We start from the raw sequence: 72,089 nt of genomic DNA on the forward strand, positions 1-72,089 counted from the left end.
AGAAGCAAAAACTCTGTGAGCTCTTCTGGCACAGTTTACAGCACAACCCTAAGTCAACATGTTTGTTCCTCAATAGTTGGCACATGTGCTATGATGTACTAGGATGTCATCACTGACATAGAGGGCAACCATCAGTGCAGTCAAAACTCCTCTGATTGTGTCTTCAAAGACTTCTGCTGAGCTCAACACTCCGAAACTAAGGCTCTTGTATCATTGTAAGTCCACATGGGTGGAAAAAGTAGTGATGGCCCTTGACTCCTGAGCCAGCAGCAGCTGATGATACCCTGCTCAGAGATCCATTTTTGAAAACCATCTCAATCCATTCACTTCAGCAATGATATTATCCATGGTGGGCGTTAGGTGATGTTCAGATCGGATGGCCATGTTAGGTAAGCGCATGTCAATGAAATCCTAACTTCATCTGTCTGCTGAGGCTTGGGAACAACAATAATCAGGGACACCCAGAGTGTTGGGCCATCTACCGGTTCAATGATGTCAGCCTGCTCCAATTTTCTCAGATCATCCTCCATCTTGGGGTGCAGATGGATGGCCACTCATCGATGTCTGAGTGCGAATGGCTAGATTGACTCACCAGTGTGGAGGTGAATGAGATAGTCTTTTAGACATCTGATGCCGTGCAACAGCTGGGAGTATATGGCCAAAAGATTGTCCACACTCCCTTGTCACACACTTAAGGTAAAGGAGACTTGATGGAGTCATTTCAGAGCTGCTCTTGGTAACATGCACCTTGGAACATGTTGAACGGGATTCATGCAGGATCACAGTCTTGAATACCCCCACCAGTGGGAGCGGCATTGAGGACCCAAAAGCATATACCTGGGTGGCCATGGGGCACAGGACCAGCTGTAGCAGGAGAGATTGTATTATTGAAGCAAAATGTTCATTGATGCTCCGGTGTCAATCAGCGGTGGGAACTGGTTAAACAGTGCATTTTAGGAAGCGCCATTCGTCATCATCCATGTGTTCTTCATCATCTGGGGCAACTGGTGCCTGCATGACGTTGACCGACTTGGATTTTGATGTCTTTTGAGGAGTAGATGCGTGGCATACTTTGGCAAAATGATTTAGTTTGATGCAGGTGGGACACTTCTTCCCTTGAGCAGGACACGGCCCCTGATGAGGATAGGGTCCTCTACATGAGTAACTCACAGTGGTGCTGGCAGTAGGCGTTGGACAGGCCTTTTCATTTCTACTCCCACAGTCGCCACCATGTTGACAGGCTCTGTCTTTGACTGTCGATGTAGAGCCTCCTCCATGTGTGCATCGCGCCCCTTCAAAAGTTCCTTCAACCGCTCCATAGTAATCATGTCAGCCATGGACATCCTGTAGGATGTTCTCCTTCAGCTTGACAGAGAAACCCCCCTGTATGAACTGGGCCCAAATCTCATCATCCCCGACGGGGCGTGTGCAGGTGCTGGCAAGTTCCTTTAGTCAAGCATAGAACGCGTCCACTGATTCTTCAGAACGCTGCCTGGCTTGGCTTAGGGGGAAGCGCTCATAATCAGGATTCATGAGAGGTTCAAAATGCGCAGTGAGGGCTCACTTCAGGGTACTGTAAGTAAGAGGTGGGCCAGCCTCCACTACTGACTTCCCAAGCTTGTGAATGGTGGTGCCCCCTAAACACAGGAGCATGGGGCGACATCGGTCATTATCTAGTGCCAATGCAGCAAAGTCATTTTACAGCCACTCCATCCAGTCTTTCCATTGAGCTGCTTGCGCAGAGGGGGCGGAGGTGGTGGGGGGGCTTCCACTACAAATGCTCAAGGGCTGGTACTGAAGCCATCATTGGTAAAAACAGGTCAACACAGCAGGCCGCTCATAGTCAGGCATTTGCTGTCATGGGGTCAGAATATGCAGCTTAACGAAAACTTGTCGTGATGATATTTGGCAAGAACCAATCCTAGAATCAAAAACTTTACAATGCAAGGCATATGAATGTTTAGAAGAATTTATTTTCATCAATTGAGCAGCAGCTGAATAACAAACAATGAGAATGAATAATCTGGCGCAAAACTGTTGTTAACAGGAGAATATAAAATTAGCCTCTTAACAATCACATTTCTTGATAATAATGGATATCAGACCCTGTGATTAGTACAACTCAGAATGTCATGCCATACGTGGGTGTAGCTGAGGTAGCTAGAGGAGATGTGCAAACTATTTAGAGCATCCTCCACGTCTGTGGGAGAAGTGGGCTGTGTGTGGTGGAAAACACATGCTCACAGTGATTTTTGACACATTTAGTGGCCAGCAAGAATATCTATTTCTGTGTAAGACACAACTTGAGGATATGTCAATGCAAGCAGTGATAAATAGTACATTTTGAAGTGCATTTTAGTTCAGCAAACTAGGTCAAAGCTACATTTTTTAGGAGACCCTTGAAAATAGAGTGACAAACAATTCCAGTACATTTGGCCAGTAGCATCCTTCAAAAATAGGTACATTTTGAAGATCACTTTATGCGCTGTTTTCACCATAAGAAATATATTAAATAAGAGTGTATTAGTAAGCTTATTAAACTGGTTGGGGGAAAGACCACTATGTCAAGATTCTGGGAAAGATTTTATTGCTATTTTACATGCAACTGAATGTTAGAGATTACATAGCTTTGGAGGAAAATGTAGCGGCCTATTTATGGAATTATCAATCAAGTCACCTTGCTGCGCTGTATGATAGGGAAAGGGCAGGAATATATACTGTGCATTCATGTCATTTGCTGGCACACAATGTGCTGCCTAGCGCCAATGAAGGCCCGAATCAAGGGCGCCTGCGTTGTTGGTAGGATTGTTTTTGTGCAGAAAGAGGAAACAGTGAGGAGAAATAAATATATTTCTGTTTGCTGCACCTCAAATGGGGAGGCAATGAATTCTGACGCATTCCCAGGTCTACCACCCTTGGAAAATCTCGGAATTCGTAAGAATGCATGGGTGGATGCGTGGGAACACTCATGCTCCACCCATGTAATGCCCTAACCATGCAATGTGACGCAAGACAACAACTTGCGCTACCTTGTGTTTTGCTAGATTTACCGAGCCACGCAGCGCCACGCAGACTGGCCTAGTGTAGCTTGATAATTCTCAGTGTAGGTTTGCGCTGCCCTGCCGCGCCTTGCGTGGTATAGGATGAGGTAAACTCTATGATAAATAATATGCGCATTACTTTGTTAACTGTTATGTTTTTTCTAGGTACTCGCAGACCTAATGCCTTACCTACTGAGCTACTCTCTTAACATTGTAACTTGTGACCTTAGCAATACAAATACATCTCTACAGCAGAGAACTAAATATTTATTTTTCAACCCACTTTGAAAGAATGTTCAAGTTAGGTGAACCTATTATTGAAAAATGGATCTGGTTAGACCAGATAAAGGTCAGCCAGCTCATGCGTTTAGCCAGCATCATAGTGCCTCTTGGGACCTATAGTATGTATTTCACTACTAAATACTCAAAAACTCCAACATGCATCGTGTTGCTCGCCAAAAAGCCTTGATTTTATTAAGGTATCACGCATGAGCTGGAGTAATTAGATGTTATGAGTATTGTTGATAAAAAACACGAAAGTGTGACTTTTAGTCACTTTTTTATAGTTTGCTTTCTAGTTAATGCTGCACGCTACAGATCTCTTTCAATGACTGACCCGGCTGTGGTTGTGGGAATTTAATATGCAGTAAACAACTCTTAACCTGCAGAACACAAATGGTCCCAGAGCACTTAAGCCCTTACAAACACTACAGACCTAAGGTTTGGAAAATATCATTTCAGGGGTGGGGATGGGGTGAGTTCTTTCTCTGTGGTACTTTTGCAATGAGATATTTACAGGCGAGGTGGCTATGTGAATATGCGGGCATGAATGAAAAAGGAATTTACCATGAGTTTATTCTCTAAAATGTACACTTGCATGACAAGAATATTGAGAAGATAAGTGCAAATAGGTAGGTATAAATGTAATATTTTTCACTCCAGATCTAAGTTCCCGGAAGATATATATATATATATATATATATATATATATGTATATATATGTATATATATATATATATATATATATATATGTATATATATGTATATGTATATATATATTATATATATATACATACATACATATATGTGTATGTGTATATATATATATATATATTGTGATGGTACATATATGTGGAGTTATATATAGTGAAACTTTACGTACACATAGGAAATTGCGTTCCCAATATTCTTACGTCCTCAATATTTTTGACACGACATTCTGTCCCATGATATTTGTGATATTTGTCCGATCACCTATACTCCTAATCTCACTTGTAGTTTATTTAACTTGAAAGTCCCTGCAATATAATGTTAACTCAGTGGTTTTCCTTGCTTGCATATTGGTGAGTTAACAATTGTGAATCAAGTATGTTTACATCCTATATAGTGCTCAGAGAGCCATGGGTACTTGCTTCTCCCCTTCATGAGGAGGTTGCTCTAGAGCATTGCTTTGGAAGTACACACGCGTTACCAGACTTCACATAGCCCTTGTCACAGAAGCACCCAGGCACACATCGCCTTATGCATGATTTTGGTGGATTGCTGTAATTATCACATGTGAGCGGGCATGCAGTGCCACAGGTGTCATAGTGTGCGTGGTTGTTACAGGGACAGTCCTTCTCAAGGACACATTCTGTAGAGTTTACGACATATCCCTCATTACAGAAGCATCCGACCTTGCAATCCTTTGTACAGGCTTTTTCAGTGATGTTATTGGCCACATCCTCACAGGTTCTCCGACATGTGCCACAGCCATTGTACTGCGAATTCTTCTTGCAGGGACACTCTTTCTGTCGGACACATTTACCGGAGTTTAATGCATAGTCACCTTTGCAGACACATCCTCCAGTGCAAATCCTTGGGCACATCTTCTCTTTCTTGTTGACCATGTTGGCCACGTCTTTACAACTAAATTGGCAGAGCCCGCCACATTCCGTATATTCTGCGTTCTCCGGACAGGTACAGTCCTTCTCAGGTATGCATTTCCCATTCTGTAGGACATATCCAAACACACATGAGCATCCTGGCTTGCATTCTACTGTGCATTTCTTAGGTAGCCCCATGCTGAAGATATCCTGGCAGGTTCTTGGACAGGATCCACCGCAGCGTGAGTACTCCATGTTCAAGCCACACTTTTCTGTAAGGGAGATTAGAGCATTGTAATAGATCCTTTTTAAAATGTCACAAAGCACTGTGGTTTAAATGCATTCTAATAGCCTCTGAAAGCAATATGTATCAGGTTTAGTACAATTTGGCAACATCCGAGAACAGTACGGTTTCGACTGACAGAGATCTCAAGCCTCAGACCTGAGCCGCATGCGGTACAACAAGTCAGGATGGGGCAGAAGGAAGGTGCACGGCAACAATATGCACTGAATCACCACCTGCATTTCTAGCATAAGGAAATATAACCATTTGTAAATGTAATTGAATAGGCAAATGGTCTCTGTGGATCGATTCATTTGGTTTCTCAAGAATGGTTGTACCAGGTATGTGTTAGTGTTATTGATCAGAGTGTGCCTTTGGCTTTAGACTGGACCTACGTTACTTCACGACAGGTAGGTATTATAGGGGCGTTCTCGTGCAAACCCTCCATGCATTTTGGCCAGCCGCGGTCTGTGCGGGTAAGAGTGGTGGGGCCTCGTTGGCAGAGGGGGATTTCGACATATGACCACGAGGGAAAATTAATTATTTATTTAATTTCCCCTTGCGGTCGTATGTTGACATACCCCCCCACCCAGCCCCACCCAGCCACCGCTCTTACCTGAACGGGCTGCGGCTGACTTTGACACAAACTCAGAGGTACAAACACTTGTAAACCTGGTTTTGAGTCAAATGGTGCACCTACCTGACAGGGGTGCATCAAGGAGACATATCTTCTTTTCTCCTCGGTACTGCCTCTTTCCACGTGTGCTCTATTAGACAGCACACCTAGAAAGAGACATATGCCACTAAGGATCGTTTTTGTGCAGGAAGGCATCCCGTCCTGCACAGAGAGAATCCTACCCACAATGCAGGCACCCTTGCACCATGCACAAGGCTGCTTGCGTTGCCTCTGGGTAGCCACAAGTGAGGCAGTGCATGGAGGGAGCTGAACAGCACCATATGTTGGTAAATATGGAGCAATTTCTTCAGCTCTTTCCTGTCAATACAATGCAGGTCAGAAACTTGTTTTGCTGCGCCTCGTTGCATGAATTATTTGTAATTATGGCATCGGTGTTCACTGTTCACTGAGATGCCCCAAGAAAATAATTAGTGACTGAATCCCTGGTTGTGGTCCTGCAGAGTGGTAAAGAAGGTGCTATGCCACTGAGGTCCATGTCCTTTCACCTCGAGCAAAGAGTCCCTGGGAGTTTGGGACACTTGGAGCACAGACCTTTCGCTGCCAGTTCTGAGGATTGTGCCGCGCCTTAGCGTGCGTTGCCAGCGCCCTGGGCAACATTTCAAAAGAAAGTATTGAGCCCCCTAGCCCGTTAGCTCAGGGAGTAATACTTTCTTTTGAAATTTAGAGCCCCTAAGAATTTTGCGGCTGGGGCAACTGCCCCTGTGAACCCCCCACGCTACGCCTCTGGGATTGTGACATGAAATTCCAACCACGTGCTGAACGTGCCGAAGTCTGGGTTTTTGATAGACGGAATTTCTTCAGAAACTGAACTGCTTAAAAAACGATAATCTGAGGGATTTTGAATTGTTTCAGTGAACAGCTATTCCCCAGTGGCCATTGTCGAGAAACCACTTCTGTACTGAAATCGTTACATCAGAAATGTATTGAAATACAAACTGCATCGAACTTTTTGTTTTAAATGTTCCCTGATTCAAATATCAGATCTGCACCATTTCGCGCAATTGGAATCAATGACATAGAATCTCTGGTGGAAAATGTATTTGTTTTTAGATATTGGGGCAGATTTATAAGCCCCTTGCGACATGTTTATGACACCGTTGCGTCACTTCTGTGATGCAGCGGAGTCGTAAACAATGCGTCAGATCTACAACGTAACGCATCTAGTGAGATGTGTCACGTTGTAAAGCCCTGCGCTACATTATACCTGCGTCAGGTATAATGGGGCAGATGTACAAGCCCCTTGTGACATGTTTATGACACTGTTGCGTCACTTCTGTGATACAGCGGCATAGTAAACAATGCGCCACCATGCGACAGATTTACAACGAGACACATCTAGTGAGATGCGTCACGTTGTAAAGTCCTGTGCTACATTATACCTGCGTTCCATCGCAAGGAAGCCCTGTAAAAGTGACTGCAGTAAAATCTAAAAGATTTCACTGAGTCACTTTTAAGTCCATGCTGCGTCAAAACCTTATGCCTGCTTGAAGCAGGCGTATGGAGTGACGCAGCATGTTAGGTATAGGGCGCCCCTGAGCATTGCTGAGGTTACATCGCGCTTGCGACACGACTCCAGCAATGCGCTGCCCTTACGACATAAGATGTGACATGCATCTGACTATCCTTGCACCACGGCGTATCTGTAATGTAATGTAATGTAATGTAATAATTACTTATAAAGCGCGGCATTCACCGGACGGTTTCTTGGCGCTAGGGGGTGCAAGGGTATTCCTGTGTGTCGTATCTTTACTGGCGCATCCCTGCTAAAATGCAGGGATGCGCCTGTCCTTGTGAATCTGCCCCATTGTATGCGGGTGGGGGTTCCATCGCAAGGAAGCCTCGTAAAAGTGAGTCACTTTTACGTTCATGCTTGTCCATGCTGCGTCAAAACCTTACGCCTGCTTGAAGCAGGCGTAAGGAGTGATGCAACATGTTAGGTATAGGGCGCCCCTGAGCACTGCTGGAGTTGCATCACGCTTGCGACACGACTCTAACAATGCACTGCCCTTACGACATAAGATGCGACATGCATCAGACTATCCTTGCGCCGCGGTGCGTCACATCCGTGGTGACGGAAGGGTATTCCTGCGTGCCACATCTTTACTGGCGCATCCCTGCTAACATGCATGGATGTGCCAGTCCTTGTAAATCTGCCCCATTGACTTTAGTGGTGTTTTGGTGCTGCCAAATACTATACATGCACTTTGCCTGCCGCCCTTTACTACCTAAGCTCTACACTGTTGAACATTTTGGGGAAAAGTCACAAAACATTTGAAGACGGATGATTGTCTCTCCACTGGTTCCCAGTCCAGTCACCTGCGTGTGTGTAAGTGTATGTAAAGGTTATATGAACCCGAAGGAACCAAGTGGCTGCATAAGGAAAACGTGGCACTGCAATTAGTAGAGGAGGGCACAATTCATGATTATGTACATTGTAACTTGGAGTAATGGGGAAAGATTTATGAAGGCAGTCCGAGGCCAGAGTCCGAGGCCAGGAAGCGCTTTATTGGTCCTTGTTTGTGAGATGTACATAGGTGCTACATATTTCTACGGTACTACAAAAACCATCCACAAAAGGATGCCAGATTGCCAACAAAAGTCACCAAAAATAGGCATGCTGGTAGGGGAAGAAAGCCTAGAGATGCCACGAGACTGCAGGCAAATGCATATGAGAGATACCCAAAGATATCTGTGTCATAGATGACACAGGCAGATTGCAAATAATATGACTGGAGTATGCATTAAAACATTTATTGGTGCTACTCATACTATAAAGCACATTTCACTTTCAGAGCATTATTCGAGGGAGACCAGAGGTTGGAACAGAACCAGGGTGCACATTTGCAACCAAATTAGAATGAAATGATGTCTTTCCAGCCCTTCCAGTTCTAGCCACTCCCTCGTGAAGGTCTGAATGAGGCACATGGAGTTCGCCCCTTGCAAGGGGAAGCATCGATGTGTTGAAATGAATATCTCTGGTGATACCCCGTGATACCCCGCAGCTATCAATAGCGCAGCAGGTGCATTGACACCAGGCCTCGGGTGCTTGAGGGGCCCCTGCATCCCAGGTATGGCTGTGGTTACTAGAAAGGGATAAAGGACCCAGTTCCTTCGCTTGTGTCATGGCCATTGTATCCTTATTATGCAACTGTTGATGCACTAAAAGGACTTGGCACCTAAGACCTGCAGGGGAGTTTCAGTCATGGCTGTTAGTGGGGCGCTCTAGGACTTTCGGTGCAGGCAGGGATGAGGGCTGGCTGAGGGGTCTGAGGCAAGGGATCTGTGGTAATGGGATGATGGCGTTGCAGCATCACAGAGATCAGATCTGATGTAAGTGCAATGAGGCACACTTGCTTGTCATTGAACAACCGCTTGCCTACTTGCTTTTTGTGCCCAGCCCCATCTCCTGGTTTTGCCAGGTTACCCCAGGGGGGCAGTGTTTTTCTAGGAGGGCAATGGCCGCATCCTGAACACCTGGAGTGATTTGAGGCAGTAGGGATACAATTTATTGTGACATCAAACAGATTTATTCATTCAACAAATATGATTGTGGAGAGATAGTACAATCTAACAAAATGAGAGCATGAAGTGACTGCTGCGCCCAGAGTGATATACTGTAAATATTGTCCCACACCACGACTTAGGGAGAGGAATTACCACAACACATTGCAAAGGTGATACTGGCGCGAGGCCAAACCCTCTGCCATGGCCCAGACAGCTCAGCTCCTCCCATCACCCATCTCCTGCCTAAGGTGCACCCAAAGGGAGATTGCTAAAGGTTTAAGGAAAAGAAGCTCAGAGGCGACTTTATGACAGGTACAGTCGCTGAGCTGCACAGGGTCAGTTCCAGCCCAGACAGACAGGCAGTTCTAATCCAAGAAAGAGGGAGAAGTGAGCAAACCAGAGGTCAAAGACAACAGGGAGAGTAGGGGATGAGACCAACAGTAACAATAAATATAATGTTAATAAAAGCAAAAGGAAGAAAGATCCGTGCTATATTGGTAAATATAATTAGACTGAATACAATGATGAGCCCTCGACAATGACTATATTGCCATCGTCTTCAACCCTACGACTACCACGACTCCTGTCCCGGACCCTGTTCTTAGGGTTAGCCCTAGCTTTACCCTCTTGTAAAAAACACTTTGATAGTGATATATAAAAACAGATTCATTCGATCAATTCAATTATGAAAAGATAATCCTATGAAACAAAACAGGAATCCATCCCTGTACACAGAATGATACAGGGGTGATGTTGACTTACCGCGACCATCACCAGCATCCTGGCATTTTACCGTTCCAAGCATCGTCGTGAGCACTGGAAAAGAGAAATACAAACATAAATGGAAGCTGCGCACTATAGCTTCGATTATCGCAAATTTCCTTACAGATAAACAGTTTGGGATCAAGCAAGATATCCTCCAGTTAATCAAAGATCACCACGCTGGAATGAAGGCAAGAATCAAAGCCATTTAATTTACTGCAGGAGAAAAAATGGAATGTGTTTGACATCGTATTGGACACCAGTTACAAAGTACTGCTCACAAAGTCCTTAATCGGATCTCCAATCAAAATATCAATATGAAAAGGTAACATCAAAGCATGTAGGTTTCATTCAATTATACAAGGGGTGAGATGGGATTTTGGATCAAGTTATATGGTAATGTGATAAAAACAGACATAATTTACAAGAACCGCTTGTTTACTCACAAGCGAACATAGGGCAGTTTCACAGAAACTGCCCCAGTGGTGCAACAGGCTGTATGCCCACTTTTTGCACCCCCCAAGAGCAATTTGGTTTTACGAAATGGCTCTTCCATAATATAGTTCTTGCAGGCAGTAAACGTGTGCTGGCATGGTCTTAAAGAGACATTCCTTCTTTTGTGTGGGGTCATCGACCCATGCAAAATACGAAAAGGGTGCAAAGGCAAAGTATTTGTTGACAGTGTGCACTGTAATTACACAACCCCAGAAGGCACCCATTAAAACGGAGGGAAAGGAGCACACGCAGTGCATGTGTACACCTGGTCTGTGCCTGTACTGGGAACAGTGCATATGCTGTGGTACGGTGCACCACCCACATCTGGGCTTGGCACACAGGCTTAAGTGTGTTTCACAGCAAAGTGTGAGACAATGTGCTATACCTCTAATATGGCACATTGTATCATGACAAATTATAGTAGTAAAAAATGAGGTTGTTGATTGACTGAGGTATGTTGGGTCTGGTCAAGCAGAAACTACAATCCTTGTCAGGGTAAAGCACAAGCAGACCCCAAACTTGCGTCAACTTTGAAGATCCTGTCAATGGGGCTTGTGATGTGAAGTCTGGTGTCGGGGATGGAACACACATTTTGGGTTATGAGTCGATTCTGAAGAGCTGGGAGGCTGCAATGCAGAGTCCATCGTTGTTGTCAAGGCTGCTGTCCACAAGAGATGCAAGGGCCTGAGCCGGGTCAGCGTCACGCAGTGGTGGTTCCAAAGGCGACACAGGTTGCAGCTTCAATGTGAGTCTTTGCGATGGGCCCAATCCACGCAGTGGCAACGATGCATCAGTTCTGCTCGACTTTGCGCCACAAAACGGAGGAGATGCAACAGTTCTGCTGGATCCACATGCTGGCAGAGCACCTTAGGCTCACTTACAAGGGAAGGGTGCGGGACTGGGGTGGCACCACTTGGCAGGGTGTGGTACTTTGAAATTTGGGACTGCGTGGGAGGCAGGTGCCCTACCCCTGTCTATCCCGGTATAAGCGAACCGCGAATGGCCAATGCGGTATGTACAAGTGCTTTGCATAACATTTCATTGTTAAATGCACTGTGTATACGATATTATACATTGACTTCGTGGGTTCCATCTTAGAGCGGTGGCCATCTTATGGTTGCCCTCACATAGGCTACACATTACGAACAAGTATGGGCCTTTAGAACACATGTACTTTCTGTTTGACTTCTCTGTGACCTGTGCAGCTTGGCTCCGCTGCCCCAGGTCAGTCCGGTCTCACGAGCTCCCCGTCCTACGGCCACCTGTGATTAGCATCAGGGTTTGACACACCATAAAGCCTTTTCATCCCACACAAGCCTCCGGCTAATCTCTTTCACACCTGACTTTTCCTGCTTTATGGCTTGTTTTACAAACAGGAGATGCCCGTGTTTATTGGGGCCTGTTGATATCTGATGTGGGATCTGAGCCTCGCTGGGTAAATAATTGTGGGCTGGCTAAACTGGAATGTGGGATGGTCATCATGACTCTGCCTTTTCGTTTGTAATGGATACATGTAGATGACCATATCGTAAAACAAGGAATGTATGCCTGAAGCATGATATTTTGTATTTAAGGAGAAGCCCGTTTCTGTAATGTTAAGCAGTCTCCTGAGAACATACATTGTGTTGTACTTCTCGGACCCCTGTAATTGGTGTGCAGCCAATAAACTGATCTTTGACTTCACCAAGAAGACTCTGTGTTTCTGTAGGTCTGAAACAGGAAGAACCCGAAGTCTTAGGGTGTGTTCCCCTGCACCGCTGGGCTTTAAATTCCCAGTACTTCAGTTGGCACCTGTTAGACCTGGCATCGTTGGCGTGGTTACCCCTGACTTTTTGCCTCTACCTCCTGTGTATTTTTGATGCTATGCTGGATTTCGTTTTTGCTGGTTTAGATGCTTTGGGCACTTTGCCACTGCTGATCAGTGTCAAAGTGCAAGTGCTCCCTTGGTAAATTGTTGTATTGATTGGTTATCCATGATTGGTATATTTGTTTCACCCGTTAGCCCCTAGTAAAGTGCACTGCGTGTGCCAGGGCTGGTGATTCAAATGCTACTAGTGGGCTGCAGCACTAATTGTGCCACCCACAGGAGTAGCGCTAAAAATGATGTCTTAGGCCTGCTTGCAGTGCCTATGTGCAGTCCAGGACTGCCATGTCGACCTGGCCAGTGCACCCACTGACCAGGCCTTATCCTTCCCTTTCTGTACATGTCAGGCATCCCTATGGTGGCCCTAGGTACCCCCCTGGGCTGGGTGCAGTGTACCTGAAAGGTAGGGCATGTACTGAGGTGTGTAACATGCCCTGGTAGTGAATTACAGCCATTTTCGTTTTTCACTGCTGAGAGGCTATCTTGCCCATAGGATAGAATGGGGAAGGCTGTTTACATGCCTATCTTCCCATAAGGGCAAGATAGAAAATCCAAGTTTGGTATCTCTGTGTTCAGAATTTAATTATACATCTTTTTAGCAAGATGGTTTTTAACTTCACTGTGTGAGAATAGCACTTTTTAGAAAGTAGCTATTCTCCTGTTTAACCTTCCTGTGTGCCTGTGTGCTGGTTGGCTGACTGGTGTCATGTGATGGGCTAGGTGGCTCCAGGAGCCTGGATGAGTCAGCAGCAGGGTGAATAGGGGGATCTGCTTTAGATGGGTGGGAGGAGTAGTCCCTGGGTCTGAATAGGGCTGCCCCTGACAAACACAAATCTGGCTCCACCCCCTGCTGGCCAGGCTGAGGACTCTGCCTCTGCTGGCACAAAGAAGGCTCCACCTCCTGCTGAGCGTCTAACGACCCTGCCCCTCACTCTGAAAGGAACCAGGTGCTCCAGAGCAGAGCACACCCAGAAACCGGTTTGAGAAGGGGAATCCCCCCACTGGAACAAAGAGAGACAAAGACTTGGAGGGGTATAAGAAAAGGACCCCAGACACCTAAAACTTTAGATCACTTTGGAACTAAGAAGAAACCTCTGCCAAGGAGAAAGCTGAAAAGGACTGAAGAGGAGAAGACTGCCTGCTTGCTGTTTTGCTTTGCTGCCAAGGAGAGGGGAAGGACTTTGCTGTGTCCCCTTCTTTTGATTCTGATCTCCAAGGGCCTGAGAAGAGCTGGCTCCCTGTTAAGAAGTCCCAGGAACAAAAGGACTTCACCACCAGCTCCCCTGGAACTCTGCTGAAGGAGTTCTGACCTGCCTTGGAGTGCTTGCCCAGTCTTGGGGCCTCAGGAGGTCGTTTTGCTGTGTTTTGGGAGCTGGGAAGCAGAAGCGTGAAAAGAGGAAAGGTACCCAACACATCATCCGATTGCGTGTCGCAAGAACAAGAGTGCGTGGAAAATTTCATCGCGGCACCATCGCAACACGCAGGGTCCCCGCATCGCCGAGTGCGTCGAGCATCGTCCCGAAGCGTGAAGATTCCTGACATTGCGAGGGTCGTCGCAGAACCAGTTTGCGGGCCGCACCACTGCCGGTGCGTGAAAAGTCTCCAGTCATCGTGTGCGTCGACGCAGAGTCCCGTTCCGTGGCGCATCGAGAGTTGCGGCGCCGGAAGACAACGCTGCGCCGCGCATCGTGCCACATCGAAGCGTGTCGCATCGAACCTGTGCGTGAAGCTTCCCCCTAAGAAACCTACGCAACGAAGGCCAAAGTCATCGCATCCTCCCCTTACAGATCGGAGCCGGCGCATCCACCTCTGCTGCGTGAAGCAGGGCTGCTGCAAAGCCTCCCCAGGATCTCAGGAGTATCACATCGCCTTTGCAAGCTTCCTTGTTATAGCTTTTGGGAACCTTATCGCAACTACAGGTACTGTTGGGCACGAAAGTGTCGCATTTTGTGCATTGAGAGTCGCATTGTGCAAGACACTGACTTTTACATCCTGGAGTACTTTCTGCAAACTCTTGAACTATCTTTAAAGTAACCTTTTTGAATTATATGTTGGTTTGTCTGTAGTATTTGGTCTTGTGAAGTTTTTAGTAAAGATACATTATTTTTCTAAAACTGGTGTGGAGTAAATCTGTGGTGTTTTCACTGTGTTACTGTGAGTGTTGGTACAAATACTTTACACATTGCCTTTGATAGCCTAGACTGCTCAGGCCAAGCTACCTAGAGGGTGAGCAGGGGTTATCTTAACAGTGTATCCCCCTTTCCCTGACTAGAAGCAAGGGTCCCTACTTGGACAGTGGTACCTACCCTGCCAACTAGAGACCCCCAGATCTAACAGCACCCAACTCGGGACGATTTCAGCGGTACCAGTCCAAGCCAGAGGTTCATGAGGAGCTTCGTGTGGAAATTCTGGAGGAAGGCCGCCACTTCATCGACCCCTGCATGTCGACGTGGTCCGAAAGTCTTTTCTGCGAGGTTCTCCGCATCCCGACGGCTACGAAGGACTGCTGCCCTGATTAATCGCCCTGTTTTGGACCCTTGACGATTTGGTAGAGCGAAACAATTGAGAGAGTCTTCTGGTGACGCCATCGATCATCGATATTCAGTTAAGTATAAGTGGAGCGTCTCCCAGTTTGTTTGGTATCCTTCGGGATTTTTGGTATCCTTCTGGATCATTTTGATTTGGAGCTTGCAAGCACCAAAGCCAGAGGACTCGTGTATTCACAAGACTATCGTATTCGATAATCCTTTGAAGTTTGAAACTAGACTAGTGAGCGAAGATGCCTGGTTCTAGTGTATTTGGAAGATTGTTTTGTTTGGGTTGTAGAAGGGATTCCCAATTAGAGGATTCATGTCCGGTTCCTCCAATTGGAACTCCAACTTATGAGCTTTATGTAAAACATGGCGTGGGCCCCATTGCATATAATGAAGTATGGATCCGATACACCAGAAAGGATGGTGTTTTAAAATGGCCCCAAAATGGTAGTTTCGATACAGATATCTTAGATAATTTGGAAGTTAAATTGTTTAAAAAGAAAGCCCGGCCGGCGATGTTTGATTCTTTCCGCCTATGGCGAAAGGAAGCGAAACAGAAGGAAATTAAGCTAGCGAAAAGGAATAAGAGAGAAAGAGGTATGTCAATGTTGCAAGCAGCTGTGCAATTTAAAGATAATGAGGAGGAACGGGGAACAACCTTTACAACGCAACTTTTACAACGCACTACACTTACAACGCATTTTTTACAACGCACAATCCATTACAACGCATGACATTACAACGCATGACACTACAACGCATTTTTAAAAACTACCTTTACAACGCATTCCATTACAACGCATACTACCATTACAACGCATACCATTACAACGCATAATATAGTAATTTTTACCCCTATACTATCCAACACTTACCCTACTGTTGCACCCCCTGGAGTTAGAATAGTAATTTTTACCCCTATACTATCCAACACTTACCCTACTGTTGCACCCCCTGGAGTTAGAATAGTAATTTTTACCCCTATACTATCCAACACTTACCCTACTGTTGCACCCCCTGGAGTTAGAATACTAATTTTTACCCCTATACTATCCAACACTTTCCCTACTGTTGCACCCCCTGGAGTTAGAATACTAATTTTTACCCCTATACTATCCAACACTTACCCTACTGTTGCACCCCCTGGCGTTAGAATACTAATTTTTACCCCTATACTATCCAACACTTACCCTACTGTTGCACCCCCTGGAGTTAGAATAGTAATTTTTACCCCTATACTATCCAACACTTACCCTACTGTTGCACCCCCTGGAGTTAGAATAGTAATTTTTACCCCTATACTATCCAACACTTACCCTACTGTTGCACCCCCTGGAGTTAGAATAGTAATTTTTACCCCTATACTATCCAACACTTACCCTACTGTTGCACCCCCTGGAGTTAGAATAGTAATTTTTACCCCTATACTATCCAACACTTACCCTACTGTTGCACCCCCTGGAGTTAGAATAGTAATTTTTACCCCTATACTATCCAACACTTACCCTACTGTTGCACCCCCTGGAGTTAGAATAGTAATTTTTACCCCTATACTATCCAACATTTACCCTACTGTTGCACCCCCTGGAGTTAGAATAGTAATTTTTAACCCTATACTATCCAACACTTACCCTACTGTTGCACCCCCTGGAGTTAGAATAGTAATTTTTACCCCTATACTATCTAATACTTACCTTAAATGCAATTTAATATTATGCGTTGTAATGGTATGCGTTGTAAAGGTAGTATGCGTTGTAATGGAAATGCGTTGTAAAGGTAGTTTTTAAAAATGCGTTGTAGTGTCCTGCGTTGTAATGTCATGCGTTGTAATGGATTGTGCGTTGTAAAAAATGCGTTGTAAGTGCATGCGTTGTAAAAGTGTGCGTTGTAACGTCATACATCCAGGAGGAACAAATGAATGAGCAGTTACATAGACAGCGCAAACTAGGGATAGATAAATGTTACCCTGTTTTGTCACCCCTTGTGCAAGATGAAACAGAAGAGAAAGAGAAAGATTCCCTAATGTCCCATTTGCTAAGTTCGCCACCCCCGTATGCGCAAAATGCCACAGCGCCTCCACAGCTCGTAAATGTGCAGCCTCCAGTAAATATGCCGCAAGCCTTCCCACAACCGCCAGCTCCTCCTCAGCCGGCTCCTAACCCTACAGTGCAGCCCTCTCAAGGGCCGCCAGTTTTGTTACCTGTTGCCCCCGCGCTTCCTGCGACTTTGCCTAGCACATCAGCTGCCTCCCCTGGCGCTCCTTCTTACACTACCCAGGTACCTGTATCTGAATGCGCTTTTCTTCCCTCTGTCTATCCCCCCGTTTTCGCCTCAACTTCTCCTTCAGCACGACAACGTCTAGCTAATGTAGTTACTAGTTTAATGTCGCCTCTCTTTGGGTCATCTAGTATGACTCCTGGTTTACAACGTAAGCAATTGCGTAGTCGGCTGCCTGGTCCTGACGAGCAAGAGGTGTTAGATCATCTGGCGCGTAGGTGGATTGGTTTCCCTTCATTCTATAATGTGGAATCAGTTGTTAACGTTTTCCACCAATGGGACGCCTCAAAACAGAGGTATTTCTTTGACAAAATGTGTGAATTCCTCTGTGAGGAATTGGAGGATCATGGTTCAAACCCAAACCCGCAGGAGTTGTGTCGAGTGCGGTTTGATTTCGAAAAAGGTACAATTGTGGGTCCCGATGTAGATAGAGCAGTTGCGACTTTACTGTCCTTCAGGAATGGCGATTGTCAACAATCATTGTTCGAACAGGAATTCCCTGTGGGGAAAAAGGGAAAAGTGCGACAATACCCTATGAGAGAAGTCCCTCCGGTATGGAAGGAAGCCGTTGTGGCTGATGCCGCTCGAAATATTGTTGCTGCTCCAGCTCATTTTCAGCGTGTTTGGGTGCATGTCCCATGGAAGCGTTCTGAGGTGTTAGCGCTTAAGCAGACATTGCCTGACCCCCGTAAAAACCCTGCAGGATATTATAAGGAGTTATCACAAACTGCAGAATCGTGTGTCATGAATCTAGCTGACATAGATATGTTGTTTGGGAATGTGGTTCCACAGCCTTTATGGGGATCCATCCGTAATACGGATCATGCTGCAGAACTAGGGGGCACATGGGCTAATATCATTGCTGCAGACGCTGGCCAAGTTGGTGGTGCGAAGCCTGACCCTTTAGTAGCAGACCTCCCTGGTAGAATTATTACATACATGAAAACTTTAATGCCCGCGATGCGTGTAAATTGGGATAAACTATCCGCATGTAAGCAGAAGAAAGATGAGACAGTGTCTGATTTCTTTACAAGGTTTGAAGAAACGTTTATCGACCACAGTGGTCAAGACATGAGTACTGAAGGTGGCCAACGGTTATTTGTTGATGAATTTGTGCAGAATCTACTCCCCGAGTTGTGTAAAAAATTAAAAGATTCAGAAAGTTCTTGGGCTGTTTCCTCTTCGGCGCCAATACTGGCTACTGCACAGTATTATGAAAATAGAGATAAAGACGAGAAGGATAGAACAGATAAGAAAACGAAAGAACTGAAAACGAAGGTCCTTTTACAGCAGGCTTATCCGCCACGTGGAGGACAGAATAATTATAGGCAAATGCAAGGTATGTATCAGCAGCCCCAACAGTTTCAGAATAACCAGCAAATGAATGGGTATTATCAACCACGTATCCCTGTAGGTCCCAATCAATGTTCATATTGCAGAGAGGAAGGTCATTTCAAGTATAGTTGTCCTAAATTAATGCAGCGTACTAGTAATGCGTATGGCGCAAGAGGTAGAGGTGGTCAGCAGGCTCCTAGAGGTAGAGGTCGTGGAAATGCTCCCCAGAACGCGCGTCCTCTTCCACCTCAAAATACGATAAATAGCTTTGATCAGCAAGCCAACGCGACTGGTAATACAGCTCAGTACTATAATAATGATTATTATGCAGAAGACGACAATGTGGAAGGTAATGATTACTAGGACAGCCATAGACAGAGAGAGGGAGTTGTTTCAGTACCAGTGGATCAGAGCGGACCATATGTTAAAGTGACTACAGCGGGTGTAACAGAGCCCTTTCTGCTGGACACTGGTGCTGCAAAGAGTTCAATTATGCATTCAAAACTCCCTGGCGCGCCTTTGTCTGGCGAAATGAATGTTTCAGTAGGTTTTTCTGGCGTCCCAGTTAGAAACCCGATTTCTAGTCCTATGCCACGTTCTGTTGGACCTTGTGAGCTAAAAGCACCCCTCATCCTAATGACAGGTTGTGGTGAAAATTTGCTAGGATTAGATTTGTTAAAAAGATTGCATGCGACGCTATATTGTTCTCCCTCAGGAGTACAACTTACATTAGGTAAGGAAGTGATTTCCCCGATGTATTTGTCTAAAAATGCAATGCCGCCTGAATTGTCATCCCTTCTGGATGTCCTTCGGGCTACTGGTCCCAATGATGTGGGTCTTTTGGAAATACCTCCATACGTGGTCACTTTAAAGGCCAATGTCAGATTGCCACGCATTCCACAGTACAAGATCTCCAATGAAGGTCAGAAAGCGTTGTTAGCAATTGTCAGTGATTTGATTAAAAGGGTGTAATTGAAGAGACAAGAGGTAACGTTTGCAATAGTCCTGTTTTACCTGTCTTAAAACGAACCGACCCTTCACAGCCACCTGTTTACAGATTTGTGATTGATCTTAGAGAGGTAAATAAGATTGGTGTGCCACAGTTTCCAGTTGTCCCTGATATAACTGCCTTGTTAACTATGATTCCAGCCTCCGCTGCATGGTTCTCAGTGATCGATCTAAAGAATGCTTTCTTTAGCATCCTAATTGCAGAAGAAAGCAGGGACATTTTTGGCTTCAGTTTAGGAGGTCGAAGCTTCCGCTTTAAACGCGCTCCCCAGGGCTACTGTAAAAGTCCATCAATATACAGTCAAGCTTTAAAAGCGCAGCTTGATGCACTTGTTTTACCTAGTGGCGCTGTTCTTATTCAGTACGTTGACGATTTACTAATCGCCGCGGATACTGAAAAGATTTGCAAAGAAGCTACATTGTCATTGTTGCGTCATTTGTCTGCCTTTCATCACAAAGTGTCTCTCTCAAAACTGCAATATTGTCGACAAGAAGTGACCTACTTAGTTCATCTCTTATCGAAGGAGGGAAGGAAACTGACCCCAGAAAGAATTCAAGCCATTGCACAATTGAGCGTGCCAAGAACACAGAGAGAAGTGCGTGCTTTCTTGGGCATTACTTCATACTGTAGGCATTGGATACCAAATTTTTCTTTGCTGGCAAAACCTTTGTTAGCACTAACATGTAAAGACACACCGAATCCTATCCCATGGTCTGAAGAGTGTCAGAAAAGTTTTTGGGAATTGTGTGATGCATTATGTTCAGCTCCTGTGTTGGGTACCCCTGACTACATGACTTCATGAAAAGGACGGTTGCGCATTATCAGTGTTAACACAGCCTTTTGGCGACAGACCGCATCCATGCGCATATTTTTCATCAACCTTGGACCCGGTAGCTAGGGCATTGCCAAGTTGTTTGAGAGCTACAGCTGCAGCAGCTATGTCTATTCGACAGTCTGCTGGACTGGTGATGGATAATACATTGATTGTTATGGTTCCACATGCTGTGGACACATTGTTAAACAGGTCCAAGACACAGCACTTAACTAGTGCGCGATTGTCAGGATATGAATTGACACTGTTGGCAAATCATATACACATAAAGAGATGCAACACGTTGAGTCCAGCTACAATATTGCCGATTCCAGCAGACCTAGATGAGATTGAGCAACATGATTGTCTGTTCAGAACAGAAGAAGAGACGAAAGGGAGAGTGGATCTTAAAGATACTCCCCTGACTGAGTGTGATGGTACCTTATGGGTGGATGGTTCGTGCTTCAAGCTTCCGAATGGTTATACGACTGCTGCATATGCTATCACGACTTTGCACACGATTGTTGAAACCGCACGTGTGCCACATAATTCGGCTCAAGCAGCAGAATTGATTGCCCTTACAAGAGCATGCGTGTTGTCTGAAGGAATGAAAGTGAACATATATACTGATAGTCAGTACGCCTTTGGCGTGGTGCATAGTTTTGGGCGATTGTGGAAAGAACGTGGGTTCCTGACTTCGCATGGAGCTAAGATTCAGAATGGCAAGTTGGTGAATGATCTCCTTGAGTCACTGACCCTACCGTTACAAGTTGCGATTATGAAATGCAGTGCGCACAAGAAAATCACTGATGATGTTGCTCGTGGTAATGCGTTTGCTGATGAAATCGCGAAAGAAACAGCAAAAGATGTGAAGACTCGAATGTATGTTGCAGGCCCTGCAAGATGGGTTGGTGATGTTGGAATGTGTGAAAACACGATAGAGAGTGTGAAGTCTCTTCAAGCTGAAGCCACAGAGAAAGAGTTGAGCAAGTGGAGAGAAAGTACGGGTAAATTGGATGAGAATGGTTGTTGGGTTGATTTGTCAGAACATCGGCGATGGTTGTTACCTGATGCATATGTGCTTCCAGTGGTTACTATGGCACATGGAATGGCACATATCAGTATGAAAGGAATCTGTAAGTTGTTGGTTCTAGTATGGCAGAATGCTGGAATTCCCAAGTGTGCAGAGAATGTGGTCAAGAATTGTATGGTATGTTTGAAATACAACCCTGGTAGGGGAACCCCAACTCCAGCTGGTCATTTTGCACCTCCATCATATCCATTTGAAGTTTTGCAGCTAGATTTTATCCACATGGAAAGGTGCAACAACTCGAAATATGTACTGGTTGTTGTTTGCGCTTTTTCAAAATGGATAGAAGCATATCCCCTAAAAGACAACACTGCTTTATCCACAGCCAAAGCCCTTGTGAAGGAATTTTTCCCCAGATTTGGAATGCCAAGAATGGTGTGGAGTGATAATGGGAGTGAATTTGTGGGTCGAGTGATGAAGAATGTGTGTGAGGGGTTAGGGATAAAGCAGAAGTTTCACGCTGCAAATCACCCCAATCAGCTGGATTAGTAGAGTGCTACAATGGCACTCTGAAGCTAAAACTAGCCAAAATCCAGGTGAGCTCCGGTCTTAAAAGGCCTGACGCTCTGCCTTTAGCACTCCTATCCACCAGAATGACTGTGCACTCACGAGTGGGACTCAGTCCATACGAGGTCATTTTTGGCCGCCCGGCCAATGTATGGGGTGTGCCAAGACCGACGAAATTCAGCGAAATCGAACATCCAGTACTGCTTGATTATTTGTATGAATTGATGGCTAAATTGCGTGTTTTACACCAACAGGTGCATGATACTCTCCCCCAGGCCTCTGAAGCTCCAGGACACCCTATCGACCCTGGCACGTGGGTTCTGGTGAGGAATTTCCAGCGGAAGAGCAACGATGAGCCCCGTTGGATTGGCCCTCACCTCGTACTTCTGTCGACAAGGTCAGCTGTTCGAGTAAAGGGGAAGAAGAATTGGATACACGGCGCCCACTGCAAGAGGATCCCTTTGCCTCTACCATATGACCAATGGGTCCAGGAGGGTATCGCTGATTCTGAAACAGACACTGTACCTCGTTTTGTACCGTTTAGTGATGCACGCGTAAGAGGCACAACTTCAGCACAAGAGAGTGATGATATTTTGCAAGAAGCTGTGCCACCGTCAATTCGATTGGACACCACAGAGCCTGAACTCTTGTTTCAAGACCAGACAGTAGCTGGCAGAAACCGCTACAACTTGAGACCAAGGCCTATGGACAAATAAATATTCCTTCCCCTTACTATTTTTTTTGATATTATAGCTCTCCCATCTGAAGGACTTTCTTGATTTTTGTTTTTCGAACCACCATCCGGGTTCAGCCGCAGGGTCGCGGTGCCAAGACTTTGGGGTACAGGCCGAAGACGTTAGGTCCACGGTTCTGGTTGGTCTAGGGCGTTCCCTGGACTGACAGGCGTACTCCTTAGCGGAAGATACTCACCCGCCGCGAGCGGCACGATTAGAGGATGGAGTTTTTTAAGATGGAGAGACTCGCTGAGGAAATGATCTTTAAACCGAAAATATGTAAAATAATGAAGAGCAAACGTTTTGTATTATTATGTTTGTTTATACTATGTAGTATGATGGTGTTTACTGTAGGATTTGTATTCTTCTCCTCTCAAGAGCCCATTGCACCCACTGTACAGCCTATACCTCCTCCTACTGCTTCCTCACACTCTTTCCACCCTCTGCCTGAACACGAACAAGCTAGACGATCAGAGTTTGTAAACAACTCGTTTATTCAGCTCCTGCACCAGCACCAACTAGTCATGAATACGACCAATTGCTGGGTGTGTGGGTTAATGCCACATACCATTAACAAGGGTATTCCTTATCTAGTGCTGCTGTTTAGTTACAATGGGTCGTCATGGGCATTCCAGACCATGTTTCTCTTTGCACTAGATGCCTACTCCCCGCGACAACCGCGTTCCATCAGACCTAGCACAAATAATAAGGCTTTAATGAAAGGAGTTGCCGATATGAGCAGAGATATCGATGCATACTCATCTATTCCCAAGGATGAATTGAGAGCTTATGTAGGGTGGAACGCGACGGGGTATAGCATTAGTCTGGGTGAAAGACAGCGAAAAATCTCATCCCCAATTTGGGTCGTACCCCACATAGGTCGGTTCTGTTTACAAGGTAATGGTTAGAATCCAAGAGCTCAACTGGGGAAAAGTGACTGTACTGAAACGTACACTTTTCCATCACAGTTTTCCCCTGCGTTTTTGGCTGCCAAGGGTACATATTTTGTCTTCAATGACCGAGCATATACATGGTTGCCCCCTGATTTCTCGGGCACATGTTATATTGCAAATCTGCTACTGCCGACATTTACTGCTGCCTCTGATTATCACAAGACCAGAGTTGTAAGAGGCGTGATTAGTAAGGAGGATACTGCAGGTCAGGAAGCGGGAGACTTCTTTTTGGGTTTCCTGCCGTTTTGGGGACCGATGGTCAATAGTAGGAACCTGAGACAACTGACTCGTGTGGTTGAATCCACTGTTAATGTAATGGCTGGTGCCCTTGGTAATTTGACAGCTGAGCTCCAAGCGGATCGCCTCATGACTTTGCAGAACCGTATGGTTCTAGACGTCATACTTGCAGACCGCGGTGGGGTATGTAAGGTCATCCAATCTAGCTGTTGCATTTTCATACCAGATAACGCTCCAACAGTTTATCAAGCCATCTCCAAACTGCATAGAATATCTGAATCCATACATGTGGATAAAGGAGATTGGTCACTGGTGGGGTGGTTCTGGGAACTGATATCTGCCTGGGGTTGGAAGATTCTGATGGTCATTGGAATGATCTTAGCCATTCTATTCCTGTTCTGTCTGTGCATACAGTGTGCTCCTGCGATATGTGGCCTCTGTGCTACATTATGTGTAAGGAAACCTGTATCGAGGGACGAGCTAAGTAATAGGATGATGCTACAGCAACATCTCCATGACTTTGTGAATATTGACCTAGACTCGGATTGATGTGAGTATAGTTATTGCCTATGTAAGGGCAAAAGGAGGGTCTGTGGTACTTTGAAATTTGGGACCGTGTGGGAGGCAGGGCCCTACCCCTGTCTATCCCGGTATTAGCGAACCGCGAATGGCCAATGCGGTATGTACAAGTGCTTTGCATAACATTTCATTGTTAAATGCACTGTGTATACGATATTATACATTGACTTCGTGGGTTCCATCTTAGAGCGGTGGCCATCTTATGGTTGCCCTCACATAGGCTACACATTATGAACAAGTATGGGCCTTTAGAACACATGTACTTTCTGTTTGACTTCTCTGTGACCTGTGCAGCTTGGCTCCGCTGCCCCAGGTCAGTCCGGTCTCACGAGCTCCCCGTCCTACGGCCACCTGTGATTAGCATCAGGGTTTGACACACCATAAAGCCTTTTCATCCCACACAAGCCTCCGGCTAATCTCTTTCACACCTGACTTTTCCTGCTTTATGGCTTGTTTTACAAACAGGAGATGCCCGTGTTTTTTGGGGCCTGTTGATATCTGATATGGGATCTGAGCCTCGCTGGGTAAATAATTGTGGGCTGGCTAAACTAGAATGTGGGATGGTCATCATGACTCTGCCTTTTCGTTTGTAATGGATACATGTAGATGACCATATCGTAAAACAAGGAATGTATGCCTGAAGCATGATATTTTGTATTTAAGAGAAGCCCGATTCTGTAATTTTAAGCAGTCTCCTGAGAACATACATTGTGTTGTGCTTCTCGGACCCCTATAATTGGTCTGCAGCCAATAAACTGATCTTTGACTTCACCAAGAAGACTCTGTGTTTCTGTAGGTCTGAAACAGGAAGAACCCGAAGTCTTAGGGTGTGTTCCTCTGCACCGCTGGACTTTAAATTCCCAGTACTTCAAGGGCAGACTCACAGAAGGTAGAGTCCAGGTGCAAATACCATTTGGGAAGCTTCTTAGGTCCCTGTGGATTCAGATCAGGGGGCCATCCAGCAAGCCCTAGGAGTCACTCTGGGTTCTGGGTTCAAGAGATGCAGGTCTAGTCCTTCTCAGGCAGGCAAAAAGGCAGCAAGTCAGCACAGCAAAGCAGGAGTCCAGCAGATTGGCAGTCCTTCAGCAGCAAAGCATTCCTTCTTCATGGGAGGGTATCCTCAGGTACGAAAGTCGCTCTGAAGTGGTGGTGTATGAGGCCCATGTTGTATACCCTGGTGCACTGGTTCAGGAAGGTGGGAGAAACTTCTAGACAATGGCTTTGAAGTGCATGGAATTCCCTGCCTCCCCTGCCCTGGCTCCATGCTGGCTGGAGTGCCAATGCAGAGATGTTAGACACTTTGTGAGAGGACAGGCTATTTCCTATTCAGGTGTAAATGAGGCTGTGTGAACTCCTCCCTCCCACCCTGCCACTGATGGTCCATCCCATCAAATCTAAGCTCCCCTTGTGGATGGTTGTCTGGGGGGAATACATAAAGCCCAACTGCAAAGTGCACCCAGTCATACCACCAGAGAGAGGCTCCAGGCACAAAACGGCTAGGACAAGAAAATTACAACTTTCTAAAAGTGGCATTTTCAGAATTGCAATTTAAAACATCTTCATCATAAGCTAGAATTTTAAATCAGAATCCCAAAGATACCAAACATGAACCAGTAATTTCTTCCCATTTGGAAATTACACTTATTAAATTTAATAAGGCAACTGCAATGCTAACCTATGGGAGACATAGACCTTGCAGTAGTAATGAACAAATTAATGAGTTTTCACTACCAGGACATGTAAAACTTAAATTTACAAGTTCTGCCTTTTAAATAGTGCCCTTCGGACTGTCCTGGGCCTTCTCAAGGGGAGACTTGTATGTGCTAAAAGGTAAGGTTGGGGGTTGACAAACGGTCAAAACAACAGTTTAACACTGCACAGACAGGTTCTGTAATCGCAGTCCTGAAGTATGGTTAAAGGGCTACTTAAGTGGGTGGCAGACTCAGCGCTGCAGACCAATGAGTAGCATTTTTTTTACAGGTCCTGGGCACAGGTAGTGCCACCATACTGGGGGCATATAAGTAAATAAATATACCATTTAATTATAGGCCAATATTAACATGTTTAGAGGAGAGAGTACAAGCACTTTAGCCCAGATTAGCAGTCTAAAGTGTGCAGAGTCCTAATACATACAGAAATCCGGTCAGAAAAAGTGGAGGAGGAAGGCAAAACGTTGGGGGGAAGACTACCCTAAGGCTGAAGGGTCTAACCTTAGATATAACTGATTTTCAGAACAGAGAATAGATTGATGCTTCAGTAATGGAACCCTCTTTTAAACGTAATCATTGATTGCTTATTTGAGATGTTAAGGTTTGCAATGCAGAAGCATACATTTAAGGACAGGAGAGGAAATGGAGAGGATGTGGCCCAAAGGGGAGAGGATGTGGCCTAGTGGCTAGGGTGGTTGCCTTGAAATCAGGAGAACCGGGTTCGAGTCTCAGCACCGACCCTCAACATCCTGTGATTCTGGACAAATCACTTAATCTCCTTATGCCTACCAAAAAAAAATAATTAATATGTCCTTGTGAAACACAACTGGTGCTAATGTAAAGTGCTCTAATACCTTTGGCTCATGATCGCGCTATATATACAACTTTGAAAAAAAAGCAAAGGGAGACGACATTAGTCTCCAAAGGAATTCAAAGCTAGTTTCATGAGGCATATTGCTGATTATCTGTTGTGTATCTGAAATGGCACATCTTCTCTTTGAGAATGGAGTGTCTAAGACTTTTGATTCATTCATGCATTGAACTTTGGCCTTGGTTTAATTCAATTCATGTATATAAATGATGTAGTACGCTGATGTTCATTTTGGATTTTGCATTTATTTAGGTCTGGGTACATACAAACGCATGCGCACACACACACACACACACACACACACACACACGTGCGCACATGTGCCCACACCCACAAACACATGTGCACACACACACATAAAATATGGCATAATGAAAAAGACTTTGAATCAGCCCTATTCAGCCTCTGTCTTGTTTGAATGAGTCTTCTTCATACATTGGCTTGAAGGCCTGTCTGTCAAGCTTTGTTATCAGCCAATGGCTCTTTGCAGATACTTTATTCCTGCTGTTCTTTCTACATGGAACTCTAAAAGATGCTCTTTAGAAGTGTAGATTTAGTTAATCGATCCTATAATTTTGTTAGCAACTGATTAAAAGGAATTCTGATAAATTGTTAGTAAAGGAGATGAGGGCAGTGCTGTTCCAGAGGTCAAGGACTAACTGTTCAACAAGTGAGCAATTATTATCTGGAAGCCATTGCACCAACTCAATAGAATGAGAAGTAATAAAACAATAAACAATTTAGACGTGTTCTATAACTTGTTAAAAATGGAAAACAAAACTCAAGACCCTCCCAGTGATAGTGCTTTTAGCCTCTCAACTCTTGCCCTGTCAAAGTGCAGGGGTTGAGAACAGGAGGGCATGTGGCCTTAGATTCCAGTCTACTCCTCTAATTGATCCTCCAGACTCTCTACTTTAACTTAAGCTTGGTTTACACTCACCTGCTGCCAGCACCAAAAGGAAATAAGTTCTCTTCACCATTCTGAGAGTCATGCTGTCCTGCAAAGAAAAGAAGTTGCATACACATGAGAGGGCTATGTGGATTTGTTTAATAAGGTGTGGGTACAAGAGTGACAGAGAGTGGTGGTGAGATATGAAACGGTGCTTGCAAAGTACCTTCAGGGTCTAATTATCTTCCTTTCCTACTGCTTGCACAATACTATTTTTAATTTTCTTTAAGTGGGTGTTGATGCATATTTCTCTTCCCCACAGACCTAACTGGAAGGGGGTGCTCTCTGATGGGACGAGATCAGCGGTATTTTACAATAATCAGATTTATGTTGTGCCAAATTGCTACATAACTGTATAATCTTACTGCAGAGGGATACATAAGCCATTGTCCCACACAGATGTGTAATTCCATTGAAAAAGACTTTGGGGCAGATTTACAAGCCCCCTGCACAAGTACATCACTTTTTGTGGGGCGTTCCGTGGGTGTTGCTGTGGGTGTTCCCACGCACACCCATGGAACGAGACATATTTCCAGATTTACAAGGAATTGTGAATCTGGAAATGCGCGTCATTGCTGGAGGCGTAGCGAGGCGCAAGGAGGAGAAATGTTTTCATTTCTCCTCGTTTTTTGCTCTTTCAATGCGTGCTACATTCTATAGCACGCATTGAAATAGGAAAATGCCTGTAGTGATTGTTTTTGTGTACGAAGGTGCCCCTTCCAGCACAAAAACAACCTCCCCCATGATGCAGGCATCCGTGCACCATGGTGCAAGGGTGCCTGCGCCGGCGCATGGCTGCAGTTTGTGCGCCAGCTCAGGGGGAAGCACCGGAATGCGACATAATATTGTAAATATATCGCATTCCTGTGCTTTGGAAGTGCTGCAGCGTGGCGCAGCCAAAGGGCTCGTGTTGCCGCGCTGCGGCACTTCCTTGTAGATCTGCCCCTTTGTTTATTATTACTGTGACATGAAGCAGAATAGAAGGTCCTGTTACTGTTGCCCAAAATATGGAGCCCAGAGCGTGTTCAAGGGATATTCATGCTCAGGGGCCAACTAGAAGTGGCAGGACACTGAGAGGGAATTACAGTGCATAGCAGGAAAGTAAGTGTTGTTTACTCCTAGATTGGGCCTGAAGGGTGAACTCAAGAATGCCATCAGTGGGGCCTGAGACAGAAGCATACATGTTATTCATGGCTGAAGAGAAGAGGCAGAGACAGTCACTGTGAGATATCAGTTCAGGGCAATTAACTACTCTCTCTTCCTGTGGATCTATAGAAAATAGAAGCGTTTCATTCATTGTTTGTGGCACATATGATTCAGTGAAAAAGATGAAGGATCCAGTCCAGGAAATGCAAAATCTGAAATAATGTCTAAGAACTAGCAAAGTTGATTTATGATGTCAGAGATAGACAGAATGTTGAGGAAAGGTATATTAATTGGTAAGTGAACAATCTTGAAAACACAATGCAAGTCTAGAGTAGTTCACCTAAAGCAACAACTATGGGTGAGAACTCTGAACCCGATCATTCAGGCCTGGAGGCAACGGGCCCATTGAAGTTGTTGCAGGGCTGGGACTGGGGCGGCAGGATTGCACAGCCTGGGCCCACCCCCTGCAGCAGTCCTGGATGAGAAGGCAGTGCTCCCCCAATGCCCACGGGCACTTGAGTGGACACTGTCAGCCTTCTCAGATGTGGTGCAATATGTCTGTGTTTTTATGACTTAATCCTGAAAAACTGTCAGATAAAGCACCCAGTAACTCTGGGTCTGAGCAGATACTTCCCATTGAAAGTGCCTTGCTCTCTCCCTGTCTCTCCCTCTCACTCACATGGATCAATCTCACTGTCTCTTCAAGTGTCTTTGAGTCTCTAATTCTCACTCTGTCTTTTGCTTATGTCTTCTTTTTCTCTGTGACTGTCTCTGCTCATCTTCTATTCCAAAGGTGGGATGCTCGCGGTCAGTTTGGTCCTCTCACCCCGATTTTATCTCTCGATATCGCGCTCTCGGGCACTCTTTCTCTAAAATGGTTCTTACTTAATTTGTCTGTTTTGCCTACTTTGCTATTTGGCAGTGTGGTCAAAAAATGTAAATATACTAAAACAATTTAAATAAACGGAGGGCAGATAAATGTAATTATTGAAACGGTGTTTTGAGAAGGAAAATAAATTGGACAATAGCCGCCAATCCTCACGAGGAATTTGCACAGGTTGAATATATTGCCGTAGTTAAATCACAAGGTGAAATGAAGCGTTGTGGTCGCAGGCAGGGGTCGAAGCAACGAATATGAAGACAGGTTGGTGAAACCTAAGTCACTGCTCGAAAGCAGTGCGAAGGGAAACATACCTAGTGTCGACTTTAGAGCTGCGGTAGGTCTTCGTCCACGGGTCGCCTGGGAATAAACCTCTCCTTCCTGCTCTGGGTTTTATATAGGCCACAGTGTTGCCTAAGGTGCACATAGGTGCTCCTTCGTCATTTCTGATTGCTGCATAATTTCGGTTTCATGCGTGGTTACATTTGGGGCCGACGCCCGCTTCCTTTTCCTGGTTTGAGACGCTCCATCACTCACTTGCACAACTTGCGTTTCACCTGTCAGTGTTTACGGCCAGGCTTGACTACGCCTCAATCTGTAGGATGTATTGTTAACAAATCGTTCAAATATACATAGAATGAGATGTGACCCCACAAAAAGTAGTATTACTCGCTCACCTTACACTTTGCATTATTTACTGTATAATTCTGACACCCCCGGAGAGCTTCCTTTAGAATGCATGTTGAACTATTGATATTTCAGAGCCACATTCATGACACTGCTTGTGAAGTTCTTTCCTGCCTGTAGGCATTTTCTACCCAAAAATCTTTTTATGCTTTTTCCCCTGTATGTGCAAAGCCATCCGGGCAGGCTTTAATGGGAATAAGTGCATCGGTGCATGGAACAAATGTACAATCAGTTGCTTCTTTTGTTTTACTTTTATAGTATCATTTTGTGTTTTGTAGCTTTTCCTTCTCTTGTTGTTGCAAGAAAAGGTGGCACAACTTGTGCACAAGAGGCACTTCGGGTAATTTCAGCACTAATTGGTTATTTCTCTAATCCCTCAGTAAAGAGAAGGAAGGACACTAAATACGAAAACAAAGTTTAGAATGAAGCAACCGTTGTCACGGAAAGAGAAGGTGTGTTCAGCTCCTTGTGAAATCTTGAAAGCCTTTTTTTGCTTTCGTAATAAAGAAGTTGATTGCACCTGCAGACGTCTCTTCTCTGTTTCTCACAGACCGAATGAAGGCGCGCCCAGGATCAGCAGTGGATGCACCTCGTTCTGGCAACAGTGCCTAAGCTTTTTTAGGGTAAATCCTGGAAGAGCATGGCCTATAATTATTTTCTAAGCATATTGTCTCAGTCTCTGGGGGTAAAAGAAAGGTTTGTAGGTTAGAGAGACTTTCTGAAGTCACGCATGGCCAGCGCAAGCGCCTAGTAACATCACATTTCGAAACCAACCACTATTCTCACTGCAGTGTGTTTCGGCTGCTTGCAGGATTGATGGCTAGACAATGGTGAACTAATCTAAACATTTCCAGAATAATGATTCCTTTCCACATGTTTTTGTTGGTCTGTGATACAGAAGACAGGGCCCGCAATGTGCAAAATACTTTTGACACTGCCCTAATGTGGACAGTCAAGCCGCACACCGCAGAAGGAACCGATGACAATCGAGGGGTCAGAAAGTATGGCTGGTACTGGCAGCTGATGAGCGGGGTCAGAGAAGGCTTGCAAACAGGGCCAGGCAATCATCAGAGTTTGCACTAGATTTCTAAACTTATGGGGACCATGCACTGATATAAACGGAGTGACTCTGTGATGACCACGCGGTGGGTGCTGAAGACCGGATAACGTGGTTTGCATTGAATTGGGGGCTTGATTTGAAGAATGGGTCTTCAAAGCCTCCACTGCTCTTCATGGGAGCTCAGACTTGCTACAATATCACACATTAACCACCACTACATTTTAGAATATTTTGTTTTATGAAACTAGGGGACTTTGCATTCTTGCAAGAGAGAATTTAGATAATGATCCTCCTGCCAACACTAGGCAGTCAGTGCTGATGGTAAACCGGTGTTAACACGTAAAATTGTTATCTTCTGCAATGATGTCCTTCTACTATCATTAGCAAAGTCCAATACTAATGAAGTGTGCAGTTCACCACCTCACTGGTCTGACCCTCTCAAGATGAGGCCAATTCCCTCACCTCTGAAGAGAGTTATCATATATCTGGAGAGCATGACTGACTATCACACTGCTGCCCATATCCCCTTCTTGGACAAGGGTATGAAAAGGAAGATCCTTTGCATGAATACCCCAGTATTCAACCTCAACAACAACACTATACACACCCTTGACAGTGCTGACCCACACCTCCACGCACTCCACGTCTGCCATTCGATTCTCAACGCCGTCTCATCTCACGTGTGCTTTGATGGGACTTTTTTCAATGCCGTGCCTCCGTTCTAGCCAATAAAGGCAACATGTCCAAATGAAAGCGTCACAAAATCATTAAATCCCTCACCATGCAGTATACCTTAAGAAGACTCAGATAGCCTGTCACCAAGACATGCATCTCACATTATTGAACAGAGGCCTTCAGAAATTAAAGGCCTAAGAACAATTAGTTGAGTTACACACACTGTAAGAAAAAGCATTATTAATTGAAGGTGGTGAGAATCCACCTAAAAAATAATCACATTCATTGTCACGGTGAACCACTGAAGTCACTAAATAAACCTGTGCTTACTCCTCTGGTAGTTTGACACAAAGCAGTCCAGTTTAACCTCAGTACTTTTTACTAGGAACGTGCAAGTAGATTACATGTGCCAATTAGGTGTAGTTAAATTCTACCATGTTTTAAGTCACTGGACTTCAAACCTGTTATTGCTGTGCCCCCCTGTAAAAAAACAAATACTTGGGCCCCCACCCGAATTTATTCACAATTATTCTGCAGAATTGGCCATGTCTAAACATGTTTAAACATTGCAGTTAACCTCTGTTGGCACTTTTTATACATACTCCCAGTCAGGATATAAATGACTATAGTTGTTAGTGATGGCCCATTACAAGATGCCTTACTGCTGCTCATGTTTTTAACACTTAAAACAAACCATGATGCGTCTCTTGGCTAAAGAATGGCGCACCCCCCACCCTTCTGAGATCACTTAAGGCCACACGGGGGGCTCACCCCCCAGTTTGAAGACCTCCCTTTTAAACTAGAGAGCACAGTCACTTTAGCACTGGTAAGCAGGGGTAAAGTTAACAGAGTCACAATGCCAGCAAAATAAGGAATTCAGTAAAAGTAAAGGATTGAAGGCACAATGTTTGGGGGAATACCACACCAAAGGTATCAGGTCTACCATCCACTGAAGGAGATCTGACATTCAGAAAAGTTTCCACATTCGAGTATAGACGGTATCATCAGGACCGATGCCAAGCAGCGTCTGATTGATGTTGGAGCCTTCCTGGGTATGAACCTCAGTCTTTGCCCACTGTTAGCTTTCTGGTATTCGTTAATGACTACACTGGCTCCTACTCCTAGCCCCTTTCATTGAACCCCACTTCGGATCCAGCTTACAGCTTGACCAGCCGATGACTCCTCAATGACTACTTACTACATAAAAGATTTTAAGCTGGAAGGTACACTGTTCACCAGAAAGAACACAGTCACTTTATCCAGCCAACCCTCCATCATGGTCAGCCTTAAAATTTGATTTCACCTGGTCTAGCAAGACCAGATATGCCCAATTGGCTCAAAATGTTTTTCAAAGCATACAGAAAAGTGATGGATGGAATGATAGAATTAATCTCAGCCCCTAGGAATCCCCCGCCCCACATTGTTAATTTGCACATCATGCCGCCCCAGTTTGTAACCAGCCATGTGCAAATCAGTCTTGACCCTGCTCTAAATGGAAATGTCCAGCCTGAAATGCCTGGCCAGGTCCTCCCTGAACCGGAACACAAGCAACCCAGTATCAAATTGAGATGGCATGGTGTGCAACTTAATGGACAAGAATGCGGCCTGAGTAATTGTCAGTAGCCAAGATCAATTCCTTCATGCCATCCACCACTTCAGGCTTTGTGCAGGTGGCTGTTATTTTTAATTCAAAGGTAAAACAATTGTATCTCCTGTTCTACAGATTAGATTTTGTTGGTTTTGTTCGAATCTTGTTTATTAAAATGTATTTTATTTTGCTAAATTGTTTTGGTATTTATCTATGTCATGTTTTACTTTATTACAAAACCTCTAAGTGTGAGAAATTGGGAAGTTGGTTTCTGCGGCATGCAGAGATAAGTCGATGGTATGAAGTATTGCAAATAATGTCTGGAGATTGTGCGATGTGGACCTGCCCAGCACAAAACCCACCTGGTCTGGTCGCACTATCGTTGGGAGCAGGTGGAAAACTCTTGAGACAAGCCATTTTGCGAGTATTTTATTGACAATATTAATTCACGAGAGTGGTCTGTATGAGTCACAGCGACAAGGATCCTTCCTGGGTTTTAATATAGTGATAATAAGTGACTCAGGCATGGTAGGAGGAAGCACGCCCAATGCGAGAGCTTCCGCATACACTTCCAGTAGGTGCGGAGCCAGTATGGTAGCAAATTCTTCATAAAAAGCTGCCGTAAGGCCATCAAGACCAGGCGCCTCATCAGCAGGCATGGATCGGATCACTCCGATACCTCCTCAGCGGTAAAAGTCTTGTTTAAATATTGTCTATGCCCTTCCTTGAGCCAGAGAAGTTGGATCAAGTCGAAGTAATCTGAGAGATCCACAGGGGTGGTCTCTTGTCTGGTATGATATAGCATGGAAAAAAGTTGTTATAAGGTTCTGCACAGCCTCTATACCGGTGTGTGTGCTTGTCGCATCGTCCTGTAATTCCATAATGTATTCACTCGCCCAAGGTTTCCTCAACAGTCAGACTTGGGCTGGGGCACCACTATGCCACGGGGCCCAGGAGGAAACTGCGCAGTTGGAGAAAGGTGCAGTGACCAGCAGATTGACTCAGATGCTGTGAGAGCGGAGGAGCACAGTGCGGAGATCTTCCTCCCAGCCGACTCACAATGTTGACTAACTCCCTCGTGGTGCAGGAGGACAAAATCAGGCATAAAGAGGCTGGGTGCACCCTCCGGCCTGACAGGTAAGAGGATTTGTGTGTGTGGGGCCATTGGGGCCATAGCTCCTCTGGGAATGACTGGCCAGACTGTCACATGGTCCGGGGCCCACAGTGCTAAGTCAAACCCCCACCAGGTTTCACAGCCCTCTCAGCATGCAATCATTGTGCCCCTGGCAACCTGACTCTCCACGCAGGAAATTGAGGTGACTGACTGACGTACCCCCACCGACTGAACTTTGTATTGAAGAGGCAGTGTAGTGAGTGGCAGAGCTGCGCTTGCTATTAGGACGCTCTTGAGGTGCCAGCAACTGTCAGAGCCCAGAAGGAACTAGACCTTGATCCTGCAGGGTGGAGGGGTAGGGGTGAGGCAGTTCACTGGGGGGCACTGTACAGGCTTGACACCTTTGGACCTCATGGACTATCCCACCAGTTCTGAGGCTGCCTAAGAATTGGACTGGCAGACCTAGAGTGAAGACATTGCTGCCCTGAAATAGCCCAGGAATGACTTGGAGGCACATCTGCCACAGAAAATGTTTGTAGGTCCTGTTGCCCAATGGTGGTTTGGCCTACTCAGAAACCTGCATCACTTACAGTCACTGCTGGGGCACCCTGCCCATTACTTACCACTATGGGATAGAACGACAACAAACAATTGAAGCGGCAGTTTGAGAGCAGGCACAGCACTAGACAGAGTGATGCAGGCTCGAGTGCTGGGGCATCGCCTGAGTGCTCTGGTGCAGGGCCACAGCAGGACATTGCCATTAAAGAAATTCTTGTTCAGGTGATATCTAGTCTCAGAAACATAGATGCAAAATTAGACAGGCTCACAAGCTGCCTAGATCAGATCAAGCAGCATGTGGATAACCACGATGACCACCTGGAGCAATGAGTATCTGATGCTAACAATTCACACGCTGAAGCAAGAGAGCAACTACTCAATATGGACAAGGTGCTGGAGTTGATCAGGCCAAAAATGAATATCTTGAGGTCTGCTCTGCCACAATATTCTCAGTATCACTGGAGTCCCGGAATCTACAAATATCGCCAGAATGGAAGACTACATCGAGTTCATCTTCCGGGACCTCTTCGGTGATGGCCTATATGCCGTACTTATACTGGAGCACATGCATAGATCACTGGGATCATGACCCCTTCCAGGAGCACTGGCCAAGCCAATAGTTGCACAATTACTGAACTATCGGGACCGGGATACGGTCCTATGCATGGCCAAGGAACGGGGATCTCTTCAATATCAAGTCAACCAGGTATCCTTCTACCTCGACTTCACCCTCGCGGTGCAGCTGGCCCACCGGGGATTTCTCCCAGCTAAATAAATGCAGAGATTCCATATGCCTTGATATATCCACCCAGCTAAGCGGTCCTCGGAGAGCAAACAACTGTTCTTCACAGACGCTAAAGCAGCCCTGAAATTTGCCAAACGCATCACCAATGATAGAACACCTACTAGGAGTTCCTTCGTGGAAACGGAAGAACGTTGTATAAGTTACAACGACTGAACTTATCTCTCTCTGATGCTGATACTGTATTCTAATGTTAGGAGTTACTTGCTAATATAGCGTTTATGCCTGAGATGCCCCCATTCACATTCTGCAGTGGGCTGGCAGCACATGTTTGCATTTAATACTATTCTAGTGCACTGAGCTCATACAGGATGCATGTTTCTGAAATTGGCTCGATGACATCTTATTGTATGGTGGGTAGGTACATTGTCAGCATTACTAATTTATTTTGGCAGCTGAGCAATGTTACACAATTTATTAGGCTATTAACTTGTGAAACCATTTCCAGTAATCTAATTTAGAGTTATTATTGTGTAAGATTTCGATATATACCTTGGGGCCCTTCCTGATTTGGCTACAAACATTGTTCTGATTACAAAGCATGTTTTGCCATGTTAGCATCAGTGAAAGAGCATTGCTAGCCAGAAACTTGAAACTCTCAGTTTTGGGCAGACATTCCCTCAATACATTTCTCATTTTTAGGTTCCTCTAAACAGATAGCTTCAGCTGTTTGGCAAGATGCCTTGCTGTCACAAAAATACATAACACACATGTTAAACCTGACAACATTAGGATGGTCTTACCCCAACTTTTAGCCTACCCCCCTCCATTTTTCTGACATCGTTTTTGCTGGTTATAGGACTCTGAACACTTTACCAGTGCTAATCAGCACTAACGTGCATGTGCTCCCCTAAATATGGTAATATTGTTTCATCCCTAATTGGCATATTTAATTTACTTATAAGTCCCTAAAAATGTAGTACTGTGCACTATATGTGTCCAGGGCCTGTAAATTAAATGCTAGTCGGCGTGCTGCACTGATTGTGCCACTGACATAAGTAGCCCCTTATCCATGTCTCAGGCCTGCCACTGTAGAGCCTTTGTGCACAGCTTTACATTCCCATGTCGACCTGACAAGTAAACCCTCTTGCCAGGCCTACATCTTCCCTTTTTATACATGTGAGTTACCCCTAAGGCCCTGTATTACCCACAGGCAGCGTGCAATGTATTTAAAAGGCAGGACATGTAAGCTTTACAAGTCTTGGTAGTGAAAAACTCCCAATTTCGTTTTTTCTTACTGCCTTGCCTATCTCCCCTAAAGGAAAATATGGGGATTAACTTATTACATCTTTTAGGTGCAATTGCCAATTGTGAAGAGATTGACTTTTCAAGTTTCTTGTCATTGGACTCACAATTTACATTCAAAACTTATAGTGAAATTGAATTTTATATTACAGTTTACCAAATGCCACTTTTAGAAGGTTAAATAGGTAAGGGTGCCCACAAGGGATTTGTTTAACAAAAAATATTTTGTATCAGCCTAACTCTTATACAGACATGCATTTATTTGTCCAATGAAATAAATCCCATTAGCTCGATGTATCTCTTCTGTTTCAGTTTATATCAAAATATGTAGAATTAGGGGTTCATTACAACAATTCACATGTACATTGATAACAGATATTACTGTTGTAATAGATGAAAATTAACTGGTCATCAATGCATAAGTACCCATCTACTTGATATCAAATATGGAGGGTGGCTTTTCCTCTCCTTGTAAATATGGAGGAGCCCCCTGCGCCACCAGTACGTCATGAAAAGTGACGTAGTGGTGGTGCAGGGGTTTGTAAATCTGCCCCAAAATGTGTGTGAAGATTCAAGACTCCTTGGTCAGTGAGTAGAAATTTTAAATATTGTGAGAGTGGTCTCTTCAAATTATTGGAAGCAGATTTTGATTAAAACTTATATAGCCTTCTTTAGGGGTAGAAGGTAGTATCTTATTAAAAGCTTCAAACTCCTGTGGAACACCACACGGGGCTGCCAACACACGCTGCAGCTACAAACACCCAAAGAGTTATTAAGAATAGCTCCTTTTGGTCCTCATTTAGGGACACCTTCCTGCACAAAAAAAATCACAAGAGGCTTTTTCCTCTTTCAATGCGTGCTGTAGAATGCAGCACGCGTTGCAAGGGGTCAAAACAAGGAGAAATGAAAACATTTCTCCTGGTTATGCCTTGCTATGCCACCTCTATGGTGGCGTAGCATTCACACGCATCTCCAGATTTACGATTTCTCGTAAATCTGGAGATGTGTCTTGTTCCATTTGTGTTGCGTGGGAACACCCACAGCAACACCCATGGAACGCCCCTTCAACGCACAGTGCTGCGTGTGAAGGGGTCATATTTGCGAGGAGAGGAAAAGTCACGCAGGGTGGTTTTTCCTCTCCTTGTAAATATGGAGGAGCACCCTGCGCCATCAGTACGTCACAAAAAGTGACGTAGTGGTGGCGCAGGGGGCTTGTAAATCTGCCCCAAAATGCATGTGAAGATTCAAGACTCCTTGGTCAGTGAGTAGAAATGTGAAATATTGTGAGAGTGGTCTCTTCAAATTATTGGAAGCAGATTTTGATGAAAACTTATATAGCCTTCTTTAGGGGAAGAAGGTAGTAGTCTTATTAAACGTGCACGGTTCTACGACCGAGATTGTTTACTGAAAGAGAAAATACAGTCTACTACCAATCCTTTGGTTTGTATAATCAGACATTCTACTATGAACAACAAAGTGAGACAAATTGTCAACGGAAGTTGGCATATCTTGAATAGCAATCCAGATACCAATGACAAACTTCAGAAACCCCTTTTTGCACACCGCAGGAACAAAAATCTCAAAGCTCTCATTACACGCTCCAGGTTTGTAGAAACTAAGCCCTATTTCAGAAAACTATTGATGGATCAGTACCAATCAAAGGTACATATAGATGCTCTAGTTGAAAAGCTTGCGACACTGCTATAGTTGGAGCCATATACAATTACCATGGACATCACATTACACCACGCAACTTCTCCAATTGCAAAACTAAAAATGTGATCTACTTATTGATATGCCCATGTAATCTGGGCTATGTAGGGGAGACGTCTCGCACTTTCAATTCCCGGTATACTGAATATCGCTCTGCGATACACACTAAGTGCCCCCTTGGTAAAACACTGCATGGAACATCACCATACATCTAATGATCTTTGCTGGTTTATTATTGAAAAACTAGAGATTATAGATAAACGTAAAGCAGAAGAAGTTCGCAAAAAACATGAAGTTTTTGGGATATTTACTCTGGACACATACAAGAATGGACTAAATAGCGAAATCCCATGGGAAAATGCTATTCGCTACAATTCCAACTAAGCCTGTCAGAAACTTGACCCCCTTTGTAAATGTCATGTTGCCCAGTAGACAATCCCTGACTATAGCAGATGAGTTATGAAATCTACTCTGACTTGTTTAATCTTTAATACATTCCTTTTGTTCTATATATATTCTCCCAATCAAACTGTTATTAACAAAACCTTGTAACTGACTTAACATCTGAAGAAATATTTTAAGTTACGAACATCGACATTTAAATTTGGTTGACTGTCTAGTTTTTATCCAGCTAACACTTCCACAACAAACTAGTGCCGTCCTGGTTGGTTCACACTTGCGCACGATCGTTATGTACAAACAATGCATTTTCCTACACACGTTCCCTTTTGGAGTTTTTAGAACGAGCAATAAAAATAAAAATAAAAATAGATACATATTGATCCACATTAATGTTTATGAATACGACCACGTGACATCTATATCTCCCGTATCGGCATCGGCGATCTGCATGGATCATGTACTCGCCGCACACATGCCTTTTCGTGGAGCCCATCATTCAAAACATAGAAATAGACACATATGGACACTCTTTACCATTATTGTAAACTTTATGAATGCATTATTTTCGACTTACAATTATATCCATCATCAAATGGACAATCTTGTTGTATGTATTCTGCACATTAGCTAAAATAAAGTTGACGGTCTATTCGCTATATCACCGACGTTTCAACATTTCCATTGGTTTAGCTTCTGTACCCACGTGACCATCTTACGACGTATACCCCTACCAACTATTGGCCAATTGCTCCTTAAATACTACCTCGCGGTACGTATTTGCTTTTATCGAACTACCGGCTGCCAGGCGGGCGTTTACCTTCACGCTTTGAATGTAAGAAGATACCTGCTCGCCCACTTCACACACAGCCCTTAGTCCCGTTACAATTTTGCAATTTCAACCATCCCTAGTTCATAGTATTTATTTTGATTGATTTGATTACGGTTGATTAGCGATAGTAGGTTATGAATTAAGTGCATGCTAGCGTTACTCTGAAACTCGTTTCAGTATATCTATTAATGTATTACTTTAGTAACCCCTGCTACTTAATTCCTTCATTTAACTTTTGTCTGTGACACTTGTGTTAATATTTACATCCACAATATCGCGATTTATACCATCTGCCCTCTATGGGTAATTGATAATTATTCTTCGCCTCAGTCTTTCGGTATTCCCATTGATCCTTGAACCGACGCCTGAGACCTCTAATTTCTATCTGAAGATATTTTGGCAATCATTACACCCTGTGTTTTATGTAGGCTTTGAGTACTCCAAATAGATATCATCCTCCTCTATCTAATGGCACTGCATATATTCTACTCATCTGTGTTAGTGACATCCCTTCCTTTTATTTAGGCCTTGACCCATGGGACATAGAGCTGCGTCAATTATCAGTTTTATTGGTATACTCCAGCGACTTGCTCTTAAGCGCCCCTCGTGACTGATCTACCGACAGCCATGAAATAAGAGAATACTTAGGTAATTACAATAATTCCCAAAATGTTGCTATTTTCAATCTCTTCAAAAAGTTGAAAATTCAATTTCATACGCCTTCGTTCCTTACAGAAGAGTCCTGCCAACATTATTATCCATATCTGGGACACAGGGACAGGACTCTAGACAATTATTGTGAATTTTGATCATCAGGTATATAGAGTCATTATCAGTAGTTATTCCTTCTTCTCCTTTCCTTTTGTTCCTTTTGTTCCTTTTTCTTCTTAGCTTTCCTCTCTTCTCTAATATATCTTTTCTAGTTTTCCTTTCTTTTCTTTTTTTTTTTGTACTATCTCTCTTCTTTTCCCTTTTTTTAGTTTTTTTGTTTCTTTTCTTTTCCCTTTTTTCCTTTGTTACCTTCTTTTCTCTCTTCCCCTACCCATTGTCTTACCCATCCATTATATTCCTTCATGTATCTTCTTTTTTGGTCCTTATAATTATTATTCATTTCCTATTTTCAGTTGAATATTCTCTTCTTCTTTACCCCTGCTCATTTCGAGGTTTTTACTCATTCAGCACAAGTCCTGGTTATCATCCTCGGTTGTTGCTGTTTTGACGTCCGGCTGGGACCCAGTAGGGGCCATTCTGATACATACTACTATACTTGCACGATTTCCCTATGAGGATTTGGACTTCAGTCACAATGATACTGTTCTAGCACACCTTGTTACATTTCTTTTCCACATACACGGTGACTCGTGGCTTTCTGATCACATTAAGTTGTAATTGTTCCTTTATTCTCCCCTTCCTTTTTCAATAAATGGTGATCAATTGTTGTCTCAATCTCCTATCTATCCATTTTTAGGACAACAAATCTTTCCCTTGGTTATTTTGTTAATCTCTATTAACTACAGACACCATTTGGTGACACAGTCCCCCCTTCTCTGCACTTTTTGTGTGACAGCCAAGTATCAAGTTATATACACACCAATATTGTTTCAGTGTACTCGATTAGCATTTTAGTGATGTGGTTACACACTTTCATAATCCATATGGTTCTATGTATAAGAATTCATGTTATTTTTTGAGAACCTACAAGGTCTATGTCAATAAGTGGCTTATGTACATATAAATTGTCTTTTTATTTATTTTCTACATTTAGGAATTACTTTGTCTTTTCCTGAAGAAGGCACTTTACATGCCGAAACGCGTGAAGAAAATTACACCGTTCTTCTGAAAATTACTCTTCAATCACTTTTCAAGCCAATTTTTTGTTGTATTATGCACGTTGTTATGTATTGATCTTCTGTGTATTAGTATTTGTCAAGATGATGAAATTATGTCATTGTGTTTATGTTATATGTAATCTGTATGTCGTATATTTATGTACACAAAGCTACCTTTTTATTCAAAATTAATCAAATGATTGACATTTTTATCTTTGCATGAGTACACTGATTCAATCCTTAGGTGTTATGTTCATTTAGATTTATGTATTTATATCCATTGCTACCTAGGTATGTTGTTTTTTCATGAGTTAATTTCCCTGATTTAGGAGTACCTAAATATTTACAGGGGGCCCTTCTTGATACACTAGTAGTCTTATTAAAAGCTTCAAACTCCTGTGGAACACCACACGGGCCTGCCGACACACGCTGCAGCTACAAACACCAAAAGATTTATTAAGAATAGCTCCTTTTGGTCCTGATTTAGTGATAAAATTAAGTTCTATTTTTCTAAACTGGTGGTTTCACTGTTTTGCTGTTAAAGTGTTGAACAAATACTTTACACATTGCATCTTAAGTTAAAACTGACTGCTCCGTGCCAAGCTACCAGAGGGTGAACACAGGATTATTAAGCTTGTGTAGTGACTTACCCTGACTAGGATTGTGATTCCTGTTTGGGCTGGGTGCATACCTCTGCCAAACATAAACCCAATTTCTAATATTGGTGATCAACGGTGAGGATAGGACTTGTATTTGTCATACAACAACTTGGTGCACACTACACATCCACATAGAAGACCATTTAGATTTTATTTTATTGCTCCCTGATTGATATTTTTAATTGTTCCTCAAAATGATGTCTTTGGCTGCTTCTGCTTCTGGAACCATGAAGTTTGAGCTGGCCAGCTGAAAGAGTACACAGTGGCTCAGTTGAAAAACTTCTGCAAGGAGATAAGGGGTTCCTGCCAAGAGTGCCACAAAGAAGGTGGAATTTCAAAAGGTATTGAGGGCCTGAGCAGCAGCCTGCTCCAAGAAGCATAATGGATTGGAAGAGTCAAGAAATGGGTCTTTAGAGGAACCACCTGCAGGGGCTCGAATTTGAGCTCCCTGGGACAGCAAGAAGCAGTGTCTCCTCCCGTGGTCAATCCCCTGAGGTATTGGCTGAGTAGAAGAAGGAGAGGGAATTCAAGTTGCAGATGGTTAAATTAAAAATGGAGGCTGAAGATTAAAAGTCTGCAAGGGAGACCAAAATGGTAGCGACTGAAAGAGCCTCAGCTGAAAAGAAACTACTCCTGGCTCATGAACTGATTCTGAAAAGAGCTTCAAGTCAGGGCCAAGCAGTTCCAGCTGTGATGGTGGCAACATGCATGCAGTACCTGATGGCGATAAAAGGGTTTGTATACCCAAGGATTTGGGGCCCAAATATGTGGTGGGAGATGACATTGATAAGTGGTGTTCAGCTTATGAGGTTGCGCTGAAGATTTACAGGCTTCCCGAGGAGCACCGGGGGGTGGTGAGTCTGTGGAAACACATGCCTGCACTTGGGAGGGACAGACATCCAACATTAGAGGTTAGGGACCAAAACAAGTACACTTCCAAGAAGGCGATTTTGATTGCCAAATGTGGACTGACCCCAGAGAAGTATTACCAAAGATTCAGGGACAGTCAGAAACACCCCAACCAATCCTTTATAGATTTTGTTGATATCTTCAGGAAGGCACTGAATGGCTGGCTGAGGGGCAGCAAAGTAAATGATTATGTTGGGTTTTACAATTTAATCATTATAGAGCACATGCTCAGAATTTGCTTTACCGAGTTGCGCCAGCATGTAGTTGACAGTAAGCTCTGACCCCAGGAAACCTTCTGAAGAGACAGACCTCTGAGCTAGCACCAGAGTGACCAGAATGGTATCTGGCGGGACACAAACAAATATGATCAGGGTTTCCAAAAGAGAAACACTTAAAAACAAGGAGTTCTTAAAAGGCCACCCAAATAATTCCCAAAGGAGTAGTAGTAACAAGTCCCAGTCTGATCCAATAAAAGAAGGGGTTATTTGATCATAAGTCAGGGAAGTTAGTATCGCAATGTGCAGACTGCTATAAATATGATCACTATAAGGATGAATCTAAAATTCCCAAGAGCGCACGGCACCCCCATCGGTAGGCAGGCACCTGGATTGGCGAAGGAAGCGTTCAGGGAGGAGGTAGCCCCAGATAGATTTGGGGATTGGATAGAGATAACACTAGTGTCCCTGGGGCATCGAGAAATTATGCAAATTTCACACATGCCTGCAAATACTTCCAAGTATAGGCAGTGGATCACCATTAATGGACAACGTGTGAAGGCTCTGCGAGAAACAGGCGCCAGCATGACAACTGTCAAGTGTCAGCTGATGTCTGCAGAGCAGGTCCTACTGAACACATTCCACCGAGGCATAGTTGCTGACAATCGTAAGAGCCATTTACCGGTGGCTCTTGTTCCTTTTTGAGTGGGGAGGGGGTCTCAGGGTGGGGTTGGGGACTCAGGTTCTGTACAAGTTGCTGTGAGCCCTGCCGTGCCTTTACATTGTCCGTTAGGCAATGACGTGGAGCAAGCTACCTGCAGGGAGGTATACCTCAGGTCTCTCATGGAGATTAAGAGATTGCCTGCATGGATCTGTATGACCACACAAGCCATGGCTGCCCAGAATGGGAATCAAGGAAGTCTGGAGCCTGGAGAGCTGCCTAGGAGAGGGGCAAAGGGTGCAGGAAACCTTGATAGGGTCCCTCAAGAGGAAGCCCCTGAGCGCTAGGTGACCTAACTGAGCTTGCCAGCTGGCAGGTAGAGGGTGGTTCCACCAGGGAGGAGTTTTGCCAAGTGCAGAAGGAGTATTCCACTCTTGAGGGCTTGAAGTGCCAGGCCTCAGCCCATGCGGCAGGTGAAGCCTCTGGGGATCACCTAATCTAGTGGGAGAGCAATCTCCTTTAGAGTGAGCCCGAGGTTCCTGGTGCTGGGGGAGTCTATGTGCTGGTGGTCACCCAATGCTACCAGACCTTCCTAATGGGCCATGCACATAACATACCCTTGCCAGGACATTTGGGGAATGACAAGACCTTGCCAGGTGAATAGTGCATGAAGGAATGCTGAACATTCATGTTGTTAACTCTTGTTGAGTAGAACTTCTTAAATGAAGTGGTCTTCTTAATGTATATTTTGAACAAGAGAGTAATTGTGTACAGATATATGGTACAGAAACTTGTTCGGTACGAACAATCTATGTTGCAAATGTTAAGATACATGCTTTCAGTTGTATTAGACCACACCTTAGTTGATATCATTTATCATTCACAGATAGCTTCCCTTATCTGGTGCTGGATAAAGAACCGGTGGCAGGTCTTCAAGCACTTGGAGTAGCAGATGCAGAGAAGTACCACAGCATCTTCATTTCTCTCTTTCTTTAATTTAACCCCTCTTTCCCTTGGGGGCAACCAAGCAATCAACAATGGGCCATTGTCGGACCGTATCTTGTCAGGGAGGCCCATCTTGCAAAAGCCCAATCGAGGAGAGCTTTGACCGACAGGAATGCTGTGGATGTCACTACATTAACGATCGGGAACTTGGAATGAGAGTCCATCAAAACCACGGTGCTGCGCCCATCGGGAAAACATCCAAAGTCGATACTGACTTGAGACCACGGCTCGCGGCAGGGATCTTCTGTTAGAATGGGATAATGCTTGGGGTCGCCTCCAGTGATGGCACACCAGTGGCATGCTTGGATCATGTTGTTGACCATTGTGAGAAGTTGGCCTGGTATATGCTGTCCACTAGTTATAGTGGGCACCCTGTACAAGTCCAAACAACCCCTTATTGGTTATAGGTTAAAGACAACCTTTATTGAAAGCTATCCTAGTGGTAGCTATGGACAGCAGCCTTCAGGCTAAGTCTTGAAGGAATGTAAAGCAGCTTGTTTTACCAGTCTATAATCTCTTGAGTCACTAAATGAAATATATCCACACCAGGTATATATATAAAATATATGTATTTATTACTAAGCACACCCTCCTAGTCTCTATATGAGACTAGAGGTCAAAACACATAAGTTACCCTGTATAGGCCTTTGCTGAGATCACTGCGAACTCTCCACAGCTGTTGTCTTGTCGCCTTGTCCTCCGTGTTAAGTGTCGGGGCTCTGTCCAAAAAGTGTTGCCACCTTCGATCAATTAGTGCATTTTTGGCCTTTTCATCCAATGTTGTTTCAGCCCCTATCTCCTCCAAGTTCAGGGCTTTGAGGCAGGCTTCCTGTGTGATCATTCGCACGAGTTCTTCGGTGCCTTTCTCATCAGCAGTCGCTGTCTGTCGTTCCAACATGATGGGGTGATGTGACAGGAAGCGAGCCGGGTTGTTGGCCCCTGGCCGAAACATTACTTCAAAACAGTATGCCTGTAGCTGTATTGCCCACCTCTCGGTCCTTGGTTTAGACAAGTGTGTCGTCCCTGCAAACAATGGGATCAATGGCTTATGATCCGTTATGACCCGAAAGTCTCGCCCATAGAGATAGAGGTGAAAGTGTTGGCAGGCCCACTTGATGGCGAGGGCCTCCCTCTCTATTTAGGCATATCTTGTCTCGTTTGCTGACAGCGCTCAGGTGGCATAGGCCACGGGGACCTATTCTCTGTTGGGGGTCTCTTGGAAAAGGATGACACCTAGCCCGACGAGACTGGCCTCAACAACCACCTTTGTGCGCTGTCCTGGATGAAAATATGCCATTACCGTCTTGTCTACAGGGCCTCCTTGATGGCTTGGAATGACTTGTGAGCCTCGTTGGTCCAGTTCCACTGCATCCCATTCTCATTGAGAGCTCTCAACGGTTCCGACAGGGATACCAGATTCAGGATGAAACAGCCACAGTACGTGGCCATCCCCAGAAAGCTGCAGACTTCAGTCGGGGAGGTGGCCACCTGCAGTGAGCGAATGGCAATGGCTTTCTTCGGGTCGACGTGCAGCCCCTCTCCAGAGAATACATAGCTGAAGAAGTTGACTGACTCTCTGTAGAAGGAGAATTTCGATTTGGTGAGCGTGAGGCCACAGTCTACGAGCTGTTGGAGCGTGTGTTTCAGATGCATGTGGTGTTCCTCTAGGGTTCCCGAGAAGATGAGCATGTCATCACTGAGGTATATCACTCCTCGCAGACAAGATAGCATCTCACAGATGACTTTCTAGAATCCCTCCACTGACGACGACACTCTGAAGCTTAGCCGTTTATATCTACTCACTCCCACGTGCGTGGAGAAGGTGGTTATGTACCTGTTCTCTGGGGCAATTTCAAGTTAGTGGTATTCGACTTTTAAGTCAAGCTTGGAGAACCATTTGGCTCCATTGAGGTCTGCCACTATGTCGTCCATCGTTGGTGTCATGTGTCACTCCCTCTTCACTGCCAGGTTGGGAAGGCGCATGTCGACGCAGAGCCTGATGGCCTCAGGCTGCTTGGGTTTGGGGGCAACGACGAGAGGCGCTACCCATGGGTGGGGCAATAGACTTTCTCAATGACCCCGAGTTGTTCCAGCTTCCGCAGTTCTTTCACTTGGTGGTGTAGGTGAAAAGGTACTTGTCGATACCTCAGGGCTGTTGGCCAGACTGATGGGTTGATGTGTAGTTTAAATTGTTTGTCCTTGAGACATCCAAGGCCCTCGAACAGCACGGGAATCTCCCGCAAGGTGCCATCTGAGTGGGAGTCGTGGACTTGGTTAGAAAAAAAGACCAACTCCAGAACTTCAGCCGTGTGGTAGCTGAGAAGTGTGCCCCTCTTTCCTTCCGTCATGTGGAACTTGTCAGTAATGCAGTGCCCTTTGCTGGCCACATCCACCACAGTCACCCCTCTGAGGGGAAGCGGCTCGGTCCAGCCATATGTTTAGATCTTTGCCCTGGATGGCTAGAGGGGAGGCCGGAGAGAGAGCCGTTCATACTGCACACTGTCCATGACATAAAGGATGCTCATGTGTCAATGAGTGCCTCTACTCTGGAGCCAGCCACGAGGATGGAGCACATTGGAGGCAGCCTGCGGCGCTGGCCTGCGCAGCTGACAAATGACATGACAAAGACATTTTCGTCGTCCGCTTCCATATCAAACTCTGGGACTGATGACGTGGCATCTTTTTGTCCCAGGGGGTCTTTCACGGACAACTGTCTGATAGCAGCTGAAGCTCTGCGTTGACTGCTGGCCATGCTCGAACATCCGCTTCTGCACACTTTGGTGAAGTGGTTTAGCTTACTATACCGGAAGCATGTTTTGTACTTTGCTGCAGTTTCTGCAGGCCCCTTTTGTGGGCACCCTTGGGCTTGCACGTGGTGCCATGGGGTGTCTTTGAATAGTATCCAGCCTCGCCTCCAGGATGGACAGTGTTTGAGGTGGTCCCGACATGGCCGGGTGCATGTTAAAGGCTGCCTCTATTTCGTCTGCTTCTGCTTTTGAGAGTTCATGTGACCTTGCTAGTACAAGTATTTCGTCCAACGACATCTCCGGTTGTCTAAGGATCAACCGGTGTAGTAACACTGACCTGCATCCTTCTATAATCTGTGCCCATATGTCCTCCCGTTGATCCTGAAATGTGCAGGAGCTTACCAATTTCCTTAAGCGGGCATAGAAGATGTCAATTGACTCAGTCTCTGCTTGTTTCACCTGGCGCAACTTAAATGGCTCAAAATCAGGATTGATTTGTGGGTCGAAGTGTAGATTTAGTGCAGCCAAAGCAGCCTCATAGTCATTAGAGGCCCCTGTGTTCGGGAGCATTTCAAACAGATCATACAGTTCTCCACCTCCATAGCACATGAGTAGCGGTCTCTTGACTGTCCCATCTGTTTCTTTCATGCCAGTGAAGTAGTGGTCCAGTGGCGATCCATGATTTCCAGCCTGGGGGCGCTTTCGCAGGGTCTGTGAGCCCACTGAATGGTGGGAGGGGGGATACTTCTGCATGGCTTCGCTGTATGGGTGGGGGTGGCTGAGCAACACCTACCTGTGGTCCAGCACCTCCGGCCCGGACTGGTTGACTCATGACTGTGTTTGGGAGTGTCCAGGTACTCTGCTCTTTGTTCCCTTTTGCGGTTTGATAGTATTTGTTTATTCCACCTGGCTTCTGGCTTGAGCTGTGGTGTTTGTCCTGTAGCCCATGTGTCCCTTTACCATTCTCATGTCCTTCTATTTTTTTTCTTTTGGGGTTCAGGTCACCCCATCTTCTTCCTTGCGCTTCCCTTCGTTTACCTACTCTTCCTGGTTGTGCCCCACTGATGTACACCTTGCATTTATTTGTGCTCAGTCCTCTTATGTTTTTGATTTTTTTTATTCGTAGAGGTCCCTGTGAGCTGGTGGGGCCTTGCCTTTCTGCAGGACTCCTTTCCATCTGCGCTGCCTGCTGTGTGGAAGGGACATGCCGGAGCGGGTGTGTAGAGGAGCGTAGAGAGGGAGACAGCGCACATGCCGCCCGCCTCCAGGTGAGCATGCGCTGCCTCAGTGCACTGACCTGGGGAATCTCTGACGATCTGGCTCGTCTTGCCAGGAGTGGCGCCATGGGTCTTCCGGTGTACGCACCTGCTTCCAGGAGATGCCTGCAGGCCACAGTGCTGCCAGGGCTTGTCAGAGACTCTGTGGAGAGGAGGGGTGGCAATGGTGGGTCTCTTGAGGGCACGACAGGAAAACGGTCCGGTGGACCTGGAGGAGGGAGAGGCATCACTGAGCACACAGGGCTGATTGACCTGCATGCAACGGTGAATGCGTGGTTACGAGACCGCTTCGTCTGCAGTGTAGTGACAGGGTATCATGGACCCCAGTGCCACGTGGTGAGGTCTACGTGTAGAACCCTCTGCTGCACAAAACACTTACACATACCGCAGTTACAGTTAGGGGCGAAGACCACGAGTGGTCATGCACCCATTTATTTATACCCTTCGTGAGCCTGCCCTCCGAGGTGATACAAGGTGCAATATTGTATAGTGCGGGCCGGGTGGCTCCCACACTACAGATTCCATGAATAAAGTGAGCTGACAATAAAATAGTTTTGAGAACATCACCAGGATTTACATTTCCTTCATATTTTCTCACTTGCAAAGCAGGGAGATCCCTTGTAGTTCTAGACCCCTCTAGATGTGCCCCTCTCCTCCCCCACTTTGTGAAGGTGTGCTTTCATTTAATTTCCTTTGCTAGTAATTAATTCCGAGCCTGTCTCGGGATTTGCCAATCTGTTTACTTATATTTCCGTTTGCTGTTTCTTCGCTGGCTTAGGTTGTAGCCGCTCTTTCTTTCTGTACATCCAACTCATGCAATGTTGTCAGCGCGATAGTCCTTGCAAGACATTTTGCTGACTTCATGTCACATGTTTACGTGACTGGTTTGCGTAACGCTGTATCCAGAGTCTGTTGTACGTGTGGAGCAACTGACTGAGTGGTGGCGGTGTCCGTGGGACGTGGAACACCAGGAGCAGAAGCTGGTGTGAGCAGAGAGTGAGGCAGAGAGGAGCAGCATGGTGCAGCTGAACGGCAGCGATTGGCCATCGCAAGGGTAGAATGCCGGGATCCTAAGTGAGTGTCCCGTGGCTGCACAGCTCGCGCATTGACCCACTGCTCCAGGCCACTAAGTGCTGTGTTGGAGATGCGAGGGGGCCAATGGTTGAGCAGAACAGTGCTGAGGGTCGTGATGCGGCCGAGTCTGCCTGTGCTCCACCATCCCATCCCATCCCATCCTTACCTAGCGGCACACCGGCAGTAACAGTAGTTTTAGGTGGACGGTGCCTCAGGATCCTAGGGGCAGATCTACTTGAGCTGTTGAGTTGGCCCGCTGAGCAGGGGGCTGCAACATCGTGCCTGCTACACCCATCGCCTTACCAACCTCTTTAACAGCCCTTGCAAGGAGCTGCAATCTGACCCCCAACACCCCAAGCCTCGAGCCCTGGGTGGATCCTGGGGAAGGCAGCTCTGTCAGTGCGGGAGGACCGGTTGGTGGTGATTGGCGAATTGGAGGCAGAAGGATAAGAACAAGGTGAGGCAGGGAGTGTGGATAGCAGGCCAGCAGGCTAGAGTTGCTGAGGTAGCCTGAACAGTAGGGTTGCTCGCTTTCCTTCCCTCCCCCCAGCATCCTTGTACCGAGACAAGGACCACAATACCATGCTGCTCAAGAGTTGCTAAAGACCCTTATTTTGGCAGAGGATTAAGTGACGTTTGATACAGTAAAAAAGAGCCACCAAGCCCTTATTTGGACTTAATCAGATGGCCGGCAACGATTGCGCTGATTACGTCTACCAGATCGTGGAGGTGACCGACTTGCAGAGTATCAGCAGTCGTGCGAGCTGATACAAATACAAAAACAGCCCTGGTACATACTGCAGATGAAGACAACAACAAAACAGGACAGCCAGAGCTGCAATCTGCTTTTAGCAAAACTGTCAGTGAAAGCCCATCAGATAGATTAGACGCAAAACAAGAGCCTCAAGCCCATGACATCTTAATGAGCTCTTTTTCTCAGGCCTTAGGGCAAGGCAATACTGTCAGCTCACAAAACCCCCAACTAAATAGTAAAGACTCCGAGCTCTCATGGCTAAATTCAAGTCTGCCAGACACATGTGCGGATATTTCAAAGAATAGGAAACTCATAGTAGACACGTAAGTGGTACGGATGAAGAAACGGAAGATCAGCTATCTAACTCAACCAACAACAGCAGACAAGACAATAAAGCAAGTCAGAGCAAAATAAATCTAGATCACCTTCTTCGGCAACTAATGAAGACTACACCTAGTTCAAAGAAAAGAGATCTTGAACCAATTTCATTAACTTATCCCAAGCAAAACAAAAGACCTAGCAGCAATTCAGATAACGAGACACTCAATAAGTACAGCGATATAAATGTTCAAATGGCTCTCATCACCCCACTACTGCAAGCATTAGAAACATCAACTGAGACTATGATAATGCAGTCTAATAAACTAGATGTACAAATAGATCTAATGAACATCATTAAATCACATATTGCAGGAATACACCTGAAACATGACAACCTAAATAACCGAATAACAAAATTGCAATCAGTTTGTTCTCCGCAGGATCCTGCCTGTACATGTGGACCAATATTAGATAAGCTGCGTTTCCTACCAACACTATTAGGACAGATCCTTAGCCTCAACAAACTCTTGGTCAACCCAGGGACTACCCAGGGACATAAAATCTGATGCAATGGGAAGACTGATTTATCCGCAGGTAGATGTAAGTACTCTCTTGGAACTCAAAAATGATACTCGATTCCCTTCCGCAGAAACGGTAGATTGCACAAGCTCAGAACAAATGTCAATACAAAATGTCATGTCAGGGCAACCTAAAATGCCTACCCAATCTAGAAGACAAAAAAAAGGGAAAGGGAAGCAAGAAATAAAAAAACAGAGCACGAGACCCAATTAGGAATCAGAGTATATCCTACCTTTTCTAAATCCCAGACTGGTTCTTCTTTAGAAGAACATTGCATGGCAACTACAACAGTTACCCCTTTGCCTCGGACTACCCCTTCAAATGCGGGGACAGGTGATGAGAACACAGATAAGACAGAAGCCTCTAATAATTATAACAGGGGCACTACTGCCACTAAAAAAGATGTCCTGTTTCCTAAGCAAGCCAATGAGGGGATGAACTCAGAAGATCTTATCTCTCCCCCCCAAACAGTCAACCCCATATCATATAAAGACAACTTAAACGCTGAGCCTCCAAGAAAGCATTTGGTCAACACAGGACATCAGAAAAAACAACTCAACAGTTTCAAATGAAGTGGCCCACGATGAGGAAACTGAAACCCACAAGACAGCTACCCCAATGATACTACAGACACAAGTAGAGAAGCAAAGTGAGAATTAGCAAAGGAGAAAATGTACCACCTTCAATACAACTAGCATCAATGAATTCACAGACTTTGCCCAATGCCCAACATCAGTCACTGGAACCAGCAGAAAATTGGAAATCGCCCAAATACACAATTACAACCTTGAAACGAAATGAACATCCTGACATTGTAGATGCAATACCCCTATCCCAACAGCACACAATCAGGGAAGTTAAAAGCCAATGCTATCCAGAAATTTCCAACACTCATACCTCCCATTATAAAGCAGTCCTGCTGATCACCACAAGAGCAATTAGGTTTCCACATTCAAAATCAGAAAACAATTGTTTTAAAGTTCTGCAAGGACAAGGATACAACAAGGGCTACAACACGAAGTAATCAGGCCATGCAACAGATAATATGGACGCCTGAATATGATTCACAAGGCAGTCATGACATTCTGAACAGAAGTAACATCTTGAGACTCATGGTCGAAATACTGGAACTAGAGCACATACACACGTCATACCTACTGGCAGTACAATTCCTTACAGTGGACGAAAAGCTTCTAAAGAACAATCCCTAACTACATTAAAGACGGCAGAGACTGCACACTTAATTTTAAATAGCTCTGACCGATTTGCAGCCTGGGTTATACAAATATCAACACCGATCATACCCGCTATCCATTTCCCTTGAACGAATTTCAAATGCTTCAGACCAAACAAAAAAAATCAAACCAAACAGCAGGAACAAAACAGGTCTACTCTATTTTACAAAACGCTAAAGGTCTGAGAGGCATTGACCAGACCTCAGATACATCAGCTAAAGATCTGCATGATCAAATCGATTTAACTCCAAATCAATGGAACAGGCTTCCTAGCATTTTTAACAGCAGGAGAACTGACCGACAAAAGGAAGAAGAAGCAGGTACCCCTGAAAGAGGCATTATACATATACTATCATGGAACATAGGTGGAGCAAAACCACTTCTTGAGAAGGGCTTTCCTCTACAGGAATGGGCTAGTTGCGATATAATAGCTCTGCAAGAGGTTTGGTCACTGGAAGAACATCCAATAGTTGGATTTACTCATTATTCAGTAGTAACAGAAAAATGTAAACAACAAGGCCGTGCAAAAGGTGGGCTGGTGTTGCGGGGATTCTCCTCATGCACAGAACTATGCGCAGGAAACCAGGACCTCAGTGAATTGTGGTGTACTAAAAAACTCACCTCAGTACCTAGAACCCCTATCCGACTAGCATCAGTATCTCATTCGTTCTCTGTACTACAGCGAAGCTACCAATGATTAGACAACCGAGAACAAGCGATTTAGGTTACTCTCTGGAATGGTGGGAATCAAGAACACCTTTTCATTGTATCAGTCCACAATGTGAGTAATCAGAGACACGGAAAAGTTTAAAATGTTTATTTTTAACTACGTGCTCTAAGATGCAGTATTTTGGCTAACATAAACAAACAAATGATTAGAAATAAAACCATCAGCATTGTTACAATTCCATAAAACACAAAGGGAGAAATCATATTATAATGATAGTGGAAACAGGTCCTATAATACCTTGTGTACCACCCTCCCCTGGCTATAAGCTAGTTTTATAATAATAATAGAAGGTCTCTAGGTTTGAATGGGGAACCCCATAGCTCCAAGATCAACTTAGGTGAATCACATCACAGTATCAGCAGTTCAGCACTGCTCTCTGTGTCTGGAAAGGTTTACTCCAAGAGTGCCAGCATCATGCATGCAATGCAATATTAAAGGCACCCGAGTTTCAGATATTTGCAGCTGTGTGCTTGTTGTGTCTAGAATGTGAGCCGATCAACCTGGATTCAATAGCATACATTGTTATTTGACCTTGACGGTTTCTGCACTCAGTGTTCAGACTAACGTCGCGGTGTAAGTCTAGAGATGTGAAAAACAGACCGTTCTCATGTGAAGAAAAAGCAAGCAAGCTGTTTTACTTATAATAACAGCTACCTGTTGGAGTCAAGAAGGGATTAGTAACTGTATGCATCTCAATGGCAATGTCAGGCCTGTTAGTATTTGCCGGAGCCAAAACAGAATTTCTCAGCATTGCTGGACAAGAGACCGCTGGAGCCATACTAAGAAGAATCAGCCACTTGTTGTAGTTTGACATTGTCAATGGAGATGTACCTGTTATCCTTGCGACCAGGAAGTGGAGGTAAAATGACTGTTCTTGTACCCTGCACGCCAAGCACTGGCACAGATGCACGATAAGAGGGGCCAAACTCCTTGTTCTCCACCTTCTCACGGACCACGTCACCAACTCGAGGTAGCCAGACAACTACCAGAATCTGAAGTGCAGCATCAGTTCTGCAGGGCAAGTGTTCCTTTGCAAGACTGTCTCGAGTCTCTTGTAGATTCTGTAACACAGCAGCCTGATCATCTACGTCGAAGGGTGCGGCCGACGCCACCATGTCCAGACCATCAAGGTCCGGGACAAACATTTTTATGCCAAAGAGCATTTCGTGTGGGGTCCGCCCACCCAGAGACCTTCTAGGGAGATTATTAAGTGCACGTTGAACGCTATACAAATGGGCCAACCAGTTCCTGCCAGTACCTAAAACCCTAGCTGTCAATGATTGCTTTAAGTTATGGTTCATTCGCTCCACAACAGAATTGCCCTCAGGCTGGTATGGAGAAAAAAATTTCACTTGGAAACCCAAAGACCTCATGGAATGCTTGTAAGCTTTAGAGGCAAACACCGGACCTTGGTACAAATGGAGGGTACCACATGCAAAAATTCCCACGAAGACACGTAAATTCCTGATGAAAGTTCAAGCATCAACACTCCTTTGTGGCCAGACCCATAGAAAACTTGTGCATGAATCCACTGCAACTAAGATGTACTTATACGCAGTATCAGAGGAGAAAGGACCGCAGTGATCTAAATAAACACACCCAAGTGGTTTCTAAGATATGTACAACTGTGTTTGAAGTGGACGCGCAGCCGTCGAAGGTTTAATCTGCTGGCAAATATCACAAGTATGGACATAATCACAAGTCTGTTTATATAATCCGTGCCACCAGTAACGTTGTTGTAAGATAGTAACAGTCACTGAGACACCTGCATGGGCTGAGGCCATACCTTCGTGAGCGGCTGTTATCAAGGAAAATCTGAGGTTCGCGTTGGGAATCAACCTGTCACCAACGTCATTAATTCTCAGATAGGGAACTTTATCAGGACAAATGATAAGAGTATTTAGAAGGGCATCCTCAAGGGTAATTATCACCCTTCTCTGTTGCAGCAATGGCTGCCAAGATGTCATCATCAATCTTACTTTTGGGTCTTGCAACTGCTGCTACTAGATATGTGGCCACTGCTGTTTTCACTGCTTCATCAGCTAAACCGTTGCCAACAGTGTGTACCCCTACGTGCTGGTGACCAAGAGTATGAATTACATTCAAGAGCGGCAGACGTTGTTTAGGATCTGCGACTCGAATCCAAAACATTTTATGATTGATTGTGCTACCTTTGGAATCACGATATTCATTTTGAGCCCAAAAGAATAAATTGTCGTTGAAAGAATGAACACAGTAGTATGAGTCACTTACAATAAGAGCAGTCACTCGAGGATCAGCTAACTCTAGTGCAAGCACCAGAGCACGAAGCTCTGCCAACTGGGCAGTACAATCACCCAATGTCTGCATATGCACGACATCAGACTTGAATTCTCCATTCACAAAAATAACCAGCCACTATTGCGCAGGCCACTGAATAAGCATGCTTAGATTCCGTCGCCGGTTGCGCCGAACCGTCTGTGTAAATGATACAATGGTAATCCTCAAGCATTCGCAAGGACAGAGGAGCAGGATGAAATAATTCATACTGCAAATACTCCTGAGTCTGCAATAAGGCATCAAAGATGAATGTGACATCAGGAGATGTCAAAGAAGTCGCCCATTGTATCCAACATGGATGCAAAGCTTTAGAATTAGGTACACTGGCCTTTGTCACTGCCTCAAGGGCAGGATATGGTGTGACAACCAACATGCATTTCCCTTGCGATAATGCTCTCTCTTTTAGAATCGCCATCTGTACTGCAGTTAACACCTTCTCGATGGTGGAAAAGCGCATTTCAGCCAAAGTGTACAAGTGTGACTTGTAAGCAATAGGGATGTATCTCCCTAATTAAATGTCAAGTACGTGAAACCCACTGCGCCAGGTACAATTCTGATTACGAGGCTTGTTTAGTTATCACGTGTCAATAAGTATTTAGAAGCAAGAAGATCAGCCTGCAAAGAGTGCAGTATAGCTGAATGTCTGGCAGCCAGCAAGATATGGTAAAAATAGGTTGTACCAAGGCATATAGCGGCTTTACACGCTGGGCATAATTGGGAATGTAAGTACGCCTGAAATTTTTAAAAAACAGCAAAGATTGTAGTTTTCTCAGAGTTGATGGAGCGCACAAACATGCGCATTTCTCCAGGAAGTGAGGTGCCAAACCTCGTCCTTCGTTGTTGAGTTCATAGCCCAAAAACAACACTGTATACTCTGCAATGTGTGATTTTGTAAAGTTAAATTTGTAACCGAAGTCCGCAAACATGACAATGATGTGGGCAACGCGACACAGATGCGGCCATAATTCGTAGTCTGTGAGATAAATATCATCAACATATGAGTCCGCATCAGGGTCAATGCTCTCTAACAGAGAGACTACACGTGCAGCAAAGACATCTGGACTGTTTCTGTAGCCAATCGCTAATCTTTTAAACTGTTTTTGTTTGCGGCCAGAAGTAAAGGCTGTCCATTGACTACTAATAGAGGACAGGTTATGGCTATAAAAGCCATTTGAGATGTCAAGTGTGGTCTTAAACCTTTTTCTCACGGGACTATCAACGAGGGCAGAACTGTGGGTGTTTTGTACCGCGCACGTCCGACAATGAGAGTTCAAATGCCGATAATGCAAAACTAGGCCGTACGACCCATCAGGTTTGGTTACAGTGAAAAGAGGATTATTCATGGGTGACACACGTTTCAATTACGCCTTGATATTCCAATTGTTCAAGGATTTCTGCGATGTGAGATCTAGCTTCTCGTCTCATGGGATATTGAGGTTGTGGCTGTGGCATAGACCATAACGGAATCTCATCGCTTGGCGACAATTTATCCCACCCAGCCTGAGTACGGTACAACGCCGGAGCAAGCACCTGTGCCCACTCTTCTGCAAAGTTCTGAGCTTGCTCCTTCGGCACTCTGTGCGTGAAAGATGGGAAGATTACCTCCTCCCCTCTAGGAGGGGCCAAAACAAAAGCTAGAGGCCAGTCCGCCTATGCTAACAAAATGTCATGCGTAGAGGTCAGATTTTCCCAAAAAATCCCTTTTATTTTATGCTGCATGTCACCTTCAATTAAAAGGGTTATGTCATATAGTCTGTCAGGGGGAGCCACTCTAGTGTCAGCAGTTTCTGCAGTAATAAACATGTCAGTTGCTGTCGCCTTCAGATATGGACGCAGTGCTTGCCGCACTATTGAAACCACCGCTGCGCTGTGCTCTCACTATCTGTGGCATACCTCGCTGTTAGTGCAGCAACTTTCTTTTTCTGAAACGGATGTTGTTGATGGGAAAAGTCATCCTGCTTGCTTTTACCATCAGCAGGCGGGGCTGCTCACATCCTTGAGGGGCACCACGACCTCTGCTGCGTTCACCTCCACCGGTTTGCAAGACCGATGTTTCCTATGAAGAACGAGGAGAACGTTGATCAGGAACCTGAAATCTATCAGGAGACCTAATTTGTCTGCAATCGCGCAATTCATATGTGCGTTCAGCAGTCACTGGTATTGGTGATGCGGGATGTGACCCCTGTTTCTGTTGCTGCTTCCCCTGTTTTTTACCTTTCCAATTTTGTTTAGGAAAAACAGGACGGTCTTCTTTCGTAGACTTAACCGTCTGAGTTTGCGGTTGCACTATTGTTTTAGCAAAAGGCTAAAACCCCCAAACTATTGCGGCCAATGGTCTTATAAGCCTCCACAATAATTCTGGCAATTACCATGACAGGACGTGGTCAACGAGGCGCAGCGCATTCGAAACCTGAAATCTACCTTGACATTAGCAAGGATGAGATCATCAACTACGTCGAACACGCCGACAAGCCTCATTCCCAAGTCACCCGCCGCCTCCGGACTGTGCTCATCCTGAACACGCTTAATCACGGAGGGTAATACATTCATAGATGGTGTGCCGAAGCACTTCGCATAGACCGCTGCAAAAACTTTACTCCTGTTCTCACAATCTGTTACCTCAGGAACTAAGTCTTTCTGCAAACTAATTGTAAGAATCCTGTGTTTCTCCAGAGTAGAATTAGGAAATACTGCTTCCAGCTGGTCAAATTTCTCAGCAAGCCAATAAGGCATATCGTCCTTATTCTGGGGGCACTTGCCTTTTACTGAATTAAACATGATGGGACTAATAGTGATCCCAGCCGGTCCAACTGGTTGCATCACAACCCCAGGTGCCCCCACCTGGACATTGCGCAAGACGTATTGCACCAATGCCCTATGTACCACAATCAAGGCGGTATGGAGTTGACGTAAGTCATCCACCGGGGCTTGAAAATATCATGGATGAGGTGTGAACCTGGCCAAGACTGGCCAAGTTGCCCCAGGAATGGACAAGGGACCTAACCGAACCGGAGTTACGGTGTGGGGGAGGGCGCCATTGAACCAAATACGATGCTGCCAAGCGGAAATTGGAATTTTCTGCATCCTATACGGTGTGTAATTCACTGGAACTGCCGTAGAAGTGTATGAGTGGAACATCTTATCATCTGCATTCACCTCCGGAAAAGTAACCCTAGAGTAAAACAGGTCATAGGGGAGCAATGCATCGGCACGCACTACAAAGATAATTGACATTCCATCGTCTGGCACCCCGAACTTCATCAAATGATGCCGGAGAGGTGTGCGACTATGCGCTGCAATAGCAACTTCAGCCATAAGGATGAAGAGAAGAAAAACAATCTATATGAACCGTAGCACTAAAAAGGGTCTGTAATTCAAAAAGAAACCTTTTTAATTGTCAAGCTTGAATGAACCTATAAATTAACTATATAGGTAGGTTTAAACCGTCACAAGAGTGAGGGTGTTGTGGACAAATATAAGCACTACTAAGGCTTCTCAAATATGAGACCAAAACATGAGGTGTGCCATCTTGCGGGGATTCTGCTCATGCACAGAACTATGTGCAGGAAACCAGTACTTCAGTGAATTGTGTTGTACCAAAAAACATACCTCAGTACCTAGAACCCCTATCCGACTAGCATCAGTGTCTCATTCATTCTCCATACTACAGTGAAGCTACCAACGATTAGACAACCCAGAACAAGCGACTTAGGTTACTCTCAGGAATGGTGGGAATAAAGAACACCTTTTTGTTGTTATTCTCATATCAGTCCACAATGTGAGTAATCAGAGACACGGAAAAGTTTAAAATGTTTATTTTTGACTACGTGCTCTAAGATGCAGTATTTTGGCTAACATAAGCAAACAAATAATTAGAAATAAAACCATCAGCATTGTTACAATTCCATAAAACACAAAGGGAGAAATCATATTTTAATGATAGTGGAAACAGGTCCTATAATACCTTGTGTACCACCCTCCCCTGGCTATAAGCTAGTTTTATAATAATAATAGAAGGTCTCTAGGTTTGAATGGGGAACCCCATAGCTTCAAGATCAGCTTAGGTGAATCACATCACAGGATCAGCACTGCTCTCTGTGTCTGGAAAGGTTTTCTCCAAGAGTGCCAGCATCATGCATGCAATGCAATATTAAAGGCACACAAGTTTCAGATATATGCAGCTGTGTGCTTGTTGTGTCTAGAGCGTGGGCCGATCAACCTGAATTCAACAGCATACATTGTTATTTGACCTTGACGGTTTCTTCACTCAGTGTTCAGACTAACGTCGCGGTGTAAGTCTAGGGATGTGAAAAACAGACCGTTCTCATGTGAAGAAAAAGCAAGCAAGCTGTTTTACTTATAATAACAGCTACCTGTAGTGTCGTGTGCAAAAGCAGCTAAGTGGCAAGATGGCGTTAACATCTAAAACGCTTATGCTAACATAGCAATGTGTGCAGGCAAAACACGCAACCGATGGCCCAAACAAGAAAAGGAGAAAAATGCAGTCCTAAGCAGAAGCATTTCAAAACTACGTTGTGCAGAGCCAGCTTGGAACATAAAAGTGACTGGAGATTATAATTCAAATTTGATTTTTATGCCAGATGAAGATGAAATCTTGTCAGCAGACAATACGGTCTGGTGTGTTAAGCAGCAATTTAAAACCAGATCGACACGTGCTGACCAAATTGGTCAGCAACTAACCACCGACCTGGAATATCAAGGCATGAGAGTGATTAATGGAAGATCTGAAGAAGACAACCTGCCTAAAAAAAATACCACGGCCCTAAGGAACAATCAATACTTGACTACAGAATTAAAATGCTCAGCTAGTCCCGTCTCTTGCCTACTTATTCATAAAGTACACCACACTGAGAGATAACTTGTTTCAACATATTGTTTTCAATCTAAACGTGGCAAGATTTCAAACCATCAAGTTACCGGAGGGCGAAATAAACTCAATAAACTTCAAATGTCTTAAATGGACAAATGAAACTAAAACATAATGGTTTTCAACCATAAAAGGTCTCCTGGCTGAATCGGCAAGTGGACCATTAAGCGTTTCCGCTACATGTTTGAAGATCAGCGGCGGGTCGAGGGACTCGGCGTCTTACGGGGGCCAATGATGAAGTAATTTTGAACGCTTTGGAGTTTCACCTATCATAGTGAACATGAGAGATATTTAAATTTGGATCCTAAATACTATTTGAGGATTATATACATTTTAAGTTTTTGTGAAAACACTCACTTCAAGTATGGGATTAATTGAAGAATCCTTCTTATGTAACTTTGGGGATTGAAGAAGGATTGCCGTACGATTGCGAAGTGAATCAAATAGTGATCGTGGTACGTCAGTGATCTGAGCAAGATTGGACTATTTCTATTATTGCCCTGAGGAAGCCCTATACGGGTGAAACGAGTTGGCTGTATTGCTGCTGCTGCGCATGATCATCTTGCGACATTAAAAGAACATACTATATATCAATAAAAAATTTGGACTGAATCACTTACTGTGTATTCTATGCATTCTTTAGTGTTGCCTCTCTGTGTGTTCTCTAAATGTGACCATGACACAGGAGTCAAGCTTTCTTCAACTTTCTGAGTAAACTAACAACAATAATGAGAGCCTCTCGATTAAAGATTATAGGACACGACCATTTCAAAGGTTTATCAAATGAAGTGCAAACATTAAAAAGGGGCCTAAAAAGTACACACATGAAGCTGCAATAAAAAAACAAGCATTTGCAAGGCAATAGGTTTCGCATTTACGCAAGATTGAGCTATTGGCATTGCAATTGACAATTACTTTTATTTATGTTTTGATTTTTAAAACATAAATAAAAGGCCTTGTCATTTACAATGCCAATAGCTCTAAATCTTGCAATTGCGAGACATATTGCATTGCAAATGCTTGCTACAAACTGTGATGTTTAATGCACACATTTTAAACATTCTGCCTCCACCAGAGGATGCTGCAGGACGCCCGGGGTTGGTCGTATGCTAACTGCAGAGACAAAGACATGTGGTTTGTGTGATTTGCAACCCAACCCAAGCCTAGCTGAATACAATGTGTTTTTTTCAGAGCCATATATTTTAGCCTGCACGGTTCTGCTGCAGTCCGTAATTTGAAGTGGAGGGATGTGCTACTCAAAAATGAACGCAGATGGACACAAACGTATACCCTGCCGAAGAGTGACACAGACAAAATCGCAAACACTCTGGTACTACGTAAAGCTGAAACCAAAGGCATGCGCCTCGCCAAAAAGAGAATGCCCATATACCGTTCACGGCAAAATTACATAGAATACAGAACCCCAGGCTCGATAAGTGGCTTGCATCTCCTCCCGCATCTGCAAAAAAAAGAAAAGTAAATAAAAACCACAGAATCTTCTTTCTGTGGTTTTTATTTACTTTTCTTTGAAAAGTACGAAGAGACTTGCTCAAGTTCGGCAGAAAGGATCGGCGATAAGTTTGATGATGTCTCAATATTAAAAGGCTGCATGTCCTGGCTCAATACTTGTTTTTGTATTTTTAAATCTTCATCTGTTTTCCAGTTTTTTATTAAGTTAAAAACAAGTAAAGCGACATGAGCTCCAATTAAACATGCAGCGCGGCTAATGTTGTCCTTGGCCTCGGAAAGCCCATGAAAAAATGAAGAGTGCAACTCTGGGAAGTTTGGTTTGGAATGGGGGGAAGGGAAGGGAGGAGCGGTAGGCTTTCCAATGAGGAGCCAGTAAACAAGCTACCAGCACACCCTCCTACGTCATACCAAACAAAGATGGTGTCGGCCTGTCCAGACGGGTCATCCAAAAAATGGACAGGGCGGTAACAAGGAAGCCCGATTCCCAATCACATGCCAGCATTTACCCTAAACGATGACGGCAGCCAATGGAAAAGAGGGGTGGAGCTTCAAGTCCCCTTCTCAAATTGTATCGATTACAAGAAGCCCTTGCATAGAAAGCAGCGCTTTACGCTGCAAAGCCAGCCGAAACCTAAAAAGGGGGAGAAACCCTGGTCCGGGTGTTCCGTGTCTTACATCGTCTGCTCACACCATTTGAGCTAACTCCCAGCTGAGCAGTGCTCCCTCACTGCCTCCGCTTTCCACGCAATGTTTACCATCATGTTTAATTCGAGCGCTGCCCCCATGCGGGCTCCGCTGCTAAATGCTGGAATGGCGTTTCCGTCCCAGCATCTGTGGCCCCCACCAGGCTTCTGGCAGTCTGGTGGCGATCGATAGGGGCTGGAGTTCACAGCTAGATAGGAGCTTGTGCAGTCCAATTCTCAAGGCATGCTGAAGAAGTCCGCCCAACAAATAGACAACCATGTGGGAGAACTGTGTTTTAGGTGGATCTGTACATGTGTACAATCAAAATGCAACCACTCAAAGTAAACATATTTAAGGATTGCTGTGAGCTGTCCTATTCTGTATTTGTGGTGGGAGGAAGCATAATTTGAGTGACAATTGAGCAACCCAACAGATAAAGATGGTTGACTTAAAGCCCTTTGTAATGTATATATTTTTTGTCTGAATGATTGGAACACAAATGACATCCTAGTATACATATGCATTAGAAGTCACTGGTAAATTCAAGTACATTCATACTTACTATTAGGAAGCTTTTTGTAATGGCACTTGCTCATCTTAAAGCCCACACCCAGCCCCATGCCGTGTTATGTGGTTGGAAGAAGCAAAATGTCAGTGTAGCAAAGCAATAAAGATAATTGCATTTGATGAATGGTTCATACATATGTGGGTGTTTTTTTACTATGGATTTTTCTTGAGTCGGGCAAGACGTTCACAAACCTATAGTACCTCAAAAGTTTCCTGTTGAGTCCAAATCCTCAAAATTATTTAACAAATATGCAGTGAGTCTTCACAAACCTGCAGTATCTCAAGTCATTACTTCATCTATAAGTCGTCTATAAGGTGATATTGCATCTCTAGTCAGATGACCTAGCCTGGAAATTAATTCATGAAGCTGCAGTACCTCAAATGTTTACTTTGAGCCCCTTTCAAGTCCTATGTATGTATTTAAAGTGACGTTCAGAAAGGTGAGTGGTGTGGCTTTTACTTATATATTTGTATATACACATTTACCATTTTAATAATTTATACTTGTTTTCCATCCAATATAAATATGCCAAAGCTGGTTTAAGATAGTGAGTTGATATCATAGGCTTCAATTTAAGAAAAAATACTTTATTAAAGTGATGACACCCTACTCTACATAGATACTAGTAGCCACTGGGGAATACAAGTCCCTGCAGTTGTTTAACAAAGGGGGATTTCTTTATTCAGCGGCTGTGTTGTGAAAAGCTAAATGCAGTCTCTCAAATTGAAGGTATCCAATGGCTGGAGCTGGCCGACCCAATATCTTGTACTGTGTGGAGGGAGCATCATTATTTTTTGGGAAAAGCAAAGACCAGCAAGACAGCTAAAGCTATCTTTAGGCCAGATATAAAAAAGCAATCATAAGAGTGAACAATTATTTTCTCTTTTAGCCTACAACTGTACTTTTGTTGATGACATTTCTAGAAAAAAAACACTCACTTCATTGCACAGTGTGTTTTACCATTCTATGAGAAATAAAATACAGTTTTTGCTTTTTTCTCAGACACCCATCAAATAAGAAATATTCTGTATTTTTAAAAGAGCAACAATTTGGGCCCAGTGTGAGTGGTGTGGTAAAATGAAGGCAAACTCTTTAAGCTTTCTCTGAGTTTTAAGTAGATTTCGTATTTCACAACTAACTCAAGCCACATCTAGGAGTGTGTTTGCGCTAAAAGATGCTGATGGATTTAACCCCTTATCCCTAACAGAAGACATCCTGGTGAGTCTAAAACTCGGACGAGCACATCTGTAAGTAGATATTGCTTCTAGGTGAAATAGTCCAACCATATGTCCTCATTTTCCAAACTAGTTTTTATTGTAGCGTATCACTCTTGCTTTATCTTTCTACTTGGCCTAACGGCTAGGGCGGTCGTCCTCGAATCGGGGAACCGGGTTCGAGTCTTGGCAATGATGCTGACCATCCTGTGATTCTGGACAAATCACTTAATCTCCCGTGCCTAACAAAAACTGAATGTGTACTCATGTAACGCAGCTGGTGCTATGTAAAGTGCTCTGATACCCGATACCGGGTCAAATTCGCGCTATATAAAAGTACTAAAAAGTTATCTTTGCAAGATGTTGTGCTTTTTGTGTTTGTTTACATCTACGCCAACGTTGTTTTGCAGAGTTAAACATTGCGCGTTACTAAGTTATATGTTGTCTTTGTGGCTAAATATGAAAGTGATATTGAGTGGCGAAGAGGCTTGCAGGGCCTTGCAGATGCTCCGATACTTTCTGATATCGAAAATATCCTGGTGAGGATGCAACATCTAATATACACTAGTGCCTTCATGGAAAAAACTAAAATTATAGTGTGTTGCTTTTTCTCTTTCAGTAATGCGTTTCTCAACAGATTATACTGATTGGTAAATGCATTTTTGTAACCAGTGTGCACATTCACCATTGTATAACATTTTCACATGAGCAAGGTAGAACTAAAAAGATGTCCTTTACCGCTCGGACTGCCCCTACCCTCCCATAACTTTTTCTGCTGGGTCTTCTCATGAGATAACTTGCTGAGGAATTGTTGGAATAATGTATGGCCCATGTTTATTCATAAGCACGGCGATTACGCAATGAAATCCCGCCTCAGCCATTGACCTCTGCACAGATACTGCACGCACCACCAGCTCCTGTGGCGAGAGTTATATATGATGTGCAATCTGCACGCTTCTTTGATCTTTTCTGATGAGCAAGTGACAAACGTGACAAATTGCACAAGGACAATTTATGTGCATTGAGGTCAGTGGCTGACCCCATTCGTTTCAATTACTGTAACTGCACCTCTGAAATGTAATTTAAGTCGTAAAAGGGACGCGCATTATTGCCCGTGACAGATTCCATAAAGGCGCCTTGCTGATGTAAACAAAGTAGAGATGGGTTGCTGTCTTCTCGACTGATGTTTACATTGTAGTTATAGCGTTTACTACCCCCTGGTGAGGCGCTGTCTCCCTGAAAATCTGCAAAAATGTGATCAATATGTGGGAGGGAGCTGTTGAACAATCACAGTAAGAGGCTGTCTCGAGGAGACGCGACATAAACTGCAACCAAACGGAGGAAGCCCATGCAGAAATAACACTGTGCCGTTATAAATCGAAAGAGGTTTGATGGGGCGCACATTTCAGGTCGTGCTGAGAGTCGTTTCATTTTCGCGTGGCACTACGTAAAACATGCACTGCTAGTCTTTTACAGTGACCAGTATGTGAACTATGATATGTACTCAAGATATTAAATGCAGGGGTGCTGTAAACCATTCTCCATTATTTTGAGTTTTCAGCTCTCCCGAACCAACAGACCCAGGGACATTAAGGTCTGCTTTTTATGGGATTCTATTTTGTGTTATTGCGTTTCTAGCTGTAATAACCCTGTATCGCTCTAGAATGTGTTCTCCGTTGTGAGTGGAGGTGTGGCCTTGAGTTCTTTCTTTACTCCTACAAATTCTACAACATCTCGGCACAACGAAATTGTTGTGTGTAGCACCGTCCCCTACCTGGGTGCATCCTATTATGGATTACCACTTGCAGAACTGGTGAGTCTTGTTGTTCTCGAGCCCGGCGTGAGTGGGGGTGGGGGTTAGTCACTGAACGCCTGTCATGCTCGTAATACGCGGCTCAGCAAAGCAGACGCCGTACATCTAAAGAAAAAAAAGCATTGCATAAACACATGATGTACGTGAAGCGGGCGCCCGAGCAAGTAATTTAAAAATCAAGTAGTCCCTAAACAAAACTAACAAAGCCAGACAGCGCAATAAAACAGTAGTTGGTCGGTGCTGCTTCCGATAAAAACGGAAGTGATGCATCGGATCAACAGCCAACAGAAACAAAGATAACAACAGCAATGCCAGACTTAGACAAATCGCAAGGGACAGGAGAAATTCCACGGACTTTCAGCCAACATACAGATTACTGTAGGTCTCGCTGAGAAAGCGCATGCAGTGCATGCGCTGCTAACGCACGACATAACAATGAAAGTATTACATGGGAAGTATTTCGACAACAGAGAAAACTCTCCAAAAATAAGTTTTGGGAATCTAAAAGAGGGAAAATGGAGAGCTTCTGCTCCAAATTAATATAGTGTGTAAGGCATCTGAATACAAATTAATTTTGGCAAACAATAAACCACCTGAATAGGCAAAGAAACAGCTTAACGCCAAATGTGCAGGAGCAGGAATGGGCCAATTATCTCACTCAGAAATGTAAAACAAAGCCATCTAACCTTCCGCAGATACAGATTCCAACAGACACTCTAAGTTGGCTACATCTACTGGAAACAGGCGATTGTCAATTACCCTCAAAGGGCATAACCCAGTTACCAGCGCAACAAGGTAACCTCATAATAAGCAACTCCCTTTACACTACAAATGATATAACACATACAATAAACAAAGGTAAAGGTGACGGGGCGCCAGGACCCAATGGCATCCTGCAACCCACCTTTTAACAGGACGCTTAATACTGGATGTAGAAGCTAAATATTTTGCCTCGTTGATACTCAAAGATCTGGTCAACTGGTCAGAAGAACTCAACTTGATCTGAAAAACTCAAACAGGCTTCAGAAAGGGGATTCGAATCATTTCAAACATTCTATCAATCTCTCTAATAGCAGAGAATTTCAAGAAAATAAAACAGGATCTGCATCTCTGTTTTATTGACCTAAAAGCCACCTTCGACAGTGTGGATTGGAAACCTTTGTGGACCAAATTAAAATCCTGGAATATACCTGAAAGAATTTTAAGGGGCTTAATGCAATTTTACACAGACAGTTGGGTCAGAGTATAACTCAGGGATGGCTTCACACTCTCAAGAAAAGTGTAAATGTCCGTGGGTCTGCAGCAGGATTGTGTGTTGGCCCCACACTTGTTTAACCTATTCATAGCTGATTTGTCAAAAAAAAATAACAAAAATAATACCCTCTCACCGCACTTAGGTCAACTACCGCTTTCTCACCTTGCCTATGCAGACTGCATCATCCTTTTAAGTTTAAATAAAGTTGGTCAGACCAGATTATTAACCTAACTCTCCAGATTTGTGTCAATGAACAAAATTGGAAATCACGTATCTAAAACAAAATCTATGATTATTAACAGCCTGCTAGCCTCACATCACAACATTTGGCTTGAAGGCAACCTTTTGGAGAACGTATCCAGCTATAAGTATTTGGTATATTATATAGATAGCAAACTACCCCATTTTGAGCAGAAAAATTATATGACACGGCGAGCAGATGCTCTAACATTTGTTTATAAGTCTGTAGTAAAGAAATTGGAGGGGCCATCACTAAGGCAGTTGCTCTCGGTAATCGCCTCCAAAACCCTTCCAACCTTAGCCTATGCTAGTGCCGCCATGCATGGGAAAGATTCTATCATTCTTAATAACTTAATGACAAGTATCTACAAAGAGGTTTTTCAACTAACCAGGACTGCTTCACCAGCACAAATACATTTGGAATGTGGTTTAATGAATGAATCATTGGGCAGACTTCCGACCTCTATAAAGATTTGGAACTGATTAAAAAAAAACTCGGAGAGCCTAAATGAGGCGCTATGGTCAGAACTTGACAATAATAAAAAATCGCTCTTTGATCAATTTTTGTACAATGCAATTAAAACAACCAGCACTTTGGATCTCTGAAACAAAAATATATCCTTTCCAACATTTAAGCTAGCGCTAAATTAAGCTGCAAAATTTCACTCGTTAATACTGGATAAGAACATTTTTACCCAAAGATCTCATGCATAAATGGTGATCAATAACAACAAAGTCCTGAAACCGGCAGCTTATCTAGTCTACACATTTTCTATCCAACTAAAAAGACAAGTAATGGCACTGCATTTCGGAAGGTACCCCTCATTGGCAAACTTAAAAAACACAGCTAACAGCGTGATTCGTAAAACACATGGGAGTTCAAACTGCATCGTAAAAGCATGCAGTATGATCGCAAACCAGTTTGAGTTAAAAAATGTTCATGAGAGAGAGAAAAATTTATATTGTGATGAATTCACAATACATATGTGCTATGAAAACCTATAAATCCTAAAATGTGTGACGTAATGATGTAGGTTTTAACTAAATGATTATAAGAAGTTAGAAAAGTATTCATTTAGTAGCAAAAGTGGATTAACAAAAGTTGTTGAAATTGAAAATGAGAAATGACTTTTGTTCACGTAACAATACTAGGATGGCTATCTGAAATTTCAAAATGTTGATAGAAAATGTGTTTGTTCACTTTAAAATGATTTTGCAAATTAGTTAATGCTTAATGGGATACAAAATGGTGTTTGGTTATTAATTTTTATGATGAAATATTACTCACAAATGAAACAGCTTCATCTATTTTCAATTAAATGTTTGAAAGATATACCTATTCAGTAGATAATAATGTTTTTATGTGTAGACCTTAATAAGCATTTTCATTTTTTCCTTCGAAAAAGACTAGAATGAGCTGGCATGACTTTGAGACAGCGGCGTACCAACAACAGATACTCCAATACCATATACTCACCTGGGCCCATAAACACTCACAATTGAGTAAACCGCTGGAGTCAAAGTTTGTGGGGTGATCACAAAATCAAGATTAGTTATTCACAATTCCTAACTAACCTTTCACTGATCAAAAAATTCTTTACTCTGGTCGATGGACCATTAGTTGAACTAGTTGAACTAGTTGATGGTGAAATGACATAGATTAACCCTTTCTTATTATAATGAAATGACCACAGACTCGGAAAAAGTTTTAAATCTTTATCTAAATTACTTATGTGTGAACCATTCGAAAATACAGTGCAATCACCGTCACTCATAGGAAAGAAGATTCAATTAATCAAATCATCAAACACATACTTTAAACTTTGCAATGACTCAGAAAGGAGAGGACAGAAAGAAAAGAACATCTACTAATGCACGAAAATTATAGTTACCAAGAATGGTGTGAAGACCAACCCCCTGGCCAAATGCCTGGTAAGGGTCCACCGGGATAGATCAAAGGCTTCAGGACAGGAATTAGGACAGGATAGATGACCTCTCTAACACCAACGGTTGCGTCGCACCCCTCTCTGACACTCTCTTCCTCCTCGAGATTCTTCTGCGATCTTCTTTCTAATCCTAATAATTTAGGATATCAGGCTCAGCATTCAGTTCTTCATCAGCATCTCTCATTACTCAGACAGCACCCCCAGCTCACATCATCTCAGCATCAACGTCTTTCTAACTAACTAAAACTACCTCAGTTCTACCTTTTCTCTTCAGGGTTCCACCGACTAAAGTTGCAATATCGTAAAAATATGAATTCTAATTGAACAAGCAAGGGGGGAAGATCATCACACCATGCTTACATATCACTCTTTTGAGTTAGCTCTTTATTAACAAACCCATCCCCTTAATTTTTATTCATATTCTATTTTCCCACCCGAGTTCACATCTTATTTGCAACAAATGTGTTTATTCGATCATGTAGTCTTATTCATTCAGGTTCTTCAATGCCTGTTCCCAGGCTTAGGCAGGCTGTGTCCTTGTCCTCTTTTTGACTCACAGGTCACTCTCCCGGGCTGACTTTCAACAGGCATGCGCAAGGATCACATGTTCTAGCAACTCTGGACTCACACAAGAGGCCCAAATGCACACTAATAAGAAAGTCAAAGAGACAAATGTTGTTTTCAGAAATAAATGGTTTCACTGTATACCACCCATCTCTACTCTATTTCCCTTTATTTATTAATACTTTCTCTGCATTAACATTCATATTTAGCTCGACTTAGTTTCAGCTAACCAGCTGCCATGCACACTAGTCTTCAAGACTCCATATGTGAGAAGTTGGCTTGGCATATGCTGTCCACTATTTATAGTGGGCACTTTGCGCCAGTCCAA

The 72,089-nt window shown here is 44.1% G+C and overlaps 1 protein-coding gene across 1 annotated transcript; it reads right to left on the minus strand.

Annotated features, from left to right (window-relative positions):
- Positions 1–1,953: 1,953 nt before the first annotated feature.
- LOC146809249 (zonadhesin-like) lies at positions 1,954–30,505 on the minus strand. The gene is made up of 4 exons (XM_085616072.1): positions 30,447–30,505; positions 28,098–28,155; positions 10,153–10,206; positions 1,954–5,178 (listed from the first exon to the last, which is right to left on the minus strand). Exons 2-4 carry the CDS (start codon positions 28,147–28,149, stop codon positions 4,463–4,465), a joined length of 822 nt encoding a protein of 273 aa, XP_085472198.1. The 5' UTR covers positions 28,150–28,155; positions 30,447–30,505; the 3' UTR covers positions 1,954–4,462.
- Positions 30,506–72,089: the final 41,584 nt, after the last annotated feature.

Source organism: Triturus cristatus, chromosome 7, assembly GCF_964204655.1.
Source record: "Triturus cristatus chromosome 7, aTriCri1.1, whole genome shotgun sequence".
NCBI lineage: Eukaryota > Metazoa > Chordata > Amphibia > Caudata > Salamandridae > Triturus > Triturus cristatus.

Bases quoted from the DNA above. Each gene is read 5' to 3' on its own strand.
- LOC146809249 (XM_085616072.1), bottom strand. From the start codon at position 28,149: ATGACTCTCAGAATGGTGAAGAGAACTTATTTCCTTTTGGTGCTGGCA. The intron at 10,207-28,097 runs GTGAGTGTAAAC...TCTCTTTTCCAG, and splicing joins CCTTTTGGTGCTGGCAGCAG to TGCTCACGACGATGCTTGGA. The intron at 5,179-10,152 runs GTAAGTCAACAT...TCTCCCTTACAG, and splicing joins GGATGCTGGTGATGGTCGCG to AAAAGTGTGGCTTGAACATG.